Below are 72,089 nucleotides of genomic sequence, written 5' to 3'. Positions count from 1 at the left end.
GGACCCCCGTTATCGGCCCCCGGCAGAAAAATGGGCGGGCGTCTATCTTCCCGCCAAGCGCCGCAAGTCAGAGCGCTTGCTGGCCTCCTAGACACTAATGGCGTTAGGGTTTCCCTCCGCCACCTGCAAAAGTACTGGGATCTCCTCCTGCCTTTCAATCCGTGGCTGGCCACCTGCCACCTTTGGAGCCCAGACACTTACTCGCGTCTCATTGACCGCGTCACCTCCTCTATGGAGCATGAGGGCAGGTCGTTTCCCCCTGGCCTCCTGCCCACGCTTGTGGCCATCCGCGCCTGCCTCCTTGGCGCGCCTGCCCCGAAAGACGCTTACCAGGTTTCTGCCGGGGCTGCTGCGCGGCCGCTCGACTGCGACCCTGATAAGGGGGACACTCCCGACTCAGATACTGAGTCCTTATCTAGTCAGCTCAATGCCGACCTTGAGCTCCATCCTCTTCGGGACGACCATTATCAGGATGGCGAGCCTCCTCTTTCCTCCCCGCCTGAGGGGGGGAGGTCCCTGCCTGGTCGCCAAGATGGCAAACTTCCTCCTTCTTCTTCACTTGAAAGGGGGAAGTTCCCACCTGGCCACCAAGATGGCACACTTCCTCCTTCTTCTTCGCCTGAAGGGAGGAAGTATGGGCCCTCAGGCGGAAATCCCGCCTCTCTTTACCCGCCTCTTCCGGTCACTCTGCCATCTTGGCGCAGACCGGAAGGAGAGCGTCCGCCATCTTGGCGCAGACCGGAAGGAGAGCGTCCGCCATCTTGGCGCAAACCGGAAGGGGAGCCTCCGCCATCTTGGTGCGGGGCGGAGGGAGAGCCTCCGCCATCTTGGCGCAAACCGGAAGGAGAGCCTCCGCCATCTTTGCGCGGGGCGGAAGGAGAGCCTCCGCCATCTTATAAATCACCGGAAGCCTTGCCGCGGACATTTTGTCCGCCGGAAACTGCTCCGCAGCCATCTTGTTTGCAACCGGAAACTCCTCTGCGTCCATCTTGTCCCCCCTCTCAGACAACATGGCCGCCACCTCCTCCTCCATTGGCCGCTCCGCCGGCACCAGCGTCCAGGCCTTGGACCAGTTCAGACACATGGCTGGGCCACTCCGGCCCACCCATGACAGGGGCCATCCCTCACCTCTTCCCTTTGAACCCGGCGCCCTCTCAAGCGCGCCCCCAGCAATGGCTCCCTTTCACCACTGATGAAATTAAAAACCTTAGACGCGCAGTTAAGGAGGATGGCATCGGGAGTCCGTACGCCCAACAGCTGCTCGAGGAACTTGGGGCACAACTTGTTCTCCCCTATGATTGGATTTCACTTGCCCGGGCCATTCTGGCCCCAGGACAGTTCGTGGAATGGAGATGCCACTTCCAGGCAGAGGCTGAGAGGCGCATCGCCGAGAATGCCAGTGCGGGTATCCAGGACCCCCCAGAGGCGTACACAGGCATTGGTACTTTCACCGATCCTGTGCAGTACCGCAATGCGCCCCCCGGTTTTTGGCTCCGGCTTAGAGAACTAGCCCTGCGATCCTTCCGCAATGTCTCCGCCACGAGACCTCAAAAGCTCGCCCAGATGACCCAGGGCAAAGACGAAGATTTCGCTACCTTTGTCGCCCGTGTCATCGAGGCCTGCCAGCGTAAGGTCCACGGAGAGGAGGCCCAGGTCGCTCTCGCCAAAGATCTCATCGTTGAAGGATGCCTCGATGCTTGCCGGCAGATTATCCTCACCATGCGGGATAAGGGCGTCCATGACTGGGTCTTGGCTTGCCGCAACCTTGACCCGCAGGCCACTAGCCTCGCCAAAGCCATCGCCACGGCCCTAGCCATTTCTTCCGGATGCTTCAGATGCGGTGAGACGGGCCACTTCGCCCGAGACTGCCCACAATTGCAGACCGAGAGACCACCCCTCCCAGCATCCGGCAGCCGCCCGAGAGGGCCTTCCACCCCATGCCCTCGATGCAGAAAAGGATATCATTGGGCCCGCGACTGCCGCTCCGCTCAAAGCCCTCGCCAACCTTTAAACTCCCAGCGGGGCAAGCCTCAGCCCCGCCCCAAAGAGGCCACCCACCAGAGAGCCCCCAAGCCTTGATGTGGACGGTTCCCATCAGAAGCTCCTCCAAGCCTGTCATGGAGCTCAAAATCGAAGGGCAATGGTTAGAGGGACTGCTCGACTCCGGTGCAGAGGTCTCCTGCATCCCGTTTGAAATCGCCGCCTTCAACCACTGGGCTCTTGAGCAGGGGCCTCAGGTAATTGGGGCCACAGGCTCCGCCGAGTCCTGGAGATGCGCCACTCCTATCAAATGGGAGGACCGAGAGGGCCGGCACGGTCGCTTCTGCCCCCTCATCCTCTCCACCATTGGTGGTATTCTCTGGGGAAGAGATATCCTCAGCCAAACGGGAGCCATCCTCACTACTGAGGCCCTCTCGCTCAGCCTGCCCCCCCCCCAGCGGGGGCCACTGCTCCCATCACAACGCCTGACCCTATCCCTCTGGAATGGGACACAGAGGAGCCCATCTGGGTCGAGCAGTGGCCCTTGCCATCTTACAAACTGCAAGCCCTCTCCACTCTCGTCGAAGAGCAGTTACGGGCAGGACACATTGAACCTTCCACTAGTCCCTACAATTCACCTGTCTTTGTTATTACCAAGAAAAGCAGTGGCAAATATCGCCTTCTCCATGACCTACGTGAGGTCAACAAGCACATCAAGCCAATGGGATCGCCGCAGCCAGGGTGCCCGCACCCCACCGCTGTCCCTCAGCACATGCACGCGGCCATCATCGACATCAAGGACTGCTTCTTCTCCATTCCTCTCCATCCACGAGACTGCCCACGGTTCGCCTTCACGGTGCCTCAAACAAACCATCGAGGTGCAGCCCAGCGTTACCAATGGAGAGTCCTCCCTCAAGGAATGCGCAACAGCCCGGCCATCTGCCAACTCTTTGTCGATCGCGCAGTCGATCCACTCCGCAAGAAGGCCCACAGGCGCGCCCACATCATCCACTACATGGACGATCTGCTCATTGCCGCTAAGGATCCTCGTGAGCTGGAAACTCTCGTCTCGGAGCTTCTCCACAATCTCTCACAGATCGGACTTACTGTTCAGCCTGACAAGATTCGCCTTCAATCCCCCTTTCAATTTCTGGGGTTTCACTTTCACCACCATGTTAAGCCAGTAGCACCAAAGCTACAGGTGTCGCCCAAGATGTCTCTAACGGAGCTACAGCAGCTCTGCGGCCAAATCAATTGGCTTCGGTCAGCGCTCCCCATCACCACAGCTCAACTTCAGCCTCTTTTCGAGCTCCTCCAGACTAAGGATCTTCCAGCCGACGCAGTCACCCGCCCCATCGTCATCACTCCAGCAGCCCGAGCGGCTGTGCAGGATGTCAACGAGGCCCTTCAGGCCTGCCGCCTCGAGCGCTACGCCCCAGGACTGCCAATCCTCGCACTGGTTCTTCCCACGCCAGTAACGCCCACTGGACTCCTCTGGCAAGACGGGCCACTGCTCTGGCTACACACTTCCAAGAGTAAGCTCCCAAAAATCTGCCCCTTCACAAGGGCATGGATCGCCCTCGCCTCCGACCTTGTAGGGCTATGTGTGCATACCTACGGAGTTCCTCCTTCCACAATCGTCTGGCCCTTTGACGCCAAGGCTACTACCAACCTGCTCATCCACGACGTGGACATGCAAGTGCTCGCTGAAACTTTCAGAGGCTCTTTCGACAACCACTATCCTCATCACCGACTTCTCCAAGGCCTCTCGCGACTCGCATTCTCCACTCCGTTCCATCCATTGCCGGCCAGGAAACCTCTTCCACACGCAGTAACGGCCTTTACAGATGCCTCAAAGACCTCCTATGCTGCAGTCATCTATTCACCTGGTTCCCCAACGCCACGAACCCTTGTGTTTTCAAACGCGTTCTCCGTCCAAGTCGGAGAACTGCTCGCAGTCGCTGTTGCTCTGCACACCTGCCCCAACCAGCCGCTCAATATCTTCACAGACAGTTTATACACCCTGCAGGTGTGCCATGCCTTGCCTCTTGCCACCTTCTTCCCTACGGATACAGCCATCGATAGGGCGCTTCAGTTCCTCCAGCACCAATTAGAAGTCAGAGACCACCCTTGGTTCATCACTCACATCAGAAGTCACAGCGGCCTCCCTGGCCCGCTAACCGCTGGAAATCAAGCCGCCGACCGCGCTGTCCAGCCATCACCAGCTCAGGCGTCACCGGCACAGCACGCTGCGCTCGCCTGCCACAGCATGCCTTGCACATGCCAACCACGGCACACCGCACTTGCCAACCACAGCGTGCCCTGGCCGCTTTATCTTGGGGACGTTGTCAACCAGGCCAAGCTACTGCATGCGCAGTTCCACTTCTCAGCGCGCTCAATTCATAAGCTCTTTCCCAATCTGCCCATGGAAACCTGTAAGCACCTCGTGCACTCTTGCCGCACCTGCGCGCCTCTCTTACCCCTCGGCCCATTACAGCCACAGGGCGTCAACCCGCGAGGTCTTCGCCCAAACTCCCGATGGCAAATGGACGTTACTCATGTCAACTCTTTTGGAAGACTCAAGTTCCTGCATGTTGCCGTCGACACCTTCTCGCACATGTGCTACGCCCTGCCCCTTCCAGGAGAAACAGCCAAACACGCCATCCGTGCGCTACGCCAAGCCATCCTTTTTATGGGCGTTCCATGGGACCTCAAAACAGACAATGGCCCCGCTTATCGGAGCTCCGCCTTTGCTGCCTTCCTACAAATGTACAAGATCACACATCATTTCGGGGTTCCCTACAACCCACAAGGACAAGGCATCGTCGAGCGCATTAACCAACAGCTCAAGCTCCTTATTCACAAAGAGCAAAACGAAGCTCCTCTAAAGCCACCAGGAGACGTTGTTACCGCCTGCTTAATTCACTTGAACTTGCTCACATTTGACAAGAAAGGCCTTTCTCCCACCCACAAGCATTGGGGCCCCATGTGGCGTCCCACCCAAGCCCCTCTTGTCCATTGGAAAGACCCCCAAACTAACCGCTGGCAACGACCAGCCCCCCTCCTTGCCCAAGGGCGAGGTTTTGCTTGTGTCTTTCCAGATTCTGAGCCGCAGCCCCTGTGGATCCCAGCTCGTCTGATCCGTCCTGCCACAGTACCTGCAACGGACCACACCCCTTCACCCGATGATCTGGCACCCTTTACCGCCATCCGACGCACGCCGGTGCCAGCACCTCCAGAGAACGCTGCGCCTGTGCCATCAAGCAACGGTCCACCACCGAGCACCCCCTCTTCGTTCGCCCCCCGAGACGACTACGCCAATGGAGCAGAGGACTGAAGCTCGTCTGTACCCAGTCCTTCTCCTCCTCCTTCCTCTTCTCCCGCCTATCTTCTCCAACCCCTCACACCAACCCTTCAACTGGACGCTCACCCTTTGGCAGCAGGAAAAGCTCCTCGCTGCAAATGTCACTGCAAGCGCTCCTTCCTTCACCGTGCACATCTGTAATCTCACCAACCTAGCTTACACGTCCAGTTATAGCAGTGCCTTCGTTAGCTGCTCCCTTCATTGCTATACTTCACCCCCATTGCGCCGCAGCAGGCGTACCCCTGCAGCCACGTACGGTGCGGGCCTCCCCAAAGAGTGCCGTGGCCCCAATGATAACCATTTCTCAGGTTTCTACATCTGTCCATCCACCGCCAGAGGATGCCATGACCCTGCACACTATTACTGCCCTTCCTGGGGGTGCGAGACCATCGCCTACGGATGGTCCGGTGCCCCTAACAAAGACCCCTATATTAAGCTCATCCACAGCGGCGCAAACTGGCGCTCCGTCACCCTACGAGTCAAAAATCCCCTAGATCCAGTCTGGCTGTCTGGCCGCACGTGGGGAGTCCGCCTGTATGCAACCGGCTACGACTACGGTGCCTTTATCATTATAAAAAAAGAGCCGATTCCCACACGTTCCATCCCAGTGGGCCCAAATCAGGTTCTCAATCCTCCACAGGCACAGCCTCCCTCTCCCCCCCACTCCGCCTCACCCTCTCCCTCGCCCAGCACCCCCCTCGCTACTGCCCCCCTTACCTCCCACAACCCCAAGTCTCGCTTACCCCCTACTCAGTATTCTAGCCCTCTCATTAACCTAATTAGAGCCTCCTACATCTCTCTGAATATCTCCCACCCCAACCTAACTGCAAACTGCTGGCTTTGTCTCTCTCCCTCTCTTCCTCTATATGAGCCCGTTGCCACTAACCTCGCCTTCACTGAATCCTCTGAACATAATCCTGCTGAATGCAATTGGAACGCCTCTTCTATCCCCTTAACCTTTCAATCTGTTTCCTCCACAGGGCGCTGTGTTCATTCTCGCCAAGGTCCCCATCCCCTCCTAAATGCCTGCTCCAACTACTCCTCTCCCAACATTTCCGCCAAATTCTTAATCCCCCTTAACACCTCCCAATGGCTTTGCACCTCCACCGGACTAACCCCCTGCCTCAATGTCGCCACCCTCAACGCTACCAATGAAACCTGTCTACTCATTCTCCTAGCCCCTCGAGTCCTTTTCCACAGTGACGAAGAGTTCTTCTTCGCCCTCCAGAGTCACAAACTCCCTGCTCACCTCCAGAAGAGAGAACCCTTCACCATCCTCACAGTTGCTACCCTTCTAGGTCTCGCCGGGGCCGGCACGGGAATCGCTGCTCTTACCACACAATCCTCTTCCCTTTCCTCCCTCAGGCAAGCTGTCGACAGTGATATCTCCCACCTCCAAGTCGCTATCTCCCATCTTAAAAACTCTCTCAATTCCCTTTCTGAGGTAGTTCTCCAAAACCGCCGGGGCCTTGACCTTCTCCTCCTCAAGGAGGGAGGCCTTTGTGCCGCCCTTGGAGAAGAGTGCTGTATATACGCCAATTCTACTGGCCTTGCCGAGGACAGCCTAAGAAAGGTCCGAGAAGGACTAGAGCGGCGCCAAAAAGAGCGTGAAGCCGCTAACTATTTTTCCGGAGTCTTCCATACCCTCCTCCCATACCTCCTCCCTCTCCTAGGCCCGCTAATAATAATTCTCCTAGCTCTTACCATAGGGCCCTGGGCTGTCAAGAAGATCATCCAGCTCGCCAAGGACCAAACCAACGCAATCCTCACGTCCTTCGTGCGCATCCAGTACCATCAGCTCGCCACTGAAGACAGCACCCCCAACGAGCCCTGCTCAGCCCGCCCCAAGAAGAAATCAAGAACAACCCAACACCTAAAAACCCCGCAACACATCCCATTGCTCCCCCAGCCCGCACGTTCCCCACCTTAACAGCCAACTTCACTCCCCTCCCCAGCTGCCACCACCCTAGAACTGCTTGACAATCAATAGGGAGCAGGGGGCGGGGCGGGCCCGAGTCTGAATGGCAAGCGTAGCTGCACCTAGTGGGGGAAGTGCGCAGTCCACCACTCACGTGTAGCACAGCTGGTCTGTTCTGCTTGCCTGCCACTCTTTGGACCTGCCACTCGCCCCCTGTTAGCGGCCAACATAGCCAGCACACGTCCATAAGTACACACCCAAGCAAACCTCTCACCTATACCCCCCCAATAAAAAAGAGAAAAAGGGGCAAATGTTGCATCATAACCTGAAATCTGCCCACTTCCCTAGCAACAGCTAACAGCACAAAACCACAAGTCCGCCCACAAGTTTCTGCCAATCCCCAGCCGCCCCGTAGCCCTCACTCCTCCTGCTCTACCCCGCCCTCCTCATTCTCTATATAACCCACTGCACTTCCTTAATAAACCGGACTTGCGTACCAGACCTGGTCTCCGCGGCATTCTTTCTCCCCTCGCCGCGCGTCCTCCACGCCTGAGAGCCCCTCTGAGGCTGTCTGCCGCAGCCTCAGACGCCTTTGCAGCCAGCTGACCCCTCCAAACCCCCCCGTCAGCGTCGGGGTGCAAGCCGCCCCAGCCGCATATATATACTATTATTCTAATTCTTAGCTAAAGTTCTTAGTATCTTTTACTTTGAGACGAATTGAACACCCTTATTAATTAAGTTACAAGAAACTTATTAGTAATAAACCTGCATAGGTTTCCTGGTTTTTTTTCTTCCATTTTTTTGCCGTATTTCATGATCCTTACTGCTAACTGCTTTCAAGCAACCCAATAAAAGGACTTTCAAGTGATTAAAAGTTTCTTGTTTCCAAGCAATAGTCTCCTTCTTTTAGACCAAGTTATTTGACCAGTTTGCAACTTTAAACATTTCAAAGTATTTCTACGCAGACATACAAAGAGAGAGATAGCCCTTACCTCCCAACCTTCCAGATTGATCAGTGATTTGATAAGAATGCAGCTTATGAATAGGAGGCATGCACTCACTGAAAAGTTGCAAGCTGTTCCCCCTTCCCAGGGAGGATGGGAGAGAAGATAATGGTGATGGCTTTCAGGTTGCTAAAATAGCCTGGAAAGAACTTTTCAGAATTTCGTTTTTTCAGAGCTTCCATTGCCTCCCATTTTTGTCGGGAAGATTCCCATGCAACCCACATCTTCTCTGGATTAAATTTTATCCTGGGGTACCAAGATTTGTGAGTCACCTCAGGCTTCCCGACTTCCTCTCGGATCTAGAAGCAGTAGCGAAATGCTACCTTCTCTGGCCTTCATTTGCAATCATGGGCGAAGGCACAAAAATATTGTAGAAGTCAAGAGAGGTTCAATTATTTGCATAGGTAATTTTGGAAAGGAAAATTATTTATTTATGACCTAACAGGCTGAGAGCTTGTCCTGCTAAGTCGGAGCCCTGAACAAGCATTTTGAGTTCTTTTTATACATTCTGGATAAGCTTTTAGTGCATTTGGTTTGCATTTTCCCTGAATATTTAAAATTTATAGAGTTTGCGTTACTGAATTGTTTTTCTGGGAATGGAGTTTTTGTCTTGTTTAGAAGGGCAGGTCTGCTGTTTTCACTGTCACAGCTGCATAGCTCAGTGTACATACAGATCAGGTTATCTACGAAGAGTTGAAAATCACCCCAACCCATTGCCTACATCAATATCACCACAATTATTAGCAATTTGCATTAGTGTGCTTTTGTTACAATTGATGAAAGAATACTATTGTAATTGAAGTAACTATAGCCCATGATTGACATTAGGAGTTTCAGGAATTTGTGCTTTCCTAAGAATTGGTCTATTGCATCTATATTATTGTAATTTTTGCCATAGAGTGTTTTGTGCTATTCCTTTATTTCCTTAAAGCCATGGATTCATTAGAAATGATTCATCTTTTACTTCTGAAATTTTGTCACTATTCACCATATTCTTTGCTGGACTAGCTAATGTACATTCAATTTTATCTATATTTACAAGGAAATGTGCTGTTTCACTGATTTTCTTCTTTTGTTTCCTGTTGCAAATTAATTGATTTCATTCTCTGATCTTGATTATTTCATACTTTTCATTTGTTTTAGGTTTAATTTGCACTTTTCTTTGGTTTTCAAAGCGGACTCTTTGGTTCTTGACTATAGATTATTTGCCTTTTCTAATATAAGCATTTAAAGCCTTAATAAATGGCCCAAGACCTCAGGCATAAAAACGAAAAGCAAAACAAACAAACAGTCAAAAAAAAACAACAAATGACATTCACTTTGAATATAATATGTTCCAGTCCTTCAGATATGGAAAACCACTCTTATCAGGGAGAATATACTAAAGGTTAAGAACTTTCCTCCTAGGTTCTAGCCAAGATCCCATTCTTAAGACTGGATTTTATTTTGAATATGCAGCTTTTGAGTAACCCATGTAACCTGAAATAAACTTTTAACAAAACATTTCCATAAAGAAGCACTTATTTGAGTTCAAAATAAAAGTATGCAAATATAATTTGTATAAAACACATAACCACACTGAGGCATAACAGAAATAGCAAACAAAATAAAATCAAAGAAAACTGCCAGCTGTATTCATTTCAACACAGGTGTGTCTATTACCCTAGAATGTCTTTTAGGGAGTAAGCGTTTTAGATCTACAGAAGATCAATTTTCAACAGAGTCCTTCAAGATGGGTTATTTTAGCAGTTGTTCCTCTTTTCCCCAATGTCCACCTTTAGTATGGGTGGTAATAGTTTTGATGTTTTCCACCCCATCATGTTGCCTTGTGATATGTACTCTGTTGGGCACTGGAGTCTACATATCCCTGACCATATCCATCGATCCCATAGTTATGCCCAGTATCATAAGATCTGCCATAGACTCAGTAATTGTGATCACCCTCAAAGGCAGAGCTGTAATTTCCATATCTATGATCATAACATTTATTCAATCCTTGGTTCCAGTTTTGGTCCTGTCCTTGTCCATGGCCCCTAATATCACCTCAACCACGAGCCGAAACTGCTCTTTCACATTTCCTTGTTGCTTTTGCTGCTTATATACCACTTAGGATGTGCAAATTTGATTTCAGCTTCCAAGTTCCAATCTGATGATATTTGCTCTGTAATATTTCCTTTAATACCTCTTGATCTGTGTATGTGATGAGTGGTTGACACAACACTATGTAATTTAGTCTCTGCATACTCTAGGGCCTTGCCCACTTTTTTTGTGTTATGGGCGATCCCACTCCCACTGGAATTCTAACTCCCCATATGGTACATACGGTTTGGTTCACATCAGAAATTATCATTCCTTTCTGTCCTTCCAATCCTCATAAGCAAGAATGATATGTGTTTCTGCACAGCACATTGGGAATTTTGTTCAGGAAACTGCTCAACTTGTCCCTAATAACCAGTGACCTTTCTAAGTATTTTATTGTAGAGAATTTGAGTTCACAGTGATCAGTCTAACAGGAGTTGGAGACCCCATTGCCTCATCATCCAGAAGGGAGCATGTCCCTTAAACACCTGCACAAAGGATATTCTTTGTGATAGAGGGAATGGGAAAAATAATAAAGAAAATGGCATGTTACTAGAGTTCTCCATAGTCACCTATATTTGGTCCATCATCATAACTTTTGACCCAAATGACCCCCAAAGCAGTGCCACTCAGGATTGCAGCTTGCTTGTTTCTCGTCAGGTCCCTAAAGCACCATTGGCCTTGGCAGATATATGGCTCCCACCATTCAAGCATCTGATACAATTGTACTAAGAGACATTACCATCTCTTTTTGCATTCTTTTTTGAAGCTTTAATTAAATACTAGATTTCCCTAATTGCATGATCCGTGTATTCATTCCCTTCCTCTAACATTCCCTTTTTTGTTCTATTTGTCAATAATTTCCAAAAATTTTATTGGAGATAAAATTCACATCTCCTAAAATTCACCATTCTATGCATATGAAGTGTACAATGTAAAAGCTGACCGTGTATTCACCAAGTGGGAAAACCCTTACCAAGAGTTAATTCCAGAATATTTTCATTGGCCACGTAGGAAAGCCTCAACAGATTAAGGAGTCTGGTGCATTCTCCTTTTTTCCTGGCATCTGGCTGATGCATATGTGTATTATTCTGTGAAATTGTCTGAGCTGGACATTTCGCAGAAACAAAACCATGGAGATGTGGCCTTGGTGTCTGCATCCTTTCATTTCTCATGATGTTTCCAGGCTCATCCATATTGTAGCATATATCTGTACTTCATTCCTCTCTCTGATGAACAGTATTCCAAGGGGGGTAAATATATATGCTTGTCTCATTAATTAACCAGCTTGCTAGTGATACGACATTCATTATTTTTATTTTTTTATCACATATGTTTTTCTCTCTTTAATTTTTCATTGTTACATTTAAAAAAATATAAGAGGTCCTCATATAACCCCTCACCCCTCACTCCACTTCTCCCACAACAACCTTTATCATCTTCATGGGCATTGATTGCATTTGGTGAGTACATTTTGGAACACTCTTGGCCCACATGAATAATGTTTTACATTATAGTTTATACTCTCCCCCAGTCCACCAATTCAGCCATGGCAGAAAATACAAGGACCAGCATGAGTCCCTGCGGTACCACCCAGGAAAATTTCAAGTCCTGAAAATGCCTCCACATCATATCACTTCTTCCATCTCCCTACTCTCACCAGCTACTGTTGCCAATTTCTCTGCATCAATGCTACAATTTCTTCCATTACTAATCACAATAGTTCCATAGAAAGAATATCAGTGGGTCCACTCTATTTCAGACTCTATTCCTCCATTTTCTGGACCCTGGGATGATTAGGTCCACCCCACATCTATATCAAGTGGGGGCTTAGATTCCACATGGATGATGGATGCATTTCTTCTGCTCACAGTTCTAGGCACTCCAGGATTCCTGGTTTCATGGTTGTCATTTCCAACCTCCCTGTTAGATGTCCTGATTAAGCCCAAAAATACACAAGGAAGGATTTTCAAGTCTGCTGAGACACAGGGTCTGGCTGTCACGTGGAGAGTCCAGCGGTACAGGTTTCCTAATTATACATAAATCCAAGTGCCAACCACAGTTCCAGTAAAGGTGATAGAAGAGGTATGTGCAGAAAGGGTAATTCTGAGTCCATCTACATCACCCTCAGGAATACTAACTCCAAAGAGGGGCCAACTGACATGGCACTGAACTCAAGCAGCATCTGCCATAGGGCCTCTGGGTTTCTATACCTCTCACAAGAACCAGGACTTGGGGCTGTATCTACTTAGGCTATCTCTGGGACCCTGCTGTGTCATCTGTAAATATGACCCCTCTGATGGCCTTCTGACTCCTTACTGGAGACTGATAGTGATAAAATCTTATTTGTCCTTTCCATTCCCCCGTTTTATTCAATGGCAAAAGCAGTTTTTAACACCTGATATTACATATAGGCTGACATATTCTGCTGGTCTGAGGTGACCCTTTTATTCAAGGTTTTTTTCTTGTTATGTCATCAGCTTGTGCTTGGTAGTAATCTCTCAGCACCATTGAGGTTCATCACCAGGAGTCATGTCCCATGCTGGGGGAAGGTAATGTATTTACATGCTGGTTTTGGTGTAGAGAGTGGCCACATTTGAGCAACATGAAGGCTCTCATGTGGTAAATCTTAGGCACCCTGCAAGTCTAGGCCTAGTACGTATTTCAGACGTAGTCTCATAAGCATAGTCATCAGCACCAAGGGCTCATTACTGGACCATAATTCTTTGTTGGTCTTTAATATTGCATTTGGTGGGTTGTTGCTGTTCCATTGGGGAATGTGATAGAGGTCCCCCATCTTGGAACTCATCACTCACTCATTTGCCTTTTTTGACTGTAACTACTATGAAAATAATCAAATACATTTATGTACCCTGTATACATGCCCTGGGAACTCCCTCCCAAATATGTGCTCCCTAACAATAACACCCCACACCAGTGTTCCTCCCTGTCATAGTGGAACCTCTTTGTGGTCCAAAACTTCTTAAAAAATGAAGCCTAATGTATTTTGAAATTCCACTAAATGTAAAATGTAATATAGTGATGGGTTTAAAGGTTAGATATAGAATACATATTGATTTAGAAAAAGTAAATAATGAAAAAATAAATTGGGGTGTTAAAAAATGACAAAGAGAAAAAGCTTTGATTTGATGCTTTGATTTTCATCACTGCAATAGCTGTTGCCCCAGTATGTACAGTGGCAAAACAATTTCTATCCCTTCTTCTTCAGAGTCTACACCTTTTCTTTATTTCTAATTTTTAAATTTCTCTTCACAAAAGTTTTAGATCACAGTAATTCACATATACAGCATACGGTACTCCCACCTATCCAAAAACAAACTCTTTGCCCCTTTACCAACAATGACCTTTTTACATGTTCGTATTATACTTGATACAACCGATGTACAGATATTGAAGCAGTGCATTCAAACATGGTTCCATTTGTGCATACATTATGGCCTATATTTTAGGCTACACAATTTTCTAAATTTATAGTTATCTTATGTTTTACATTATGGTTTACATTGTAGCCTGTAGAATTTATCAATTTTTGGAGTACTCTAATATGTCCAAAATCAATTATTTTGTGATCTTGTGGAATACTTTCATTGCTCCACAGTTACACTGTGGCCATCTATTCAATACCTCTCTCCTCATCCCCTCAGGGCCAGCAGTGGCAATCCATCTTCATTATGTGGAAGTCCATATTCACAGATACTTTCAAAAATGTTGAGGGCTTAACATACTTGACTGCCCTAACCCATGGGGAGCAACCAATACTCTCAGGAGATAAAATTTCCTTTTTTTTGAGAACATCAGTGATGCCCAGGATGTGGGTATTCCTTCGCTCTCATAGTTTTGGGTTATGCCCAATGATATAACTGACTCTGACAAAATGAGCACTTAAAGCACATTTCACTCCTCATATAGGAGAAGACTCTCATTAGAAAAACAAACAAAGTCCATCAAGATTTCTGATTATGAAAGTTCCAAAAACGAAATATAAGGAGACATGTGCATGATATATTGGCTTGTAATTCGAGTTTTGTAGTAGTAGATAGAAACCAGGTATACAAGTTATCAAAGGCCAGGATGTGAGATTCCTGAGAAGGAAGGTTGAATGAGACATAACGGGTTCAGCGGAGATTTGTCCTGATAAAAACAAAGCCCCAAATAGAAATTTTGGGCCCTTTTTATGTAGAGGACATATGATTGGGGACTCAAGTGGTATTTGCATGCAAAATGACTATTTGTTAGTTTCTTTGAGCGTTTTATCTGAGTATTAGGTAGGTTATTTCATTCAAATAAGGTTGATTTTACATGTATACCCCACATGCCAGGTTAGATTGTGTTAACATATATCCCCTATATTCCAAGTAAGCATTTAGCATGATCCCCCCACTTTCCAGGTATGTTTGTCACATTTGGTTTGCATCTTTCCTGAATATTCAACGCCTATATAGTTTATACTTCTCAATTGATTTTTAGTCATATTAGGACATGAAATAACATTGAATTTATGCACAGCCTATATTAGTTTATCCAGTTAACAGAGATGTCCTATTTAATCACTATCTTATTTCTTTCTTTTCTTTCATTTTTGTGCTTTGCACTTCTTCAAACACTAGCAATAAGAAAGGAGGATAACCAGGGTAAACAAATGTACAATACAATAAGGTTCTATGATCCACATTTAATTTTAACAAGAGCAATTTCGATGTGTTCTAGTACAGTTCACTATTTGCCTAACTTCCTCCCACTCATTTGGGTTAAACAAGATTCTCTCTTTCTGCTGCACTTTACGGCATCACACATCTCACTGCTCTCAAACTCATAGAAACTCCTCATCGGGTCTCAATTCTGTAACCTCTCTGTCTGATTGGTACCCTGAAAAACCAGGGAAATTGGCCAAACGACATCAATTGGTTGGATCCAGGTACTTCACTACCGTAGCATGGTTATCCAAAGCTAGGAATATAAATTTTAATTTATCCTGGATTTTCTCTTTTTGTCCTCTCCAACAGTGACTCTTCCTTGCAGTACGGCTAGGTTGGTACTCCTTCTCTCTAGTCTAACATGCTTCTGATCGCTTCTCACTGCCCTGCACACTTTCCAAACAGGGCTGCTGTCTACCCTAAAAGGTGGCATGCCACATCTCTTCAGCCTGGAAAGGGCCATGGGATTCACTACCATCTTCCCTTTCCGTGGCTGAACATTTGAATGAGAAATTCTTGAGACATATCTTCCTTCCTTTAAAATTTGCTGTGAGAGGGATGATTCATATACCTTTAGGAAGCTCAATGTTCCGAGTTGTAAAGGATTAGTGTCCAGGCTCAAGTTTTAACAGGAGGGCAATTTATCCAGGAAGTGAATCAAAGCAGGTAGTCAGGAAAAGCAATAAAAGGCACTGTTATTGAAAAAGAAGTAAAACTGCTTCCACTTCTTCATGACATGATAATTTATTTCAAGGAATATACAGGAAAACTCTTATTGCCAATAAGCAGATTAGCAAAACTGTACTGACAAACCAACATGCGATAATCAGTCATCTATAGTAAACTAACAGTAAACCATTCCATCTTAAGCAGCATTTAGAAGATAAATATTACTAGGAATACACTTACCAAAGAGGTGAATGACTTTTAATCAAAAAGCAGCAAAACTCTGCTGAAAGAAATTAAAGAACACTAAAGTAAATGGAAAGCCATTCTCTGTTCAGGGATTGGAAGATTTTATGATAAGAGGCCAATACTATGCAAAGGGATCTAATGATTCAACACAACCCTTATCAGTGTTCCTCCACTCTTTCTTCTGAAATCCATAGGCAGATGCTTAGATTCATATGAAATCAAAACGGGATCTGACAAATCAATTTGTTCCAAAAATGGAGAAAGATATTTGGAAGAGTCACACTTCCTGATTTCAAAACATACTACAAAGCCACAGTAAACTAAACAGAGTGATAGTGGCATAAGGACAGACACTTAGAACAATAGAGTAGATTTAACACTCCAGAAGTGAATATCCCTTTTAGGACAACCCTAATCCTAATCCTAACCCTAATACTTACCCAAACCCTAATTGAGGACTTAACTTCAAATAATAATATAGAACATTCAAATTATCTTGAAATCAAGATGACGGCAGGAAGGGGTGCCTTCAAGAAGCGTGGCAAATACATTAAATAAACAAAGAAGAGTATTATCCATAAAAGGTGCTGTAAAAGCTGGACATCCTTATGAAAAAAATTTAATGGTCCCTAATAAGAGACCATTTTCAAGAACTTAATGAACAGGATCAAGGACTGAAACAAAGAGCTAAAATCATAAAATTTGTAGAAGTTTATATAGGTGAACAGCTTCAGGATCTTGACTTTGGCAAATGAATTTGTATATACGACACCAAAAGCACAATCAACAAACAAAAAGGCCAATTTTTATTTCATCCAAATTAAAAGCTTTTGTGCGTGAGAGGGTGTTATCAAAAAGTGAAAAAAAAATCTTACAGAATTGTAGAAAATATTTGCAAATCATACATCTGAGCAAGGATTAATATCCAGAATAAATAAGGATCTTTGAGAAATAAATGAAAAAATGTCAAAAATCCCAATTTGGAAATGGATAGACTATTAGCACAGATATTTATGCAAAGAGGATCTATAGGTAGCCAAGAAATGTATGAAAAGGTAGTTATACTGTGATCCATTAGAGAAAAATTATCAAAATCAAAATAAGATACCACTTCATACCCTCAAGGATGACTTTTCTAGAAAACGAAGATAGCAATTATTGGAGAAGAAGGTGAAGATGTAGACTGGAGTATTCGTTCCCTCCTCGGTATGGTCTCATGAGCTGTAACGCATCAGGCAAATGTCTAATCTCTCCCTTGGGCTATAGCTGTCTGAACCTTCTCTTTTCTGTCACATGTCAAGACAGAAATGGCCAGTTTCTCTTCTCTTCTGTGTCTAGGAAGCTCTTTTCAGTATTTTCCCATTTTCTCTGTGTCTTCTTGAGTGTCTGTGTATATAGCCCACCAACAGGGTGGGGATTCAACCCTGAGGTATATACACTAATGATGTGGTAGAAACAAAAGCCTTTAACTCATTTAATTAAGTAAACTCCAAACCTCTGAATGTAGTACAATCAAATGGTATCACATGAAAAGAACAGACCAGCTTACAAACATAATCTATATTTTTACTTGGAATTCAAAATAAATATCAAACTGTTCCAGGAAAGCTCTTGACTGTTGGGTAGCATTTCCTAATTAATCAGTAAATTAATTTTCTGAGAATATTATCCCCCCTCATTGCCTCCTTTCTGGATGAACTTTCCCAACTGCCCTGGATTTGGTAAGGCATTTTGCCATTCCCAGTTTTTCCAGAAGAAAGGCACTTAAAGACTGTTGGATTTGGAATCCACACTATGTTTCGTTTTTGTTTTTCCTCTGTGAGGATTCTGTTGATTAATTGATTAGGGTGAAATGTCTGGCATTCTAAGTGCCTTTACCCGCTTACATCCTTGGGTGCACAGCAAACACCCCCATGAGGTAGGGGGACTGGAGGTCATAAATGTCTGCACTTTTTGCCCTTCCTCACAGCTCACTCGATCTAAGATCTGGTACCTGATATCACCCGCATCATCACCCCCTGCAAACCCAGCAAACCCACTCTGCCCATTGGCTAGTGTTAAGGAGGAAATTTGTCTTCATGCTCAGTTCTTTCCCAGGCCTTCTACCTAATATCTGGCTCACTGTAGACATGATGCTCTGACACCCATCCCTGCATTACCCCTCCTCCATCCTTTGACTCCACCTCGACATTGCTCACACCTGACCCTTCCTACCTCCTCTCCATCTGAGAACTCACAGAGACACATCTCTTTTTCTCAACTAGTTCATTTTTATTCATGGCTCTCAGTTTACTCTTTACACTGTGCATGATTCAGACACTGTGGCTGATTCAGGTTGGCCTTTTCTCAACTGGCTAACCTCGGTACACTCAGCAGGCAGCTTTGGTGTATCTTGCTTCATTCACAAAATGGGAGATGTCTGCCTGCTCAGCCTGTTACCTGAAGTGGAGGGTAGCTCCAGGGTCTCTTGGGCCTTCTCTTGCAAATTTTCAACGAGGTTCTTGCACATTGTTTAATAACAGGAAAATAGTGATGACCCTTGAGTGTTCCTATGCATCCCTGAAATATTTGGAAAAGGGGCTATTTTCATTTAACTCCTTTGAACAGACCTTCACACTCCCATGGTTTATTTCAGCACCAGTTGGACAACGGGGGGGAGGGGGGGCAGGGTTCAGAAGGCACAGGTTTAGGGTAAGACTTAGGGATTGGATGGAAGGGGAAGGGGGCTTCGGGGGAAAGGGTGAGGGATGAGGAGCGGGATGTGGCAGGAAAGGACAGGAAGGGAGTCTTGGGGTTTTGGGACCAATGTGGAAAAAAAGGAGGTTTTTGCATGTGGTCATCTCACATCAGCTTGGACCACGTCTCTGCTCCAGGCTCTAAGGAGACAGGCCATCCACTTCTTTCTGTTTGTTTTGAGCTTTGAAGCTGCTTCTATTTTGCTGGTCTCCCTCGCCTTCTCATATCATCCTGGTGTCTACCCCAGTGCTCCAGTCCTCCCTTTATATGCGCTCCCCAGGAAAATGGGGAGCCACACCTTTCAATGTGATTGGTCTTCAAGGCTCTCTCCAGCCAACAGGAGACTTGAGGGATGAAACGTTACAAAGTACCGTCTACCACCACCCCCATTCAGTGGTTTATTCCGTTCTGTCACCTGTCACAATGACGCAGTTTGTCAATGCCTTACTGAATATCCCTCATTGAAATGTGGCTGGACTTAAGTCCCTGTGAATGTCAGTCGTCCCACTTTCCTCCTACAAATTTCACTTATTCTCAGAGCTCTTGACTTCAAAGCTACAGTGACCATTCGCTTTCACCTCCATGGCCAAAATCCACGTAGCTCTCAGTGCTTTTCTGTTTTCCATGCTGAAAGAATTCAGGGAATACACGACTTCCGTATGGGGTACCAGCTGTGTCTAATTCAGGTTCATGTTCTTCTCAGGGAGCCTAGAAGCCTCTTGGGTTTAAACCGTTTAGGAGAGTGAGGCAGAGACCCACGTGCTGGACGTCGTACTGAGTGTTTATGTGCAGAAAACTCCACCCAAAGTGATGAGTGGGTCCGTGTGAGATGGAGGTGTATGGGTGTGGGGTGTTGTTTCTTATTTTTCCTGAGGGTCTGTCCAGTGAATGAGAAAAGAAATGACTCTAGACTGGAAAGGGAGAGGCAAATCTGTCCTCGTTCACAAATTCAATTCAGTCTATGTTGAAATTTCTACCAATCTAGAAATAGAATCTAGTAATAATAGTTGATTTTAGGAAGGCTTAGGATAGAAGAACAATGCACAAAAATTATTGTATTTTAATGTAATAGCTATGAATAATTTAAAATTAAAAGAAATATTGCACAATTTAAGACACCAGTAGAAAATATTGAATACATGGGGTTTAATCTTATCAACGATGTTGAAGACACACCACTTAAACCTAAAACCATTGTGGAGACTGATAAAGGCTTAAAAAATTGGCTTTAATTTTCGGGACTTGGAATTGTGCTGAATGATATTGCAGAGACAGGTGCAGGATATTATATATTATGCCCTAAACCACTGAATGGACAGCAGGAGGGTGTAATCTACAATGTAATCTATCATACAAGAGGTGCAGCAGTGCTACAAAATGAATTCACCAAATGCAATGAAGGTGCCCCAGTGATGAAAGAGGTTCTTGATGTGGGAGGTGTTGGAGGGGGTAGGGAGTGGAGTACAAGGTAACCTCTTATATTTCTTTTTTAACTTAAAAAAATTTACACATTTTTATTCAAGTTGATAGATCACGAAGAACTTTATATTTAAAAAGACGATAGCTGCTGATGGTAGGGAAAGGGAAGAAGACATATGATGTGGGGGCAGAGTCTGGACATCGTATGTCCTGACATGGCCCACTGGGTGGACTGGGGGAGAGTGTAAACTACAATAAAAACCACAATCCATATGGTGCAGCAGTGCTCCAAAATGTATTCACCAAATGCAGTGAATATGCCACAATAATGAAAGAGGATGTTTATGTGGAAGGAGTGGGGTGCAGGGGATGGCTGGAATATCAGTAGTTCCTAATTTTTGAATTTAACATTTAAAAAAATAAATAAAATAAAAGTAAACATAAAAACCTTTCAAAATATATGAGTTTCCCATGTAACCCGCTCCCCAACCCACTACCCCATCATTTTTTTAAATAACATTTTTTGAAGATGCATATATCAACAAAAAAAGTGTTAAATTTAAAAATATAACAGGTTTCTGCACACCCCCAACCCCCACCCCAATCCTACAAAACCAGCAACATCCTCCATCATCGTACCACACTCATCAAACTCAGTGAACACATTCTGGAGCACAGCTGAACCACTTAGATAATAGTTTACACTGTAGTTGACACTCTCCCCCTGTACTCTCAGTAGGTTAAGGCAGGAAATAGAAAGTCCATAATCTGACCCTGAAATATTATTTAGGATAACTCCAAATCACAAAAATGCCCTGAAATCACATCTCTTCTTCCCTCTCCCTACCTTCATCAGCTATTGTGGTCACGTTCTCCTCCTCAAAGCTACAATTTTTTCTATTAGTAGTCACAATAATTTTATAGAAAAATATCAGTAAGTCCATTCTAACTCATAGTTTCTTCCTCCATTATGTTGACCCTCGGATGGTGATATCCATTCCAACTCTAGATCAAGATTGGGCTTATATTGCACATGGATGATGGATACAATTCTTCTGCTTGCAGTTGTAGGTGCTCATGTGTCCCTGGTGTGGTGGTTGACTTACTTCACATCTCTGTAAACTGGCTCAGTGAAAACCAATAATCCTGAGGGTAGGAGTGGAAAGTTTGCTGAGATTCAGAGCCTGACTGTGACATGGACTGTCCAGAGATTCAGGTCTCCAGAGTACACACCAACCCCAGCGCAAAGCAAAGGTCCAGTAAAAGTGAAAGAAGAGGCATGTAAAAAGGTCACTTCTTAATCCACCTCCATCACACTCAAGAACACAAACTTCTAAGTAGGGCCATCTGACATGGCCCTGGACTCCAGAGGCATCTGCCATGATCTTACGACCTTTGGGTCTCTACAGCCCTCAGGAGAGCAGGTACCTGGGGTTGTAACTACTTTGGTTGTCTCTGGGACCTTGGTGAGGAGTGCATAGCGATGACCCTCTGATGACAACCCGACTCTTTTTTGGAGACTCTTAGCCATAAAAACTCATTTGTCCTTTCCATAACCCTCTTTTATTCAAGGCCAAAAAGCAGTTTTACCACCCGATATTACATGTAGGCTGATATATTCTGCTGGTCTGAGTTGACCCTTTTATTCATGGTCATTTTCCAGTTATAGCATCAGCTGGTGCTCGGTAGTAAACCCTCAGCACCAGGGAGGCTCATCCATGGGAGTCATGCCCCACAACGTGGGAGGAAAATGCATTTACATGTTGGGTTTGGCATAGAGAGTTGCCACGTTTGAGCCAAACGGAGGCCCTCGGGAGGTAACTATTAGGCACCCTGCAGCTCTAGGCCTTGTTTATATTTCAGGCATACAGGCTCATAAGCATACTCATCAGTATCAAAGGCTAATTGTTGGACCATCCTTCTTTAATGGTCTTTGCATTGATCTTGGGGGATTTTTGCTGTTCCATTGGAGAATGTGATAGAGCCCCCTGGCTAGGAACTCAGTACTCTGTCATTGGTCATTTTTAACTCTAACTACTATGAAAGTAATCAGTTTATGTAGCTTATATACATGCCCTAGAAAACTCCCATCCAAACGTGTGCCACCCAGCAATAACACCCCACACCAGAGTTCCTCCCTTGTCATAGTTGAACTTCTCTGTGGTTTAAATTTCTTAAAAAATGAAGCCTAATATATTGTCAAATTCCATTAATAGTAAAATGCAATATAGTGATGCACTCCAAGGTTAGATACAGGAAATATACTAATTTAGAAAAATTAAATAGAGAAAAAATAAATTGGGGTGTCATAAAATTACAAAAAGCAAATGCTTTGATTGGACGTTTTGCCATTCATCACTGCAATAGGTATTGCCCTATATGTACAGTGGCAAGGCAATTTCTTTCATTTCTTCCTCAGGGAGTACATTAGTTGTTTTATTTTTTCTTTCTAATTATTAAGTATATCTTCACAAAATTTTAGATCACAGTAATTCACATATACAATATATTGTACTCCCACATATCCAACATCAAACATTTTGTCCCTACACCTGCAATGATATTTTTGCATGCTCATATTATATTTGCTTCAGCTCATGTACAGATACTGAAACATAGCTTTCAAACATGGTTCCATTTGGCTTTACATTATGGTTTATATTTTAGACTTTACAATATTCTAAATTTTTAGTTATCTAATATTTTATATTATGGTCTTCCATGTGGTGCAGCAAGGCACCAAATGTATTCACCAAATGCAATGAATGTCCCACAATGATGGAAAAGGTTATTGGTGTGGGATGAGTAAGGTGTGGGTGAACGGAGGTATAAGGGGACCTCATATATTTTTTTAATAGAACATTAAAAAAAAGAAAATAAGAAACTAAAATAAAATTTAAAAATGAAAAAAATATATATAAGAGGTTCCTGTATACCTCCAACTCCCCCCACCCCACTCCTCTTACACAAAAACCTCCTCCATCATTGTGGCACACTCATCAAACTTGGTGAACTCATTCTGGAGACCTGCTGCACCACATAGATAATAGTTTAACCTGTAGTTCACACTCTTCTCCTGTACAAACAGTAGGTTAAGGCAGGGTATATAAGGTCCAAAATCTGTCCCTCCAATATCATTTAGTACACCTCAAACTCCCAAAAATACCCTCATATTACATCTCTTCTTCCCTCTCCCTACATGCATTCACTGCTGTGGTATTTTCTCATCCTCAATGCTACAACTTCTTTTATTAGTTGTCACAATAGTTTTATAGATGAATATCAGTAAGTCCACACTAATTCATATTTTATTCCTACATTCTGTGGACCCTGGGATGGTGATATCCACTCCACCTCTGGCAGGGAGGGTTTGAGATTCTACCAGGAGGTTGGAGGCAAGTCTTCTGCTTGCAGATGTTGACACATTTGATTTCCCGGTGTGGTATTTGACCATCTTCACCTTCCTCTTAGCAGATCTGTGTAAGTCCAATGAACCAGAGAGTAGGAGTCCCAAATCTGCTGCAACTCAGGACCAAACTGGCACATGAGCAGTCCAGAGATTCACGTCCACTGTGTATGAACCATCCTTAGCACCAACCACAGGTTCAGTAAAATTGACAAGAGGCAGGTGTAGGAAGGCCATATATGAGTACAGCTCCATCACACTCAAGAGCACAAATTCCAAAACCATCTGCCATGACCATATATCCCTTGGATCTCCATAGCTTTCAAGGGAAACAACACCTATGTCTGTATCAACTGAGGTTCTCTCTAGGGTCCTCCTGAAGTATGCACAAGCATGACCCCACTAATGAACTCTGATTCTTTTTGGAAGACTCTTGGCCATATAAACCCATTTGTCTTCACCATTTCTCTTTTATTCAGGGACAAAAAACAGTTTTTAACCTTTGATCCAATATCTATACTGAGATATTCTGATGGTCTTAGTTGACTCTTTTATTCAAGGCCTCTTTCTAGTTGCATCACCAATTAGTGATTGGTAGTAACCCCTTGGCACTAACGAGGCTCATCCTTGGGAGTCATGTTCCAAGGTGAGGGGAAGGAAATACATTTTAATGCTGAGTTTGGCTTAGAGAGTGGTCACATTTCAGCAACATGGAGGCTTTCACAAGGTAACTCTTAGGCATGCTGAAGCTCTTGGCCTACTTCATCTTTCAGGCAAACAGGCACAGAAGCATAGTCCTCAGTATCTAGGGCTCATTATTTGACCATCCTTCCTTGTTGGTCTTTGCCATTGCACAAGGGGGATTATTGCCATTCTCTTGGGGAATGTGACAGAGCTCCCCTGGGGAGGATCTCAACACTCCCTCAGTTGATCTTTGCAACTGTAAACACTATAAAGAAAACAACAACATATATGAGAACACTTTTATGTCACCTATATACATGCCCTAGAGAACTCCCAAACAAGTGTTCCCCCTTGCATGTTAGCTTTGTGTTTTTCATAGATGCCTTTTTCATGATGAAGAAGTTTCCTTCTACTCCATTTTTAAAGTGTTTTTTTAATTCTTTATTAAGAATAAGTTCTGGCGGTGGACTTGGCCCAGTGGTTAGGGTATCTGTTTACCACATGGGAGTTTCACAGTTCAAACCCCCGGCCTCCTTGACCCGTGTGCAGCTGACCCATGCGCAGTGCTGATGTGTGCAAAGAGTGCCCTGCCACGCAGGTGTGTCCCCCCTGTAGGGGAGTCCCACGCGCAAGGTGTGTGCCCCATAAGGAGAGCGCCCAGCGCGAAAGAAAGTGTGGCTTGCCCAGGAATGGTGCTGCGCACACGGAGAACTGACGCAACAAGACAATGTAACAAAAAGAAACACAGATTCCCGTGCCGCTGATAACAACAGAAGCGGACAAAGAAGACACAGCAAATAATCACAGAGAACAGACAACCGGGGTGGGTGGGGGGAAAATAAATAAATAAATAATAATTAAAAAAAAGAATAAGTTCTGGATTTTGCAAAGTATCTTGTCTGCATCAGTTTTGATCATGTGGTGCTTTTCCTTTCTTAGGTTAAAGTTGTTTATTGCATTTATCGTTTTTTTTACATTGAACCTCCTGTGCATACTTGAAAAGAATCGCACATGATCATAGTGTGTATAGTTACTTTTATGTGCTGTTGGTTTCAGCTCGGATTTGTTGAGGATTTTTGCATCTCCATTCATAATGCTTATTAGTCTGTAGTTACTTTATTTTGTACTATCTTTATTTGGTTTCCTTGAGGGTGATAGCCTCTAGAAGGAGTTATGGAGTATTCCCTCCTCTTGAAAGTTTTGAAAGTTGGATTGTTTGTTAAAAATTTCATTCGAGTGCCTTCTTGTCATTGTCCTTTATTGACTGGGATTTTATTGTTTACTGATTCAATCTCTTTACTGATTGCTGGTTTGCTGAGATGTTCTCATTCTTCTTCAGTCAGTGTTCTTTGTTTCAAGGAATTTGTCCATTTCCTGAGTTATTCAATTTTTGGTGTACAATTGTTCAGAGTAACCTCTTTGTGAAGGTTAGGCGAATGTGTCAACTCAGCCAGGTAACTGAAAAGAAGGATGTCTGTTCACTTCCAGGCAAATGATAGTCAGTGGGCCATTTCCATGCTTTCTCTTCCATTCACCTCCAAACATGTTGACACTGCATTCAGATGGTGGAACTACAAGATGGTAGCAGCCTTGATCCCTGTGTCACCTGAGAGCACAGAGGCCCTGCCTATTCACATTAGGTTTTAGTGCACAAAATAAAGGAGCTTCTCTAGTGTCAACTCATGCAAATATTTTTTGCCTGTGGTATCAACTAGCAGTTACTTAGATATATAGATAATATTTCTATTAATGGCTTATTTAAATATCTTCAGTACAATGTAGTAGTGTACATATTACTGCAAACAAATTCTAAAAATACCTATAAATTATAATTCCCCCATTAAAAATTTCCTCCAAAATTCAGCTCCCTCCTCAAAGGTAATATTAGCAAACTTGTTTGTAGTATTTTAATCTGATTCTTGTCATTTTTTCCTAGATATATGTGTTATAAAATATCTTTTTAAAAAAATTCATAGATAATGATGTACATATTGATCTACCACTTGCCTTTGCCACTTAGGAAAATGAACGGAGAATCTTTCCATGACAGTAGGTAAAGTTCCACCTTTGTTCTGTATTTACTATCTAGTATTCTAAAATATCAATAAGAAGTAACTAAACCATTCTTCTCCTGATGGACACATAAGTGGTCTCCATTTGTTCCTATAATTAATAGAACTGAAATCAACAGGCTTGACCATAAATTCTTGAACAAAGTTGTGTGCTTCCTTAAAAGAAAATATTTCAAATGTGGACCTTGGTCTAATGTGGAAAATTGTGGTATTTTAATTTTTTATAAAAATTGAAAAAAATTTACTTCAATAACTCTCTACCAATTTGTATTCTCATGAATTAATGTACATCATTATCCTAAAGTCTCCCAAACAATTTTAAGCTGTCTTGGATTCGTGCCTGGCATGGTAGGAGGAGGGTATCCACGCATTAGCTGGACGCTTAAACTCGTGCCAGTACAACGGTCTATGCTGAATAGTGAGAGCTCTCTAGGATTTGCCTCACCCTTCCACAAGTGAATTTACCCATGGCTACTTTTAGGTTTCTAATTATGGCTTTCATATTTTTATTTTAAGAAAGAATTGGATTGTTCTCTCTGAGTCTCACTGAGGTTAACTCTTAACGTGGTAGGTTTCATTGCCAACAGTTTATTTTTTTAAATGACAGCTATCATAGGTATACAGAACTCATGGAGAGAATACAGTTTCCATATACTATTGTAGAATTCGAGAGAGGTTCAATTATTTGTGAAAAAAATGTAAGGGCTCAGGAATAATTTTGGGAAGGAAAATGATTTAATTACGACTGCCCAGGTGTGGAGCCTCTCATGCTAAGTCCAAACCATGAAAAAGCTTTTTGATTTCTTTTTATACTGAGAATGGGCCAAATAGTTCTTTGTTTCAGTGCTCAATTAGCTCCCACATCCAACGTAAGCTTTTAGAATGAACTTCATACATTCTTCACAAGATTATACAAATTTGATTTTCATTTCCCTGAATATTTAAAGTTTATAAATTTTGCATTGTTAAACTCTTCATTTGGGACAGGATTTGTTGTCATGTTTACCAAGGGCTGGCATGCAGTTCTCACTGTCCCAAATGCACAGCTCAGGGCTCATACAGCTCAGGTTATCTACTAAGAAATTAACAAGTCACGGTGGCGGACTTGCCCCAGTGGTTAGGGCGACCGTCTACCACATGGGAGATCCGCGGTTCAAGCCCCCGGCCTCCTTGACCCGTGTGCAGCTGGCCCATGCGCAGTGCTGATGTGCGCAAGGAGTGTCCTGCCACGCAAGGGTGTCCTCCGTGTAGGGGAGCCCCACGCGCAATGAGTGTGCCCCATAACGAGAGCTGCCCAGTGCAAAAAAAAGTGCAGCCTGCCCAGGAACGGTGCTGCACACACGGAGAGCTGACACAACAAGATGATGCAACAAAAAGAAACATAGATTCCCATGCCGCTGACAACAACAGAAATGGGCAAAGAATACGCAGCAAATAGACACAGAGAACAGACAACCGGAGTGGGGGGAAAGGGGAGAGAGATAAATAAATAAATAAATCTTAAAAAAAAAAAAAAAGTCCCTGAAACAGACAAAGAAGATGCAGTAAATAGACACAGAGAACAGACAACTGGGGTTGGGGGGGGGAGAGGAGATAAATAAATAAATAAATAAATAAATAAATAAATCTTTTTAAAAAACCAAGTCCCACCCATAGCCTACATAATTTCCCCCCTTATGCCAGCTTATCTTCCTAAACTTTGGCATAATTATTGTTGGAGTTATGAGGTGGGTGGCTGTTTGTTGTTTTGATTGATTATTCACCTGATCAATTTACTAGTGAGGGACCAAAGACAATGTTTCTGGGAAACATCAGGGTTTTATCCTATTTTCAAAAGTGGTTCTTGTCTGGGACCTTAGAATCCTGGTGGTGTGGACCCCCTTACGTCATTCTTGGTATTATTGGTGCTTATGTGGATTTCTTGCTAAGCTCCAGATCCAAGTACTAATTTTATTTTACAACTAGAATGTTTACACATTTAATCTTAAAGGGGAGTTAAAGGGATATGATCGCCTATCTGTAAGTATTTCTTGCTGACCATGAATTGTAGTCCTTACTTAACAAGGTGTGAAAACTTTGTTTCTTTTCTTGGACTGGAGGAAGAGGTAACTGGCATTCTGTACAAAGCTGGATGAAGATTTCATATGGATAATAAGATGCTCATTCTGAAAGAAACAAACTTAATTAAAAATTTGGAATGCCTGTTTTTTAAAAGTGGATATTGGACCACAGTGGTAGACAAAGTTTGGTGTTTATAAAAATGTCACCCTTTATAAAGATTATTGGAGAAGAGTGTGTATATATATATATATATGATATATACACACACACACATACATCTATACACACACACACACATATATATGAAGTTATTTATTTTCAGAGAGAAATCGTAGTAAATAATAATATTAGGTACTTAGATTTGTTCTGGAAGTTAATTTCATCTGGTTTATGACTGGCACTAATGTGCTCTGCCAGGTGCTTCCAGTGAATTGATACATTTGGGGCCATTGGTTTCATTCAGGATTATGGTACCCAGTAGGAAGTTCCCTTAGGTTTTGAGCTGTGGGAGTGATCAGAACTAAGGAATAAAATTTTATGCATTTTAGGTTTAATGGAAAAATGTCTGGAAATTTTGACTGTTCAATAGGTGACCCATCACAACCAAGCAAGCCTTGTTTTGCTACACAGTAAAGTACAATAGAGTAGTAGGGTGGCTGAGACTGGCACCAATTAACTGGGTTCCTGCAAGCCACTGGCGGCCCCATTGTTTTCAGGTAAGACTGCCACCTTATTTCATAGACATGGGTGTTATCTATTTAGAAAATGAAGTTACCTGGAATTTAACATTTTACTTTTATTTTACTTTTGTACCTTATCCAGAATAGAAAATATATCATTATAATTATTAATCATATGTTGAGAACAGGATAAATGCACAGCATTTAATATTAATTAATGTGCTACTTAATGCATAAAGATTCTGAGTTGAAATCAGTACTTTAAAGTTTCAGGTTTTTCATAATTTTCATGATATTTCTCCATGGGAGAAGGCCATAATGCCACTTGCGTTTAACTTTTACTTACAGGGCAGGTACGCGCCAGGGCGGGCTGCTGGTGCTGCTGCGCCCGCGGGCAGGGTGGGGGCCTGGCTGGACCCTGCGCCGCCTGGCTTCTGGGAGCCGCCGCCCCCTGCACCCGGTCGCCCCTGTCCCTGCCCCTGCTGCGGCGGGGACCCGACGCCCGGCTGCTGCGCACGGCCCGCGGGACCTGCTGCGGCCGCAAGGACTCGAGCAGTCACTGAGACCATCGGCCAGGACCCCAGCAGCGCGGAGGAGCAAAAGCCAAGCAAGGAGCAGCAGCTGAGAAAGATCTTAAAAGAATATGGCTCCGTCGGCGTGTCACTGCACATCGGCATCTCACTCATCTCCTTGGGCATATTCTACACGGTGGTTTCAGGCGGCATGGACATGTCAGCACTCCTGCTGCAGCTTGGGTTTAGGGAGCCGCTGGTGCAGTCGAAAATGGCAGCAGGCACGAGCACCTTCGTGGTGGCCTACGCCATCCACAAGCTGTTTGCGTCAGTGCGAACCAGCATCACCTTAGTCTCCGTGCCTCAGATTGTCAGATATTTTCGAAAAGTGGGATTTTTCAAACCTCCAGCTGTGAAGCCTTGATGAAACTCCACAATCGTGGGCACAAACAACACGTTTTCTTTTAAATTACACATTTTGGATTGATTTTAGGAGTGTAGGTGGGAGGGGGTGCAGAAGGCTGATCATTCTATTTTTCTCTTGGATGTTTCATGTTTGCCAGCAAGATTCAGGTTTTTGAATAATTGTAATTTTTAAAATCTATTTTGTTAAGGCTATTCATTATAGGGCATGTACACCTAGTCTAAAAATGTCAGCAAAACATCAAATGAGTTGTCATCCCCAACAAAATTATTAGCCTACAAAGTGTTCCTTCTGGAAGGTTACTGGAGAAGGTCTGTCTACAGAAGCTCCAGGGGGTTAGTCTTTGCTCAAGTCCTGAAAGAACAATGATTAAAGTTGTTTTAAAATTCCCTTCCTCCAGTATTTTTTTATCAGGTTGCCTGTGGTTTAATATGCAATATTCTGCAAAGCAGTTGCCAGTGCTTCAATTAATGAATCAGAATTCAAGACTTAACAATTAAATAATCAGGATCTAAATTAGCATCAACACTGATATTCATTACGTTTGTGTGGGGGAAAGAAAAAACAAGTATTTCTGGTGTTTCACCATTTCCAAAACACCCTCTAATCTGGACATGATGAGACCATCTTGGGGCTTTTCTGAAATGTCACCTAAGTAGGTTAGGGTCATTTTTTTGTTGCTTAGGTAAAATTTGGAAACCTTGTCCAGTAGTTTGGCTCCTCACACCCATATCCAGAGGAATTTGAATACTCCACACACGAGAAGCTGAGACGATCTGCTTAATCCTCGAAATCTCAAACTTCATCCATCCCAGAACTCCCATCACCATGTTTACATTGTATTGTTATAGCTAATTGACTTAAAATTATGTTTGTATAAAGTTATTTTGTATCACTTCCCATGAAAGAAAATTAGTATAACTTATTATCCACAGAAGGCAACAGGGAGGGGCAAGGGAGGGGGGACAGGCAAGGTCATTGAATCCTGAGCCAGTTTTGCTCCTTGAGGGGTGACCGGCCAGAGATGCTTCACCCTGTTGTGAAGGGAGATTAGTTAAGTGCAGAAATTCAAGCACACTAGACCCAAACAGAGACTTTGTCCTTGAAATAATCAGGATCAGATAGTTGGAGAATGAATTCCTTCCTGTGGAATTCAGCATCATTTAATACTGCCTGAGGCGGTACTTATTGCTGGGCATTTGTTCCACATTTTGAGAAACCCTAATTTAACCAGTTCCATCCTGCACCACGGTTGGTCTCCATGTGTTTTGTCTTTCCAGCACGTCAGTCTCTTTTTTTTTTTTTTAACATTACATCTCTCCCTTTCATTAAACTAAAACCATAAACTGACCCTCCTGGTTTTTCTGAGCTCTGGATATTGATGACTCCCTGGCCAGCCCATAATAACCATCATTAATCAGTTATTTCACTCACTTTTAAAAGAATCTTTGAGGAGACAAGTTCTCCACTTGCAAGATTTTAGAAGTGGAACTGCAGCTTTTCCTTTAAAGCAGTCTGGCATATTGCCAAGAGGTTTTACATATTTATAGTGAAACTGCCTTCCCGGAATCCAATGCCAAGGACATCTATGCCTCTGACCAAGATGCCCTTCATGTTAATCCCTGCATGGACTGGAGCATTTTAGTCTCATCCTGTTTATCAGCGATCGTTGGCTGTAGGGTCCTAGCCACCTTCTATACTGATGTGGGCTATGGGTGGGAGGCTCTTTGTCTCTTCAGAGATAACCATAACCTAAACTGACTGTCTTAACTTGTGGGTGTGGAAGGGTAAGAGGCTGCAGTCCTGCCCTTGGTGACCATGGCAATGACAACAGTCTCAGGAAACAGTTTAACAATGCAAAGTCTATAAACTTTAAGTATTCAGGGGAAATGCAAACCAAATATGCTAAAAGCTTACCTAGAATGTATGAAGTCCATGCTAAAAGCTTACCCAGGATGTGGAAGATATATGCTAATTCAAGCCTATTGAGAACTGAAACAAAAGGACCGTTTTGCCTTTCCTCTCTGTAGAAAAGGAACTCAAAAATCTTGTTCGGGGCTCGGGATTGAAACAGAAAGCTCCCGAGTCCAGCCAGCCGAGTCCAGCCAGCCGTCAATAAACCATTTTTCCTTCTCCAAATCACTCCTGAGTCCTGGCCTCTCTATACGCAAATAATTGAACCTCTCTCATATTCTACAACAATATCAGTCTCTCCACCATTCAGATTCCTACTATGCAAAAAAAACCTGATAATGATCTCGACAGATTTAAGTTTAAACCTTAAACTTTGACTCTTAATTAGGAGTCATGGGTGTGGACCAGAAGGGCAAGTAATAAAATTTTACCGAACAGCCATATTGTGGCCTTCTAAACCCCAAATCCATTCCACTCCCACAGTGAATGGTCAAAACAGAAATGACTAACTGGAGAGGATAAGATAGTCAGAGGACCTGGGAAATAAAAGCATTATGTGAATTCACCAGCAAGATGTACAAATTGCTTATATTTATATTGTTTTTATGGAACCAGGAATACCAGAATGTTTATTTTTAAAATGGAAGCCATTCTTTACCTTATCTGACAAAGTAAACTGCTTAAGTTCTGTAAAACAAATAAAACAAATTTGTAAAGTCAAAAAATAAGTTTTACTTACAGTATCCTTGCTACAATGGCTTCATTTAGCATGTTCTACAAAGTGAGCAAGGCGCAGCATCATTGAACCTAAAGACAGTTTCCAGTATTTTACTGGCCTGGTGCACAGTGCTCTGTGGTACTACGGAAGAGTGCCAGTCTGGAGGAGATTTCCATTGTATGTTTGGCTTTACGGATCCATCATTGGTTGCTGCAGGAGCTAGAAACTGTAATGAAGATTCTGTCAACTTCAGGAGCATAACCAGAGGCATGATATAAGAAACAATATTTTGAGGGGTCAGTGACTAGTCTAGCTAATAGCTCACATGGAGAGGCAACCTGTAATGTACTCAATTCCTGCTTTGAATGCACAAGAGAGTTTGACAATGTTAAAGTTTGGCTCTTGATTTTACATATTTTTAAACATTTTTAATGCAACACATATATTAAATGGCTTTTACAATTTTACCATGAAGATAATAGCAGGCATTTTCCATTAGTAGTAGAAGGAAAAGAAAACAACAGTGAGCATTAATTCCTGAAGCTCAGGTATTCCACCAGGTAGCAATAAATCCACACTTGGAATCATGAGAGAAAGCAGAGTTACTAACACCAGTAGGACAGAACAAAGGGATGTCTCAAGTCCTCTTTTCCCTGGGCTAAAGGGGCAGAAGCTGCTATGAAATTACCATAAACAAATGCAAGGTGTGATGCTAGGCTTGAAGTGACCATAAACGAATGTAAGGTTATTTTAGAATTTACACTTACAATAATTGTTTCAGGCTAATTTCACCCAGATATAATTTCAGATACTATCTTTCTGCTGTTTTATATTGTAAAGGCATCTATAAATGAACTTAACTCTTAGTTACAGTTTTGTTACAGTTTTCATTAAGTTTTTAACTTAAGGTAAATTGTTAAGGGTTGGGCTGGATTTCAGGAATCATAAGTAAATGCATTCAACAATTATCACCACAATAGCTGAAATGCAGGCTACATTTACTCCGTTGCAGTAGCCCCAGCTACAAATTTATATATGTATACACACACACACACATAAGGGTCCAAATACAAGGATTCTAATTCTTAGCAACATTTCTTATTATGTTTTACTTTAAGATGAATTGGACACCTTCATTAACTAGGTTACAAGAACCTTATTAATAATAAACCTGCATAGTTTACCTGATTTTTTTCGCAGGATTTCAAGACCCTTACAGCCGACCATTTCCAGGCACACCATTAAAAGCACTATCAAGTGATTAGAGGTTTATTGTTTTCAAGAAATAGCCTCCTTCCTTGAGACCAAGGAATTTTACCAGTTTACAGCTTTAAACTTTTCAATGCATTTCTACATAGACTTACAAAGAGAGAGAGATTTCCCTTACCTCCCCCCTTCCAGGTTGATCAGTGGTTTGATATGAATGTGGTTATGGATAGAAGGCGTGGAATCACTGGAATGGGGCAAGATGCTCCCCATTCCAAGAGAGGAGGGGAGAGAAGATAATGGTGGCGGTTTCCAGGTTTTCTAATTGGTTTGAATAAAATTTTCAAACTCGGGACCTTTCCCGGGAAGCACTGTCTTGGAAAGTCCATGATTCAAGTCACTGGCTCTACCAGCCACCCTGACTGGTCCAGCTCCAACAGACTTGGGGGCAAGGCATGGACACGGGCACAGACAATCCTCATGTTCCAACAAATGGGACCAAGCCAGAGAGACAAGACAGCAGAGCATGCACACACACATTTATGCCACCATTTTACTTCACAAACTATATTCAACTCACTCCTCCAGCTCAACCAAATTCCACGACCTTACATAACCACACAAGCCCAACACTGGCATTTGAGCTGACACAGACAGAAGCACAAAACTCTTTAATTTTACCAACAACTTCTTTGTATATTTTCTTCAGCATGACTGCACCCACAGCAATTACAAACTTTAGGAAGAGATAACACAATATTAATGTCTGATATTAAGCAAATTCATTCACAATTCAGCACCATAACAAATGAATCAAGTTGTAACTTTTCGCTGTTTAAATTTACACCCAGAACAAGCGCCACTTAAAAGTCCAATTCATTTTCCTGTAACCAATTTTTCAAATTCCAGACCAACTTCCAGGACTTTAGGACCTAAACCTATCATAAACCCTTCCTAGTACAATCCATCCTTCATTAATTCAGTGAAGATAATACCAGTGCCAAATATTAAGATGCAGTTATACAAACCTTGAACACCAGGCTTTTAAATTTTTTCCTCTTTCTCTTTTCAAACCTTGAGAGAACGGCTTCCCCCCAAATTTCTGGAGTACTGAGGCTCTCTTGGGAGGTGATCACTCAACCCTACCTAGCAATTAAGGATATGGTTTCCTAACTATCTTCCCCAGGGAGTCTTAACTTCTTCTGGTTTTGAATCTGTTTAGCTTTCCAATTTTTTTTTCACACATTCCATTGCCCTCAATTTTCCTTGGGAAGTTTCCTATGAAGCCCACATCTTTTCCAGACTAAATTTAACCCAAAAGCACCAAGATTTGGAGTTCACCTGAGACCTCCCCTCTTCCTCTGTGATTCAGAAGGGATAGCGAAATGCTACCTTCTCTGGCTTCATTTGCAATCCCAGAAGAGATCCCCAAAATGTAACTTTTGATTAACCCACATATGCTAAAATAAACTATTTATAACAATTCCATAAGGAAATACTTATTTGAGGTCAATATAAAAGCATAAAAATGAAATTTGTAGAAAACCCAAAAACCCAACGGAGGCAAAACAGAAATAGCAAACAATGTAAAATCAAAGAAAACTCAGTGGTAACTCTATTCAGTTGGATACAGGTGTGTCTTGTACCCTAGAATGTCTATTAGGAAATAATCGTCTTAGATCAAAGAGGACCAATCTTCAATGGGGCCTTTCAAGACGTGTTATTTTAGCATTTGCTCCTATTTTCTGCAATGTCCTATTTTGGTGTGACTGGTTATTTTTTGTGGACTTCCACCCCCTCAAGGTGTCTTGACATATGTTCTCTTAATGCCACTGGGTTCTGCATATCCCTGCCCATATCCATCGAGCCTATAGCTATGCCCATTATCATCAGATCTGCCATAGGCACTGTAGTTTTGTTCATCACCATAGGCAGAGCTTTAATTTCCATATCCTTGATCATAATAGTAATTCAATCTTTAGTTCCAGTTTTGGAACTGACCCTGTCAATGAACCCTAATACAAGTCATCTACCAGCTGAATCTCGTCTTCCCATTTTCCTTTTACTGTTGTTGCCTATGTACCTCTTAGGTTTGTGCAAATTTGATTCACAGTTCCAAATACCAACATGAAGATATTTGCTCTGTAATATTTTCTTTACTGGCTCTTGATCTGTACATGTGATTGGTTGTACCCACACCACTATGTAATTTAGTCTGTGCATTCTGTAGGGCCTAGCCAGCTTTCCTTGTCTTATTGGGGCCTCCGTTCCCAGAGGATTTCAGATATTCTGTATGGTACCTATGGTTTGATTCACATCAGAAAATCATCATTCCTTTTTTGTCCTTCCAATCCACAGAAGTGAGAATGATATGTGTTTCTGCACAGCATATTGGGAATGTTGGTCAGGCAACTGCTCAAATTCCTGCTAAAAACAGGAAGCCTTTCTAAGTATTTGATCATTCAGATTTCAAGTTTCACAGTCATCAGTCTGCCAGGAGTTTTACTTCAGAATGCCTGATGTTCCAGAAGGGATCACATCCCAGAAATACCTTTACAAATTATATTCTCTGTATTAGACAGACTGAAAAATAATATAGATATTATCATGTTACTTGAGTTCCCATAGTCACCTACCATTGGTACATTCCATCATCATGCCTTATGACCCAAATGTCCCCTAGGCCAGTTCTACTCACGGTTGCAGGTTGTTTGATTCTGGTTAGGTCACAAATTGAACGGGTGGTCTTGGCAAACATATGGCTCCAACCTTTTAAGCATCTGTTATAATTGTACTAAGAGACATTATCATTATCTTGTTTGGATCCTATTTTGAGATATTAATGAAATACTAGATTTCCAAAATTGCATAAACCTTTTATTAGTTCCTTTTCTCTTTATTTTATTTCTCCTACTATTTTTTAATAAGTTTAGAAATTTTTTATTGGAGATAAAATTCACATGTCCTAAAATTCACCACTTAGCCAATTGAAGTGTACAATCTAATAGTTGTCAATGTATTCACCAAGTTGGAAAACACCAATATTTAACTACAGAATATTTTCATTATCCACGAATGAAAGTCTTTAGCAATTAAGCAGTCTGTCCCACTTGCCTCTGATACCAGCCTCTGGCCAAAACAAATCTGCCGCTTTCTGTGATTTTGCCTGAGCTGGGCATTTCACAGAAACAAAATCATGTAGATGTGGCCTTGGGGACTGGCTTCTTTCATTTAGCATGACCTGTCATGTTTCATCCATGTTGTAGCATGTATCTGTTCTTCATTCCTTTGTCTGCTGAACATTATTCTCTTTCATGATTATATAACTGGTTGTCCATTTTATTAACCAGCTTGGTAATGATACCACATCCCTTATTATTATTTTTATTTCACATTTTCTCTGTTTATTTATGTTACATTAAAAAATATAAGATGTACACCATACTCTCCACCCCACCCCTTTATCCATTCCTCTCACATCAACAACCTCTTTCATCATCTTGGGACATTCATTGCATTTGGTGAATACATTTTGGAGCACTGATGCACCACATGGATATTGGTTTACATTGTAGTTTACACTCTCCACCATTCCAAGAAGTGGGCCATGGCAGAAAATGCAATGACCAACATATGTCCTTCAGTACCACCCAGGACAGCTCCATGTCCTGAAAATGCCCCCACATCATATCTCTTCTTCCCTCTCCCTATCCTCACCAGCTACCATGGCAACTTTCTCCACATCAATGATAAAATTTCTTCCTTTAGAAATCACAGTAGTTGCTTAGTAGAATATCAGTAAGTGCATTCTAATCCATATGCTATTCCTCCATCCTCTGGACCCTGGGATGGTTATATCCACTATACCTCTATATCAAGAGGGGGCTTAGATTCCATAACGGTGATGGATGCAATTCTCCTTCTTACATTTGTAGGCACTCTTGACTCCCTTTTGTGGTGGTTGATCTTCTTCAACTCCCTCTTAGCTGGCCAGGTTAATTCCATTAATCCAGAGGGTAGGAGTTGCAAATCTGCCGAGAATAAGGGCCTGACTGTCACACAGACAGTCCAGAGATTCAGGTCTCCTGAGTATTAAAATCCCCAGCCCCAAACACGGGTCCATTAAAGTGACATTGGGTCATGTGTAGATAGGTTACTTCTGAGTCCAACTCCATCAAACTCAGGAATATAAACTCCAAAAGAGGCCCAACTGACATGGCACAGAACTCCAGAGGCATCTGCCATGAACATAACATGTGGGTCTCTGTAGCCCTCAGGAGAACCTGTACCTGGGGTTGTATCTCCTTTTGCTATCTCTGGAACCCTGCTGAGGTGTGTAAGAATGACCCCTCTGATGACCTCTCGACTGTTTTTTGGAGACTCATAGCCTTAAAACTCATTTGTCATTCCCATTTCCCCCTTCTATTCAAGGTCAAAGAGCAGTTTTTAACACTTGATATTACATGTAGGTTGAGATATTCTGCATTTCTGAGTTGACCCTTTTTTCTAGGTCTTCTACTAGTTACATAATCAGTTTTTGCTTAGTAGTAATACCTCAGCATCAGCGAGGCTCATCCCCAGGAGACAGGTTCCACGCTGGGGGAAGGTAACACATTTAAATGCTGGGATTGGGTTAGAGAGTCGCCATACTTGAGCAAAATGAAGGCTCTCAGGAGTTACATCCTAGGGACCCTGTAGCTCATAATTCAGGTGTACAGGGTCAAAAGTATAGACATCAATATCAAGGTTTCATTGTTCCACCATACATCTTTATTGGTCTTTAACCTTTCCCTTGGTGGATTGTTGCTCTTCCATTAGGGACTGTGATAGAGATCCCCTGGCTAGGAACTCAGCACTCCCTCATTTGTCATTTTTAACTATGACTTCTATGAAAACATTCAAACATTTTTTGTACCCTATATATGGCCTGGAGAACTCCCTCCCAAATTTGTGCCCCCCCTTCAATAACAATCCACAACAGTATTCCTCCCTTGTCGTAGTGAAAACTCTCTGTGATCCAAAGTTTCTTCAAAAACAAAGACTCACATATTGTCAAGTTGCATTAATAGTAAAATATAACATAGTGATTCATTTAATGTTTCAATATAGAATACATGCTAATTTACAAAATTTTTTGAACAAAAATAAATTGAGGTTTCAAAAAATCACAAAATGAAAAAGCTTTGATTTGACATTTTGACTTTCATCAATGCAATTGATGTTGCACTGTATGTACAGAGGCAATGCAACTTCTTTCATTTTTTCCTCATCGCCTACTTCTTTTTTTCTAATTATTAATTTTTTCTTCCCAAAAGTTTTAGATTTCATTAATTCACATATACCATATAGAGTATCCCCACACACAACATCTAACACTTTGCCCTTTCCCCAGCATTGATCTTTGTACATGTTCATATTTTATTTGCTGCAGCTGACATATAGATATTGAAATACAGCTTCCAAACATTGTTCTCTTTTGGCTTACATTTGTTTTATGTTTTAGATGACAACATTTTTAAAAATTTTAGTTATCTTATATTTTACAGTATGGTTTACATTTTAGTCTATAGGCTTTATAGGTTTTTTTTTTTTTTTGGTGCAATGTAACATGTACTATATCCGTCATTGTTTGATCTTGTGGAACACTTCCATTGCTCCACAGTTACACTGATTCCATCTATTCAATACCTCCCACTCCCTCCACTCAGGGCCTACAGTGAAAATCCTTCATCATTACTTGAAGTTTCATATTCATAGATACTTGCAACAATTATGATGGCTTAGCATACTCGACTGCCCTAACCAATTGGAAGCCACCAATTATCTTGAGACAAACAATTTCCTCTGTTTGAGAACATCAGTGCTACCCAGGATGTGGGTTTACCTTCACTCTCATTGTATGGGTTTACACCCAATGATATAATCTACTATGACAAAATGAGCACATAAAGCAGTTGTTGCTGCTTATGAAAGAGAGGACTCTCATTAATAAAACAAGCAAACATCAAGCCCTTGATGATTTCAGATTATGAAATTCCAAAAACAAAATATAAGGAGACATGTGCATGACGTTGATATATCGACTTGTAAGGGGTGTTTCGTAGTAGAAGATAGAAGCCAGGTGTACGTGGTATCAAACCACAGAATGTGAGAATTCTGAGAAGCAAGTTTTATTTCGACTGGCTGGATTTGGCAGACTCTTGATCTGATAAAAATCCAGCCCCGAGGAGAATTTTTGGGTCCTTTTTATTCTGAGGATATAAGAGTGGGTACTCAAGAGTTGACTGTATGCAAAAGAACTTTTATTAGTTTCTTCAAGGGTCTTATCTGAGTATTAGATAGGTTATTTCTTCCAGGGAAACTTGATTTAATATATATACCCCACATTCCAGATAAGTTTATCACATATCTCCTACATTCCACATCAGCAATTAGCATGAGCCCCCCACATTCCAGGTATGCTTGATATATTTGGCTTGCATGCTCCCTGAATATCCAAAGCCTACATACTTTACTTTTTTCAGTTGGCTTTTTAGGCTTATTTGGACATAAAATAAGTTTGAATTTTTGCACAGGCTATATTAGTATATCTAGTTAAGTTAATATAGATCACCATATACTACCTTTCTTCCCTTTACTTTTTATGTAGTTTTGTACTTATTCATACACTAGCATAAGAAAAGAGGATACCCAGGGTAAACAAATGTACAATACATGAGATTCTATGATTCACATTTAATTTTAAGAAGACCAATTAACATGTGATCTAGTTAAGTTCAGTATGTGTCTAAATTCCTTTCCAATCATTTGGATTAATTAGGATTTGTCTCTTTCTGCTGCATTTTAAGGTATCAAACATCTCATTGCTGACAAACTCATAGAAGCTCTTTATCAGGCTTCAATTCTGTAACTTCTCTGTTTGGTAGCCTACAAAACCAAGGACACTGGTCAAGTGATGGAAATGGTTTGGTTCCATGTACTCTACTCCTGTAGCATGGTTGCCCATAGTTAGAAACATTACTTTCTTGTCTCCTGCAATTTATCTTTCTTGTTCTTTCCTATAGTTACTCTTCCTTGCAGCAAGGCTAGGTTGGTCCTCTTTCTTTCCAGTCGAAATGCTAGTGAGTCACTGCCTTGCAAACTGCTCTATGCTAATGCACTTCCCATGCAGGGTTGCTCTCTTCCCTAAATTTGGCATGCCTCCTCTCTTCTGGCAGGAAAGTGCCATGGGATGCATTACCATCTTGCCTCTTTTCTAGCTGATCACTTAAGTGAGAAATTCATGGGCCATACCTCCCTATTTTTAAATGACCCTCTCTGTGTTGTGAGAGGAACGACTCATGTACAGTTGGGAAGCTCAATCCTTTGAGTATTAAGAGTTTCATGTCCAGGCTGAAGTTTCACCAGGAGGGCCATTTTTCCAGGAAGTGAAACAAAGCATGTGGCCAGGAAGAGCAACCAAACACACTCATATTGGTAAAGAAGTAATGATGTGGGCTATGAGTGGGAGGCTTTTTGTCTCTTCAGAGATAACCTAAGCTGTCTGACTTGTAGGTGTGGAACAGTAAGAGGCTGCAGTCCTGCCCTTAGTGACAATGGCAACGACTCCAGTCCCAGGAAACAGTTTAACAATGGAAGGTCTATAAACTTTAAGTATTTAGGGAAAATGCAAACCAAATATGCTAAAAGCTTATCTAGAATGTCTGAAGTCCATGCTAAAAGCTTACCTAAGATGTGGAAGATATGTATGCTAATTCAAGTCTATTGAGAACTGAAACAAAGGGACCATTTGGCCTTTCCTCTCTGTATAAAAGAAATTTAAAAATCTTGTTCCGGGCTCGGGATTGAAACAGAAAGCTCCCGAATCCAGCCAGCTGTCAATAAACCATTTTTCCTTTTCAAAATCATTCCTGAGTCCTGGCCTCTCTATACGCAAATAATTGAACCTCTCTCAAATTCTGCAACAGTAAAACTGCTACCACTCCTTGATGACATGATACTTTATATTGAAAACTTCAAAGAAAACTCTTAGTGATAATAAGCAAATGAGCAAAATTGTAGTGAGAAGTCAACATACAAAAATCAGTCATGTGTAATACACCTACAGTAAGCCATTCTATTTTGAGCAGCATTTAGAAGATAAAAATTACTAGGAATCCATTTAACCAAGAGGTGAATGACTTTTACACAAAAACAGTAAAACTCTGTTGAAAGAAATTAAGGCACACCAAAGTATATGGAAAGCCATCCAGTGTTCAGGGATTGGAAGATTTTATTATAAGAGGCCAATGCTATGCAAAGAGAGTTAGAGTTTCAAAAAAAACCCTTATCAGTATCCCACCAGTCTTTCTTTTCTTCTGTAATCCATATGCAGGTGCTTAACTTCATATGTAATCAAAATAGGTGTTGGCTAGTAAATTCGTTCAGGTAAAGAGGAAATATTTAGGAATATTCACACTTCCCGATTTCAAAACATACTATAAAACTACAGTAATCTAATGAGAATGAGTGGTAGTGGCATAAGGATGGACACTTAGAATAGTAGAGTAGAATTAACACTCCAGAACACAAACTTAATCTTAACATTATCACTAACACTAAACCGAACCATAACCCTAAACGTAATTGAGGACTTAACTGCATATAATACAATAGAATGTCCAAATTATTTTCACATCAACTCTACCACATGAAGTGATGCCTTCAAAAAGGGTGCCAAGTACATTAAATAATGTAAGAATTGTATCTTCCACAGGTGGTGATGTAATAACTGGATATCCATATGAAAACCATGTAACTGATCCCTAACAAGAGACCATTTTCCAAAATTTGATGAAAAGTGTCAAGGACCTAAACAGAGCTAAAACCATAACATTCATTGAAGTTAATATAGGGGAACAGCTACATTGTCTCTAATTTGGCAAATGAAGTCTTAGCAATGACACTGAAAGCACAGTCAACAAAACAAATCATCCAATTTTTATTTCATCTGAATTAAAAACTTTTTTTGTCTGACAGGGCCTTATCAAGGAAGTGAAAAGAAAACTTACAGAAGAGTAGATAATAGTTGCAAGTCATATATCTTTGCAAGGATGAATATGTCGAACATAAAAAGAAACTTGAGAACTACACAACAAAAGCTCAAACATCCCAATTTGAAAATGGACAAACTACTAGGATAGATATTTATCCAAAGAGGATTTACAGATGGCCAATGTGCATATGTTACAATCCATTAGAGAAAAAACAATCAAAATCAAAATAAGCTACCACTTCACACCCTCAAAGGATGGCTTTTTCAGAAAATGAAAAATCAAATATTGGAGAGGAATTGGAAGCTGAAGTTGGAGCCTTTCTTCCTTTCTGGGTCTGGTCTCTTGAGCTGTATCCCATTGGCTAAAGGCTCATCTCTACCCGGGGCTGTAGCTGTCTGCACCTTCTCTTTTCTGATACATCAGGACAGAAATGACCAAGCTTAATTCTCTTCTGTGTCTATGGATCTCTCATTCTTCTTTACCCATGTTCTCTGTATCTTCCTGATTGTGTATATAGCCCAAAAAGAGGGTGGCGATTCATCCATGAGGTATATACCCTATTGATGTGGTCGAATCAAAGACCCTTAACTGATTTAATTAAGGAATCTCAAAACCTTCGAATGTATTACAACGAAATGGTATCACAACAAAAGAAAAGACCAGCTTAAAAACGTCATCTATATCTTTATTGGTAATTCATAAAAAAAATATCAAACAAAAGAGGGGGAGCTATTGTCTGTTGAGTGTAGTATTTCCAAATTTTGTAAATTAATTTTCTGAGAACAAGATCCCCTCCCATTGTTTGCTTTGCGGTTGTAAATTCCCACTGCCCTCGTCTTGGTAAGACACTGTGACATTCTCAGTTTTCCCATAGGAAAGGTCCTTAAAGAACATTGTATTTGGAATCCACGCTATGATTTCTTTTTCCACGTTTATGATTCTGTTGAAGAACTGAGTAGGGTGAATTGTCTGGAAATCCGAGGGGATTTACTTGCTTAAAGCCTAGGGTGCACAGGAAGCACCACCATAAGTTAGGTGGCCTTGAGGTGATAAATGTCTGCACTTTTAGCCCTTGCCTGCAGCTCACCCCATTTAAGATTGGGTACGTGATATCACCCCCACACACACACACCCTGCAACCACACACTGTCCAAGGGCTAATGTTAAGACGAAATTTTATCTTCATCCTCATTTCTTTCCCAGACCTTCTAACTAATGTCGGGCTTCCTGTGGATATGACTGTCTGACACCCATCCCTGCATGACCCCACCTAAAACTTGCGTGACCCCACCTGCTCCATGCTCACACCTGCGTTGTCTCTCCTCAGAATCAGACAACTCAGAAAAAAATCTCCTTTTCTCAACTTGTTCATTTTATTTGAACCATCCCTCTCAGTGTACTCGGTACACTGTGCCAGATTCATGGATAGTGCCTGATTAAGGCTGGTCCTTTCTCAGCTGGCTAACCTTGGCACACTCAGCAGGCAGCTTTGATGTATCTGGCTTCACTGGCAGGTTGGGAAGTGGCTGTCTGCTCAGGTTGGTACCTGAAGTCCATTGGAGCTACAGGGTCTCTTGAGCTTTCTCTTGCACACTTTAATCCAGGTTCTTGCTCAGTGTTTGATATTGGGAAAATAGTTCTGACCCTTGAGTGTTCTTATGCATCCCTGAAGGAATTGGAAAGGAGGCTGTTTTCATTGAACTCCTTTGAAAAGACCTTCGCACTCCCATGGTTTTCTACAGCACCTGGAGGGACAACAGGGAGAGCACAGAGGGCAAGGGTTTAGCATACTGTTAGGGGTTAGGTGGAAGGGGAAGGGGGCTTCAGGAGACTGGGTGAGGAATGAGGAAGGAGTTGTGGCTGTCAAGGAGAGGGAGGGAGTCTTGGGGTGGTGAGCCAATGGGGAAGAAAAAGAGGCTCTTGGGTGGGGTCATCTCACATTACAGTTCATGCTGCTTCTGTGCCTGGCTCTAAGGCGACAGGCCTTCCCCTTCTTCATTCCGCTGGTTTCTGTCGATGGAGCTGCTTCTATTTGACTGGTCTCTCTCGCCATCTCATTTCCTCCTGGTGTCTACCCCAGGTCTACTGACCTCCCTATATTTACCCACCCCAGAACAATGAGGAGCGAAACCCTGCAATTTTTCTGATCTTCAAGGCTCTCCCCAGCCAGTGGGAGACTTGGGAACTGAGACATCACAAACCCCAATCTGACACCTCCACGGAGTGGCGGGTGGGTAGCTCAGAATACCAAGAGACAGTGATTGGAAAAGGGGCATTTGTCAACTCCCCTGTAGAGCCCTCCAAACCTCCCAGGCAGCTGTCTTCATGAACCCACATTCAATACTGGTTGTGTACATGGCAGGGTGAAGGTGTCTCTTCCAAGCCTTTCCCCACACATCACAGGGGGAAGGCTCCTCCTCCAATCCTTTCCCCATGCCGCTCAATTCAGTGGTTCATTCCATTCTCTCACCCATCGACATGACATCGTGTGGATATGCCTTACCCAAAAGCCCTCACTGAAATGTGGCTGGACTTAAGTCCCTGTGGATGTCAATCATACCACTTCCTTCCTACAAAATTTTATTGTCAATACCCTTTACTTCTTAGCTACAGGAACATTTCCATTTCACCTCCATGTCCAAACTCCCCATAGCTCGGCCCGGTTTTCTGTTTTTCATGTTGTAATCACTGCCTTCATGCTGTCAGGCCTCAGAGAATACACGACGTCCATAGGGGGTCCTAGCTGTGTCAAGTCAAGGTTCATGTTCTTCTCAGGAAGCATACATCCCTTTGGGGTGTAACTGTGTAGGAGAGTGAGGCAGAGACCAATGTGCTGAAGTCGTGCTGAGTATTCATGTGCAGAAAACTATACCCTAAATGATGAGTGGGTGTGTTTGTGATGGAAGTGTACAGGCATGGGGGTGATTTTTCCTATTTTACATGAGGATCTGCCCAGTGAAAGAGAAAAAAGGATTCCAGGTAGGAAAGTGAGAAACAAAACTCTCCTTATTCACAGAATTGCATCGAGTCTATGTTGAAATTTCTACCAATCTACAAAAAGGATCTATTTACAATTGTTGATTTTAGGAAAGCTCAATACACAAAAATTAATGTATTTTAATGTAGTAGGTATTAATAAATGGAAATTGAAATTTAGAAAGCGCAATATAAAACACCACGAGAAAAATGTGGAATATTTAGGGTTCAATCTGATGAAAAATGTTGAAGACCTGCCACTTAAACCTAAAACTTTTGTGGAGACTAATTAATAAAGGCTCAAAAAATGAGCTTTGGGCGGCAGACTGGGCCCAGTGGTTAGGGCGTCCATCTACCACATGGGAGGTCTGCAGTTCAAGCCCCGGGCCTCCTTGACCTGTGTGCAGCTGGCCCATGCACAGTGCTGATGCGCACAAGGAGTACCCTGCCACGCAGGGGTGTCCCCGGGTGGGGCTGCCTCACGCGCAAGGAGTGCACCCCATAAGGAGAGTCGCCCAGTGCGAAAGAAAGTGAAGCCTGCCCAGGAATGGTGCCACACACACAAAGAGCTGACACAACAAGATGATGCAACAAAAAGAAACACAGATTCCCGTGCCACTGACAACAACAGAAGCAGGCAGAGAAGACGCAGCAAATAGACACAGAGAACAGAAAACCGGGGTGTGGGGGGAGAGGGGAGAGAAATAAATAAACAAATCTTTTTAAAAAAATGTGCTTTGATTTTTGGGACTTGCAAGTGTCCTGAATGATATTGTAGGGACAGATGCAAGGCATGATATATCTTACAATAAGCCACTGAATGGACGGTGAGAGGGTGTAAAGTACAATGGAAACTATCATACATGTGGTGTTGCAGTGCTCCAAATGTTTTCATAAAATGAAATGAATGTGAACCACTGATTAACGAGGTTTTTGATGTGCAGAGAGTGGGAGGGTATGGGGACTGGCGGATAAGGGAACCCCACATCTCTCCCTATCATTTTTGTAAATTGTTTTTTTTTGAAGATACATACATCACAAAGCCAAAGTAGTTACAAACCCAGGTACCAGTTCTACTGAGGGCTAAAAAGACCCACAGGTTCTATGGTCATGGCACATGACTCTGTAGGTCATTGTCCCCTACTTTGGATTTTGTGCTCCTGATATTGCTGGAATTGGACTCAGAGGTGACCTTTCAATACATGCCTCTTCTGTTACTCTTAACAAACCTGTGGTTGGTACTGTGTTTTCAGTATATAGAGGAGATCTGAATCTCCAGACTGTCCATGTGATGGTCAGGCCCTGAGTCTCTGCACACTTTCAACTCCTTGCCTCTGGATTGTTAGACTTAATTCAGCAGGCTAACAGGAAGGTGAAAATGGTCAACCATCACACCATGGAGTCAAGGGTTCCTACGATTGCAAGCAGGATATTTTCATCCATCTTTCACATGGAATCTAAGACCCCTCTTGATCTAGAGGTATAGTGAACATCTCCATCCCAGGGTCCACAAAATGGAGAAATAAACTATGAATTAGAGTGGATTTCCTGATATTCTACCTTAAAACTATTGTGACTACTAATAGAAGAAATTGTAGCACTGAGGAGGAGAAAGTGACCATAGTTGTAGGTGAGGGCAGGCAGAGGGAAGAAGAGATGAGATGTGGACACATTTTTGGGACTTTGAGTTATCCTAATAATATTGCAGAGTCAGAATACGGACTTTATATATCCTACCTTAACCTACTGAATATAATGGGAGAGAGTGTGAACTCCAGGGTAAACTATTACGGAAGTGGTGCAGCACTGCTCCAGAATGTGTTCACTGAGTTGGTTCTGTGTGCCAATAGCACCTAGAAATGTAAGCAGGAGAACTGTTCCATCATCCATATGATATCTAAGCACCCTCTCAATATAGAGGAGGTGTGGACATAATGATCCCAAGGTCCAGAGGATGGAGGAATAAAGTATGAATTCGAGTGTACTTACTGATATTCTACTATGGAACTATTGTGATTAGTAAAGGAAGAAATTTTATCATTGATGTTGAGAAAGTGGACACGGTACATGCTGAGAGTAGGGAGAGGGAAGAAGAGATATGATATGAGGGCATTTTGATGGCTTCAAGTTCTCCTGGGTGATACTGCAGGGACAGACGCTGGACTTTTTATGTCCTGCCATGTCCCAATGGGTGGATTAGAGGAGGATGAAGTCCCCTATACATGCTCCAATCTTTCACCAACCATAGGTTCTGGAAAAGTGACAAGAGACGGCTGCAGGAAGGTCACATTTGAGTACAGCTCCATCATACTCAGGAGCACAAATTCCAAAGAAGGACCCTCTGCCATGGTACAGGACTCCAAAGCCATCTGCCATGACCATATACCCTGTGTATCTCCATAGCCTTCAGGAGTACATGCACCTAGGTCTATATCTACTTTGGCTCTCTCTGAGATCCTGCTGAGGTGTGCATAAGCATGACCCCAATGATGACCTCCCAACTCTTTTACAAAGTCTCTCAGCCATATATACTCATTTGTCTTTGTCATTTCCCACTTTTATTCAAGGTCGAAAAGCAGTTTTTAACATTTGATTCAGTATGTAGGTTAAGATATTCTGCTGCTCTGAGTTAATCCTTTTATTCAAGGTTTCTTTCTAATTGCATCACCTGTTAGTGATTGGTAGTAATCCCTCGGCACTAGGGAGGCTCATCCTCGGGAGACATGTCCCACACTGGGGGGAATGTAATGAATTTATGTTATGTGGTTGGCTTAGAGAGTGGTCACATTTCAGCAACATGGAGGCTTTCAGGAGGTATCTCTTAGGCATGCTGAAACACTAGTACTAGTTGATATTTCAGGCACACAGGCTCAAAAGCATAATCACCAGTATCAGGGGCTCATTTTTGGACCATCTTACTGTGTTGGCCTTTGCCATTGCACTTGTGAGATGATTGTTGTTCCATTTGGGAATGTAACAGAGCTCTCCTGGGTAGGAACTCAGCACTCCCTGAGTTGATGTTTGAAACTGTAATGATTGTAAATAAATCCAACATATATCGGAACATTTTATGTTCTCTATATACATGCCCTGGAGGGCCCCTCACCACTCCTTGCTGCCCCCCCCCCCGTCAATAATGTTAACTGTGTGTATGTTTCATAGATGTCCTTTATCAGGATGAGGAAGTTTCCTTCCATTCCATTTTTTATGTTTTTTTTCCTCAAGAATTTGTTCTTGATTTTGCAAAGTACCTTTTCTGTATCACTTGTAATGATCATGTGGAGTTTCTCCTTTTTTCCTTTAAAGTTGCCTTTGCATTTATTGTCTTTCTTTTGTTGAACCACCCATGCATACTTGAGAAGATTCCCACATGATCATAGTGAATATAGTTCTTTTGATATGCTGTTGGACTCAGTTAGCTAGGATTTTATTGCGGATTTTTGCATCTATATTCATAATGATTATTAGTCTGTAGCTTCCTTATTTTGTGCTATCTTTATTTGGCTTTCGTTGATGGTGATAGTCTCTAGAAGCAATTACGGAGTATTACCTCAACTTGAATGTTTTGAAATTCTTTGAGCATAATACATGGTACTTCTTCTTGGAATGTTTGTTAAGAATTCCCTTTAAAGCCTTCTAATCATGGTCTTTTACTCAAGGGGAGGTTATTTTTAATAGATTCAATCTCTTGACCAGTAATTGCTTTTTTGAGATGTTCCATTTCTTGTCAATTCAGTGATTTTTGCTTCTAGGAATTTATCCATTTCATATCAGTTATTCGATTTGTTAGTGTACAATAGTTATAAGTACATACTTCCTGAATGTTATGAGAACGTGTCAACTCAGGTAATTAAGCAGAAGAATATCTGGTCACTTCTGGGCAAATGAGAGGCAGTTTACCATTTCCATGCTTTCTCTTCCATTCAGCCCCAAACATGGCAAACTTACATTGAGGTGGTGGAACTAAAGTGGAAGGAACATTGATCCCTGGGTCACCTTACAGCATGAGCCCCAGCCTACTCACCTCAGGCTTTAGCGCACCAAAAAAAAATGAGCTTCTGTAGTGTGAAGCCATGCAAATAACAATTTTTCTCTGTTGTATCAGCTAGCAGTTACTTTGACATATAAATACAATTTAATTACAAAGTAGTAACGTATATGTTAGTGCAAAAAATTTCTAAAAATACATATAAATCACAATCCCATTTAAAATTTCCTCCCGATTGGTGGGGGCAAGATGGTGGCTGAGTGAGCTTGCCTGGTAATGTCTCTGCAGGGGGCGGCTGGTCAGCGTTGAAGGCTCTTTGGGACCGCGCTGTTTCGGGGATTTTTGCTGGTTGGAAGGTGTCTGGACATCGATTTGGTTGGAAGGTAATAGAGAAGATACGCCTATAATATATAAACGGAGGTCCCAGCTGGGCACGGAAAGTTCCCTCCTTGGGTGGGCGGAGCCGCGGTATCGGGCGCTGCTGCAGCTCAGGGAGCCGCCATGGCCAGGGTTTTTTTTTCCTTTTTTTTTGTAGGCTCTGCGGTGCTGAGGAATTTGCGGGTACTGGGTGGACTGGTGAGGGGTTGATGGGACAGGACTCCTTTGCAGATCGATTTGGGAAGACAGACAGTGTTTTGTGGTGAAGCGGGGGACGTTTTTGGTTGCGGACAGGGGTGGTAGCGCTTCCGCCTGGAGCCCCATCCCCACAGGTCCGGCTGCCGATCTGCAATGGAATTGGATTTTGGGCAATAAGGGGACACAATTGGGAGATTGTTGCAGGGTCCAGTGAGGGAGGGGGACACGTCTGGAAGCCGATTGGGGAATATTTTGCGAAGTTTGGGACTTCCGGTTTTGGAGTCTGTTTTCCGCGTTTCCAGCTGAAGCCCAGCCCACCCGGCAGGGCTTGGGATCTGGGTCACTGAACTGGCTGTGGTGTAGAGGTGCCCTCAAGTGGCCATTGTGTGGGAGCACAGGGAGGGAGCTGTCCAAAGGCTGAAACCACGAGGAGTAGGTGAATTGCAGGGTTCAGACATTAAATATAGAGTTCGCGGATCTGGCTTCCCCCATGGGGCTGGCACCCAGCTACCGGGATCCCTGAGGGCTGTGTTGCACTGCAGGGCTCCTAAGCTTCCTGTTGACCAGATTTGAGGTTGCCAGGTCTGGGTCCCCTGGACTCTGGTGGTCCACACCCCAGACTCACACCTCTTGAGTCTTCAGTGTCTCAGACTTGCCACCCCTGAATCCATCATGCCCTGGGGTCTACCTGGGGTCCTTGAGTGCCCTGGACCTTAACGTTTGTGTTTTATCTTTATTGGTTCATATTGTTTTGTTTTTATTTTCATTTTATCTTATTTTTTACTCTTTTTGATGCCCTGATTACTAATATTGCATTATCCCCTAGTCTTTTCTCCTAGCGTGTCCCCCAAAGTCCTTTTTTTATACAGCTATTTAGGGGTTTTTTCATTGTTGTTTTAGATAGTGTTGCAATTGTGGCTCGTGTATACCTGTATTTCTCTTCCCCTTACCTGTTCCCCACCGTTTGCCCACCCTCTTTTTCTTTCTTCCTTTCTTCTCGTCTTTCTTTTTTTCTTTATTATTATTAGTTTTTCTTTTTCGGTTTTCTCTCTCCCTCTTGTCCCTCATTTTCCACTTATTTTATTTTAATTCAAGTATACAATAGGTGCTACAGGGAACACCTCACATTTGCTGGGTTTTCCCATCCTCCACTGCCTCATTTCTGTGTGAACTGATTTAGGCTACCTACACTATCCCCCTTCCCCTGCATCTTGATATCCGCTATCATCTACTGTCTCTCCTATATTCCACCCCCCACCTCCCGTTCTTTTATCCACAAAGTGTCTAACTCTTAATTTCTGATACCTTTGTTTTCTGTCTGGTATCCACTCTTGAAACTATTACCTTTCTTTTCTTTTTCCCTCTCTCACGAAAACAATAGCTTTGTAGCTCATACCATATTCCTCCCATATTCAGTCATCTACCTCATAAAAGGTACTCTACCTACAGCTATAACTCTACACAATCTACATGAATCTAACCTCCATCCTCCCAGATCTCATATTCTTGCTTTGTTAATATATATCACCAATACTACTCTACACTTTTTCCTTGCTTACACAATTGCCTTTCCCCGGCACTAATACTTTCCTTTAAAGTGAACTTAACCAGCAACAAGAAATTAGAAAAAGAAGAACAAAGTGACAAAAAGAAGATATAACACTTATGCAAAAATAACAGCTAATTAATCTCCAAGAGCAGACAAAGAAGCTAAGGAACTCATTAAACCCGTCAAGATAAAAGGATGACCAGAAAGCAACAAAAATTGACAAATCAAATCAGTAATCAGGAAAACATGGCTGAATCCAATCAACAAACTAAAAATCAGGAAGGGGAGCAGAACTTCGCACAAGCAATGAAAGATCTCAGAACATTTATCACCAACAAATATGATGAAGTAATGAAAGAGGTTAACAACATGAAGACAACACTGGGAGGGGAAATTGCAGACATACGCAAAAACATAACAGACATGATGGGAATGAACACCACAGTTCAAGAAATCAAAAATACACTTGCAACAAATATCAACAGACTAGAAGAGGCAGAGCAGAGAATTAGTGATGTGGAAGACAGTACATCAGAAATCAAAAGATAGTAGAAGGGGTTGATAAAAAGATAGAAAAAATCCAGCTAGGACTTAGGGACCTGAATGACAATGCAAAACGCTCAAATATATGTATTATAGGTATTCCAGAAGGAGAAGAGAAGGGAAAGGGGTCAGAAGGAGTGTTGCAGGAAATAATGGCTGAACACTTCCCAAATCTACTGAAAGAGACAGACATACATATCCAAGAAGCACAGCGCACTCCATTGGTCATAAACCCCAACAGGCCCACCCCAAGACATATACTCATCAAATTATCCAATGCTCAACACAAAGAGAAAATCCTAAAAGCAGCAAGAGAAAAGAAAACCATCACATACAAGGGAAGCTCCATAAGATTAAGTGCTGATTTCTCATCTGAAACCATGGAGGCAAGGAGGCAGTGGTATGATATAGTCAAGGTACTAAAGGAAAAAAATTTCCAACCAAGAATACTATATCCAGCTAAACTAGCATTCAAACATGATGGAGAGTTCAAAATATTTGCAGATAAACAGAAACTGAAAGAGTATACCAACAAGAAACCTCCCCTTCAAGAAGTTCTAAAGGGAGTTCTGCAGGAAGAAAGGAAAAAACAGGACAGGCAGAGTTGGAGGAGAGTATAAGAGCAACAAAAAAAAGACAAACTAGACGGGGAAAAAAAATACAAACAAAATATGACAAACACAAATTCAATAAAAATATGGCTAACACAAATAATTCCTTGAAAGTAATAACACTGAACGTCAACGGATTAAACTCACCTATCAAAAGATTCAGACTGGGACATTGGATAAGGAAATATGACCCATCTGTATGCTGTCTACAAGAGACACATCTTAGACCCAGAGACGCATGGAGATTGAAAGTGAATGGCTGGAAAACAATCATACAAGCTAACAATAACCAAAAAAAGGCAGGAGTAGCTATATTAATATCAGACAAAATAGACTTTAAATGTGAAACAATTGTGAGAGACAAAGAAGGATACTACATTTTAGTGAAAGGGACAATCTGTTAAGAAGATCGAACAATCATAAATATTTATGTTCCTAACAAGGGTGCCTCTAAGTACGTGAGACAAACGCTGGAAAAATTAAGTGAAACAATAGATGCATCTACAATCATAGTGGGGGATTTTAATACACCACTATCTACCTTGGACAGAACATCTCAAAAGAGAATCACTAAAGAAATAAAACATTTGAACAGTATATTAGAGGAGCTGGAACTAATAGACATATATGGATCATTACACCCAAACACAGCAGGATATACATTCTTCTCAAGCACACATGGATCATTCTCCACGATAGACTATATGCTAGGCCACAAAGAAAGGCTGAATGAATTCAGAAAGATTGAAATCATACAAAACAATATCTCTGACCACAGTGGAGTCAAACTGGAAATTTGCAAGGGACAGAGGCCCAGGTTTCACACCACGATTTGGAAATTAAACAGCACACTCCTAGAAAAACAGTGGGTCAAAGAGGAAATCTCAAAATAAATCAATGACTACCTTGAAACAAATGATAATGATAACACAACATACCAAAATTTATGGGATACAGCCAAAGCAGTACTGAGAGGGAAGTTTATAGCCATAAATTCATATATCAAAAAAGAAGAAAGAGCAAAAATTGAAGAACTAACTGCACATTTGAAGGAATTAGAAAAACAACAACAAAGTAACCCAACAGGAAGAAGAAGGAAGGAAATAACAAAGATAAGAGCAGAACTAAATGAAATAGAAAATAAGAAAGCACTTGAACAGATAAACAAGACCAAGAGCTGGTTTTTTGAGAAGATTAACAAAATTGACAAACCTTTAGCAAAACTAACAAAGAAAAAAAGAGAGAAGATGCAAATACACAAAATAAGAAATGAGAAAGGCGATATCACCACTGACCCCACAGAAATAAAGACTATCATAAGAGGATATTTTGAAAAACTATATTCCAACAAAAATGACAATCTAGAGGAAATGGACAAATTCCTAGAAACACATAAGCAGCCCATATTGACGAAAGAAGAAATTGATGATCTTAACAAACCAATCACAAGCAGAGAGATAGAATCAGTTATCAAAAATCTCCCAACTAAGAAGAGCCCAGGGCCAGATGGCTTCACAGGTGAATTCTACAAAACATTCCGGAAAGAACTGACACCAATCCTGCTGAAACTATTCCAAAACATCGAAATGGAAAGAACATTACCCAACTCCTTCTATGATGCCAACATTACCCTAGTACCAAAGCCAAACAAAACATCACAAGAAAGGAAAATAACAGACCAATTTCTCTAATGAACCTAGACGCAAAAATACTTAACAAAATACTTGCTAATCGTATTCAACAACACATTAAACGTATTATACACCACGACCAAGTGGGATTCATCCCAGGTATGCAAGGATGGTTCAACATAAGAAAATCAATCAACGTAATACACCATATAAACAGATTGAAGGAAAAAAATCACATGATTATATCTATTGATGCAGAAAAAGCATTTGACAAAATACAGCACCCTTTCTTGATAAAAACACTCCAAAAGATTGGAATACAAGGGAATTTTTTGAATATGATAAAGAGTATATATGAGAAACCTAAAGCCAATATTGTTTACAATGGAGAAATCCTAGACTCCTTCCCTCTAAACTCAGGAACAAGACAAGGATGCCCACTGTCTCTGCTCCTATTTAACATTGTCTTAGAAGTACTTGCACGAGCACTGAGGCAAGAACCAGAAATAAAAGGCATTCAAATTGGAAAGGAAGAAGTCAAAATTTCATTATTTGCAGATGACATGATCCTATACGTAGAAAACCCTGAGAGATCTACAACGAAGATTCTAGAACTCATAAATGAGTTTAGTAAAGTCGCAGGTTATAATATCAATGCGCAAAAATCAGTAGCATTTCTGTACACCAATAATGAGCAAGATCAGGAGGAAATCAAGAAACAAATACCATTCACAATAGTAAATAAAAAAATCAAATACTTAGGAATAAATTTAACTGAAGAGGTAAAGTACTTATACACCGAGAACTATACAAGATTGTTCAAGGAAATCAAAGAAGACCTAAATAAATGGAAGACTATTCCTTGTTCATGGATAGGAAGACTGAACATTATTAAGATGTCTATCCTACCAAAACTGATCTACACATTCAATGCAATCCCAATAAAAATCAATGCAGCCTTCTTTAAGGAACAAGAAAAACTAACTATGAAATTTATTTGGAAAGGAAAGAGACCCCGAATAGCCAAAGACATATTGAAAAAGAAAAACGAAATTGGAGGAATCACACTACCTGACTTCAAAACATACTATAAAGCTACGGTGGTGAAAACAGCATGGTATTGGCATAAGGAGAGACACAGAGACCAATGGAATCAAATTGAAAGCTCTGATATAGAACCTCACATATACAGCCACATAATATTCGATAAAGCCACCAAACCCTCTCAATTGGGAGAGAATGGCCTATTCAACAAATGGTGTCTGGAGAACTGGATAGCCATATGTAGAAGAATGAAAGAGGATTACCATCTCACACATTATATAAAGATCAACTCAAGATGGATCAAAGACCTAAATATAAGAGCCAAGACCATAAAAACCTTAGAAAGCAGTGTAGGGAAACATCTACAGGACCTTGTAATAGGAAATGGATTTATGAATATCTCACCAAAAGCACGAGCAGCAAAAGAACTAATAGATAAATGGGACTTCCTCAAAATTAAAGCCTTCTGCACCTCAAAGGAGTTTGTCAAGAAAGTAAAAAGGGAGCCCACACAGTGGGAGAAAATATTTGGCAATCATATATCTGATAAGAAACTTATAACTTGCATATATAAAGTACTCCTATATCTTGAAAATAAAAGGATAAACAACCCATTTAAAAAATGGGAAAAAGACTTAAACAGACACTTCTCCGAAGAAGAAATACAAATGGCAAGAAAGCACATGAAAAAATGTTCCAAATCTCTAGCTATCAGGGAAATGCAAATCAAAACTACAATGAGATACCATCTTAAACCCATAAGATTGGCAGCTATGAAAAAAAGAGAAGAATACAAGTGCTGGAGAGGATGTGAAGGAAGGGGAACACTCATCCACTGCTGGTGGGAATGCAGAAGGATCCAACCGTTCTGGAGGACAGTATGGCGGTTTCTCAAAAAACTAGCCATAGATTTGCCATATGACCCAGCAATACCACTGCTGGGTATATACCAAGCAGAGCTGAAAACAAGGACACAAACCGATATATGTACACCAATGTTCATAGCAGCATTGTTCACTATTGCCAAAAGTTGGAATCAACCCAAATGCCCATCAACAGATGAGTGTATCAATAAAATGTGGTATATACACACAATGGAATACTACTCGGCTGTAAGAACAAACACACTACAAACACATGTGATAACATGGATGAATCTTGAGAACCTTATGTTGAGTGAAGCAACCCAGACATTGAAGGACAAATGCTACATGACCTCAACGATATGAAATAAACAAGCTGCCCTAGATAGCAAGAGACTGAACGATAGGCTTACAGGAAATCGGAGGGTGGAGGAAGGATATGAGCCGATGTCTGCAGGGGTGAAATTTAAGACGAGATGGTGGTAAGTATGAACACAAAGAAGAGATAAAATGGGGGCAAGGGGTTGCCTTTGGTTGGGGCTTTACGGGTTTGAGGGTGGCTGGGGAGGGACGGTTGGGTAACGTTGCCCAAAAGTGGGGGGAGGAAGGGGTAGCATACGAACACAGGAGAGGGTCAGGAGGTGGTGGAGAGTAAAATGCCGAGAAAATCATATCAAAATATAATAAAGAGGGTTACCTGTTTAGAATGCTCGGAGGGGAGGTCTGATGCAGGACGGGCTCCTGGGGAATGTCTAAATGCTCATTCTGCCAGAGTGGGTGTCACCATGGGGTAGAATCCCAAGTAGTGCGAGTGGGGGTGGACCCACATCCTGGGGAGGACTAATGCCACCAAATAGAGGGAACTGTATCCCTCGAGAGAAGGGGTGGCTCCCAGGGCAGTGGGGCAGTTGAGCAGGTTAGGCCCTGAACACTATTCCATCTATCTCTGGAAGTGGCTCCTCAGGAAACGGAGGTTGGCTGTCACTGTGGGCACCAAGGTGGAAGGGAAAATTGGCGCTAAATGTGTGGAACCAAAGTAAATGGGGGGTAAGAGAGGAGTTTCTTGAGAGTACACAAGGATGGATATAAAACATGTAATATTACACCATAACATATAGGAGATGACAGACTGATAATGTAAACCATAATGTAAAACATAGGATAACTAAAAATGTAAAGAACTGTGTATCCTAAAGTATGCACCATAATGTAAGCACAGATATTACCTTGTTAGAAAGCTAATATCTCAGACTCTGTACATCACCTTAAGTAAATATGATATGAATAGGGCGTAAGAGTATCACTGTGGAAGGGAAAAGGTTTTCTGGTGGATGTGTGGGAGTGCTGTATATTATTTAAGTGCATTGCTGTGGTCTAGGACTCCTGTGAAGAAATGCTGAATAATTAGGGGGAAAAAAAAGGATAGGATGTGGAATTTTTTCAAGTCAACATTCTTTATCTAAGTTCTTTATCTAACTTTATCCAAGTTCTTTTTCTATCCTTTAAACCCATCGCTACATGCCATTCCCTAGTAAGGGACCATGACATTATATTGGGCTTCAAATTTCGGGGAGTTCTGGATCACAGAGTGTTTCAACAATGGCAATGGAGGGATACTGGAGTGGGATACCAATGACAGGTGATATATGGCTGACAGGGAGATGTACAGAACATATGTCCAGGGTGCATGGTAATGTTTGGATATACTCATAGTGGCAACAATTAAAAACCACAGCAGGGGGGGTACTGGGTTCCTGGCCAGTGGTGCTCTGTTGTGGTCCCTAGGGGAGCAGCGACTGTCTCCCAGGTACAGCGGCGGGGACCAGGAGGGAGTGAGGGTTCAACAGTGAGCCCCTGATGCTAATGACTATGCTTGTGAGCTGATAAACCTAAAATAAGAACAAGGCCTAGAGCAACATTGTGCCTGGGAATTTCCTCCTGTCAGCCTTCATGTTACTCAAATGTGGCCAGTCTCGAAGCCAAACTCAGCATGTAAATGCAATGCCTTCCCTCCAGCGTGGGACATGACACCCGGGGATGAGACTCCCTGGCAACGAGGGACCACTATCAAATACCAACTGATGATGCAACTGGAAAAGGACCTTATACGGAAGGTTCAATGCGGATCAGCAGAATATCCATGTCTACATAAAATACCATGACTTTAAAATGCTGTTTGACCTAAAGTAAGGGGGAAATGGAAAGGAGAAATGAGTTTATATGGCTACGAGTTTCTAAAAAAGAGTCTGGAGGCTGGCAGAAGGATTGCCCTCATGCACAACTGAGCAGAGTCAGAGAGACAGAAAAAGCAGATACAACCCCCAGATATTGGTTCCTTTGAAGGCTAAAGAGACCCATGAGAGTTATGGTCATGGCCAATGGGGTTAACTACCAGGGCAGATGGCCCCTTTTTGGAAATGGTGTTTATGTGTGATGAATCTGGACTCAGATGGGATCTCCCTTCATAAGACTTTCATGCTAATGTGCTGGAGGTGCAGTTAACGTTGGGGTTTAAGATATATTTAGGGGATTTGAATCTCTGGACTGACAATGTGATAGCCAGGTCCTGAGCCTCAATGGACTCCAGCACCTACAATCTGATTTATTGGACTTACCACACTCAGCTAAGATGGAGTTGAAGAAGGACAATCACCACACCCTGGAGCCTAGAGTGATTACAACTGAAAATGGGAGGATTGCATCCAGCATCCATGTGGAATCTGAGCCTCCTCTTGACATAGAGGTGCAATGGACATAACCAATCCAATGTCCACATAGAAGAGGTGGCATTGGATTGGGAAAAGTGGACATGGTGGTCGATGGGTATGGGGAAGGGCAGGAAGAGATGAGAGGGGGAGGCGTCTTTGGGACATGGAGCTGCCCTAGATGGTGCCTCAGAGGTAATCACCGGACATTGTAAATCCTCACAGGGCCCACTGGATGGAATGGAGGAGAGTATGGGCCATGATGTGGACCATTGTCTATGAGGTGCAGAGGTGCCCAAAGATGTACTTACCAAATCCAGTGGATGTGTCATGATGATGGGAACGAGTGTTGTTGGGGGGGGAGAGGGGGGGTGGGGGGGGTGGGTTGAATGGGACCTCACATATATATTTTTAATGTAATATTATTACAAAGTCAATAAAAAAAAAGAACGAAAAAAAAAAACATCTGATGAAACATTGTCAGAAAATTAAGTAAAAAAAAAAAAAAAAAAAAAAGAAAGCACTTGAAAAGATAAACAAGACCAAGAGCTGGTTTTTTGAGAAGATCAACAAAATTGACAAACCTTTAGCGAGACTAACAAAGAAAAAAAGAGAGAAGATGCAAATACACAAAATAAGAAATGAGAAAGGCGATATCACCACTGACCCCACAGAAATAAAGACTACCATAAGAGGATACTTTGAAAAACTATATTCCAACAAAAATGACAATTTAGAGGAAATGGACAAATTCCTAGAAACACATAAGCAACCCATATTGACGAAAGAAGAAATTGATGATCTTAACAAACCAATCACAAGCAGAGAGATAGAATCAGTTATCAAAAATCTCCCAACTAAGAAGAGCCCAGGGCCAGACGGCTTCACAGGTGAATTCTACAAAACATTCCAGAAAGAACTAACACCAATCCTGCTGAAACTATTCCAAAAAATTGAAACAGATGGAACATTGCCGAGCTCCTTCTATGACGCCAACATTACCCTAGTACCAAAGCCAAACAAAGACACCACAAAAAAGGAAAATTACAGACCAATTTCTCTAATGAAACTAGATGCAAAAATACTTAACAAAATACTTGCTAATCATATTCAACAACACATTAAATGAATTATACACCACGACCAAGTGGGATTTATTCCAGGTATGCAAGGATGGTTCAACATAAGAAAATCAATCAACGTAATACACCATATAAACAGATTGAAGGAAAAAAATCACGTGATTGTATCTATAGATGCAGAAAAAGCATTTGACAAAATACAGCACCCTTTATTGATAAAAACACTCCAAAAGATTGGAATACAAGGAAAATTTTTTGAACATGATAAAGAGTATATACGAAAAACCTACAGCCAACATTGTTTACAATGGAGAAATTCTAAAATCCTTCCCTCTAAACTCAGAAACAAGACAAGGATGCCCATTGTCTCCGCTCCTATTTAACATTGTCTTAGAAGTACTTGCTCGAGCACTGAGGCAAGAACCAGATATAAAAGGCATTCAAATTAGGAAAGGAAAATATCAAAATTTCATTATTTGCAGATGACATGATCCTATACATAGAAAACCCTGAGAGATCTACAACAAAGATTCTAGAACTCATAAATGAGTTTAGTAAAGTTGCAGGTTATAAGATCAATGCGCAAAAATCAGTAGCATTTCTGTACACCAATAATGAGCAAGATCAGGAGGAAATCAAGAAACAAATGCCATTCACAATAGAAAATAAAAAAATCAAATACTTAGGAATAAATTTAACTAAAGAGGTAAAAAACTTATACACCGAGAACTATACAAGACTGTTCAAGGAAATTAAAGAAGACCTAAATAAATGGAAGAATATTCCTTGTTCATGGATAGGAAGACTGAATATTATCAAGATGTCTATCCTACCAAAACTGATCTACACATTCAATGCAATCCCAATAAAAATCAACACAGCCTTCTTTAAGGAACAAGAAAAACTAACTATGAAATTTATTTGGAAAGGAAAGAGACCCCGATTAGCCAAAGACATACTGAAAAAGAAAAACGAAATTGGAGGAATCAAACTACCTGACTTCAAAACATACTACAAAGCTACAGTAGTGAAAACAGCATGGTATTGGCATAAGGAGAGACACACAGACAAATGGAATCGAATTGAAAGCTCTGATATAGAACCTCACATATATAGTCATATAATATTCGATAAAGCCACCAAACCCTCTCAACTGGGAGAGAGTGGCCTATTCAACAAATGGTGCCTGGAGAACTGGATAGCCATATGTAGAAGAATGAAAGAGGATTACCATCTCACACCTTATACAAAGATCAACTCAAGATGGATCAAAGACCCAAATATAAGAGCCAAGACCATAAACCTTGGAAAGCAGTGTAGGGAAACATCTACAGGACCTTGTAATAGGAAATGGCTTCATGAATATCACACCAAAAGCACGAGCAGCAAAAGAACTAATAGATAAATGGGACTTCCTCAAAATTAAAGCCTTCTGCACCTCAAAGGAGTTTGTCAAGAAAGTAAAAAGGGAACCCACACAATGGGAGAAAATATTTGGCAACCTTATATCTGATAAGAGACTTATAACTTGCATATTTAAAGAACTCATGTATCTTGAAAATAAAGATAAACAACCCATTTAAAAAATGGGAAAAAGATTTAAACAGACACTTCTCCAAAGAAGAAATACAAATGGCTAAAAAGCACATGAAAAAATGCTCCAAATCTCTAGCTATCAGGGAAATGCAAATCAAAACTACAATGAGATACCATCTTACTCCCATAAGATTGGCAGCTATAAAAAAAACAGGAGAATACAAATGCTGGAGAGGATGTGAAGAAAGGGGAACACTCATCCACTGCTGGTGGGAATGCAGAAGGATCCAACCATTCTGGAGGACAGTTTGGTGGTGTCTCAAAAAGCTAACCATAGATCTGCCATATGATCCAGCAATACCACTGCTGGGTATATACCCAGCAGAACTGAAAACAAGGACACAAACCGATATATGTACACCAATGTTCATAGCAGCATTGTTCACTATTGCCAAAAGTTGGAATCCACCCAAATGCCCATCAACAGATGAGTGGATCAATAAAATGTGGTATATACACACAATGGAATACTACGCGGCTGTAAGAACAAATACACTACAAACACACATGATAACATGGATGAATCTTGAAAACCTTATGTTGAGTGAAGCAACCCAGGCATTGAAGGACAAATACTACATGACCTCAATGATATGAAATAAACAAGCTACCTCAGAGAGCTAGAGACAGAACGATAGGCTTACAGGAAATTGGGGGGTGGAGGAAGGATGTGAGCCGACGTCTGCAGGGGTGGAATTTATGATGAGCTGGCGGTAAGTATGAACACAAAGAAGAGATAAAATGGGGGCAAGGGGTTGCCTTTGGGTGGGGCTTTGCGGGTTTGAGGGTGGCTGGGGATGGGCGGATGGGTAATATTGCCCAAAAAGTGGGGGGAGGGAGGCGTAGCATATGAACACAGGAGGGTGTTAGGTGTTGGTTGAGAGTAAAATGCTGAGAAAATCGTATCAAAATATAATTAAGAGGGTTACCTGTTTAGGATGCTCGGAAGGGATGGTCCGATGCGGGACAGGCTCCTGGGGAATGTCTGAATGCTCATTTTGCCAGAGTGGGTGATACCATTGGGTAGAGACCCAAGTAGTGAGAGTGGGGGTGGACCCACATCCTGGGGAGGACTAATGCCATCAAATAGAGGGAACTGTAGCTCTCGAGAGAAAGGGTGGCTCCCAGGGCATTGGGGCAGCTGAGCAATTTAGGACCTGAACACTGTTGCAAGTATTTCTGGACGTGGCTCCTCGGGAAACGGAGGTTGGCTGTCGCTGTGGGCACCAAGGGGATGGGAAAACGGATGTTAAATGTGTGTAACCAAGGTAAATGTGGGGTAAGAGAGGAGTTTCGTGAGAGTACACAAGGATGGATATAAAATATGTAATATTACATCATAAACATATAGGGGACGACAGAATGATAATGTAAACCATAATGTAAAACATAGGATAACTAAAAATGTTAGAAAACTGTGTGTCCTAAAGTATGCACCACAATGTAAGCACAGATGTCACCTGGTTTGAAAGCTTTTGTCTCAGACTGTGTACATCACTTTAATATGTTGTGAACAGGCTCTTAGAGTATCGCTGTGGAAGGGAAAAGCTTTTGTGGTGGATGTGTGGGAGTGCTGTATATTGCATACATGAATTGCTGTGGTCTAGGGCTCTTGTGAAGAGAAGATCAATAAGTAGGGGGAAAAAAAAAGGAAAAGAAAAAGATAGGATGTAGAATTTTTCCAAGTCAACACGTATTCTATATCTAACCTTTAAACCCATCGCTATATCCCATTTTGCTAGTAAGAGATCCTGACATGATATTGGGGCTTCAATTTTCTGGAAATTCTGGATCCCAGAGTGGTCCAACAATGGCAGCGGAGGAATACTGGTATGGGATACTATTGACAGGGGATATATTGCTGACAGGGAGCTATACAGGGCATATGTCCAGGGTGCATGGTAATGTTTGGATATACTCATAGTGGCAACAATTAAAAACTAAACTTGGGGGGGTACTGGGTCCCTGGCTGGGGTGCTGTGCCATGGTCCCTAGGGGAGCAGCGGCAGTCCCCCAAGTGCAGCGGCAAGGACCGAGAAGGAATGAGGGTCCAGCAGTGAGCCCCTGATACTAATGACTATGCTTGTGAGCCTATATGCCTGAAATAAGAACAAGGCCTAGAGTAGCACTGTGCCTCGGAATTTCCTCCTGACAGCCTTTATGTTACTCAAATGTGGCCAGTCTCGAAGCCTAACTCAGCATGTAAATGCAATGCCTTCCCCCCAGCGTGGGACATGACACCCGGGGATGAGCCTCCCTGGCACCGAGGGATCACTATCAACTACCAACTGATGATGCAACTGGAAAATGACCTTGAATTGAAGTTTCAATGCGGATCTAGCAGAATATCCCTGTCTACACATAATAACATGACTTTAAAATGCTGTTTGACCTAATGTAAGGGGGAAATGGAAAGGAGAAATGAGTTTATATGGCTACGAGTCTCTAAAAAAGAGTCTGGAGGCTGTCAGAAGGATTGCCCTTATGCACAACTGAGCAGAATCTAAGAGACAGATGAAGTAGATACAATCCCCAGGTATTGGTTCCTTTGAGGGCTAAAGGGACCCACGGGTTCTATGGTCATGGCAGATAGGGTTCATTGCCATGACAGATGGCCCTTCTTTGGAGCTGATGTTTCTGCATGGTGAAACTGGACCCAGAGGGGATCTCTTTTCATAAGACTATCATGCTACTTTACTGGAATTATAGTTGGTATTGGGGTTTCAGATATATTTAGGGGATTGAATCTTTTTACTGACAATATGATAACAGGCCCTGAGCCTCAACAGACTCCAGCTCCTACAATCTAATTTATTGGACTCACCTCACTCAGCTAAGATAGAGTTGAAGAAGGACAACCACCACACCATGGAGCCTAGAGTGCCTACAACTGAAAGCAGGAGGAATGCATCCAGTAACCATGTGGAATCTGAGCCTCCTCTTGACATAGAGGTGCAACGGACACAACCAATCCAAGGACCTCAGAGAAAAGGTGGCATTGCAGTGGGAAAATTGGACATGGTGGCTGAGAGGTATGGGGAATGGCAGGAAGAGATGAGATGTGGAGGCGCCTTTGGGACTTGGAGTTGCCCTGGATGGTGCTTCAGGGGCAATCACCGGACATTGTTAATCCTCCCAGGGCTCACTGGATGGAATGGGGGAGAGTGTGGGCCATGATGTGGACCAATGACCATGAGGTGCAGAGATACCCAGAGATGTACTTACCAAATGCAATGGAGGTGTCATGATGATGGGAGTGAGTGTTGCTGGGGGGGGAGGGGTGCAGTGGGGGTGGTGGGGTCGAATGGGACCTCATATTTTTTTTAATGTAATATTTTTACAAAATCAATAAAAAAATAAGAAAAAAAAATTAAAAAAATAAAATTTCCTCCCAAATACAGCTCCCACCTCAAAAGTAATGTAGGCAACTTTGTGTGTTGTATTTTCAACCTGTTTCTAGGCTTTTTTCATAGATAGATGTATTATAAAAATATGTTGCCTAGAAAAATACATGGGTAATGATGTACCTATTGATCTCCCATTTCTCTGCAACTTAGAAAATTGGATGGAGGATCTTTCTATGACACTACATAAAGTTCTACCTCAGGTTTGTAATTATTCCCTAATAGTCTAAAATACGTGTGGTAAGTAAATAATTAAACTATTCTTCTCCTGATGGACACATAGGTGGTATGCATTTGTACCTATGCTTAATGGAACTGAAGTCAACAGGCTTGAACATAAATTCTTGAGCAAATTTGCAAGCTACCTTATGTCCATATGGTGCAGCGGTGCTTGAGAATGTATTCGCCAGATGCAGTGAATGTGCCTCGATGATGAAAGAGATTGTTGATGTTTGGGTTGTATGGGGATCTTATATTTTTAATGTACCATTTAAAAGAAAATAAAAAGAAAAATAAAAAATAAAATAAACTATAAATATCTTTCTAATATGGACATTGGTCTAAAGAGGAAAGGTTGTGGTATTATGATTTTTTATAAATATTGCCAAAATTTTACTTCAAGAATTCTATACCTATTCGTATTCTCATGAATTAATGTACTTCAATAACCTAAAGTCTCCCAAACAATTTAAGCTGCCTTGACTTCATGCCCACAGCAGCAGGAGGAGGGTATCCACTCCTCGACTGGATGCCCAAACCAGTGTTGATGCACGGGGCATCCCTAGACGTGAGAGTTCTCTAAGAGTTGCTTTGTGCTACCCCGAGTGTATCTACCCTTGTCTGCCTTTGGGATTTTTAATTCTGGTTTACAGATTTTCTTATAAGAAGGAATTGGGCTGGTCTTGCTGCGTCTCCCATGGGTTGAGTTTTAACATGTTGGGTTTCATTGCCAAAACCAATTTTTTTTTAATGACAGCTATCGTAGGTTTACCTAACTCATAGAGAGAATACAGTTTCCATATATGATTGTAGAAGACGAGAAAGGTTCAGTTATTTGGGTATATAAAGGCCAGGACTCAAGAATACTTTTGGAAAGGAAAAAGATTTATTTATGAACAGTTGGGTTCAGAGCTTTAGTGTAAACTCTGAACCCCAGTCAATCTTTTTGAGCTCCTTTTATACCAAAGAAATGCCAAATGTTTCTCTGTTTCAGTGCTCAATAAGCTTGAATTAACATATATCTTCCACATCCTCGTTGTTTTTAGCATGGACTTCACACATTCTAGATAAAATTTTAGCACATTTCATTTAAATTCATTTAAGCATGAATGCTTAATATTTATAATAATCATATTGCTAAACTGTTTTCTGGGGCTGGAGTTGTTGTCATGGTTACCAAGAGCCGGACTCCAGTATTTACTGTCCCACATGCACAGCTCAGGACACTTACAGTTCAGGTTATCTAAGAAGAGTTGAACAGCCCTCCCCACCCATAGTCTACATCATTTCCCCACTTTATGCCAGCTAATCTTGCTAAGCTTTGGCCTAATATTGATGGAGATATGAGGTGGGTGGTTGATCATTGATTTGATTGATTATCCCACTTACCAATTTCATAGTGAGGGACAACAGACAAATTTCCTGGGTAACATCTGGGGTTTATCCAGTATTCAGGAGAAGCGCTTGTCCTGGATAGTAGAATCCTGAGGGTGGAGCCCCCTAGCAGTCATTCAGGGTATTATTGGTGCTCATGTAGATTTCTTTCTAAGCTCCAAGCCCATCTATTAATTTTATATTTCCCTTACAAATTTTACACCTTTAATCTTAAGGGGTGCTAAAGGGTGATGATCTCATTTCTGTAACTAATTCCTGCTGGCCATGGTTTGTATTCCTTACCTAACAAGGTGTAAAAATTTTGTTATTTTGTTTTGACTGGAGGAATTTGGATCTGGCATTCTGTACGAAACTGGAGACATTTTTCATATGGTTAATAAGATGTTCATTGTGAAATAAACGATTTAATTAAAAATATGAGATACCTGCTTTCTAAAAGAGGACAGTGGATTACAAAGGTACACAAGGTTTGGTGCTTATAAAGATGGCATCCTTTTTAAGTTAGTGGAGAACTATATATATATATATATATATATATATATATATATATATATTAATTATTTATTTTCAGAGATAAATTGTGATAAATAATAGTTTTGTTCTGAAGACACATTTCCCTATTTAATGATTGGCACTCATGTGCTCCATCAGGTGATTTGGGTGAATTGACACATTTTGGGCAGATGGTTTCATTCAGGATTAGTGTACCAAGTTGTAAATTCCCTTAGGTTTTTAGCTTTGGGAGTGATCAGAACTACAGAACAAAGTTTTATACATTTTGGTTTTAAATGAATAATTTCTGGTAATTTTGACTGCTCAATAGGTGACCCATCACTAGCAAGCAAGCCTTGTTTTCTTACACAGTAGATTACAGTAGAGTTGTGGGGTGGCTGAGATTGGCACCAATTAACCGGCTACCTGCAAGCCACGGGTCACCCCATTGTTTTCAGCTAAGCCTGCCACCTTATTTTATAGGCATGTTTATTAACTATTTAAAAAATGAAGTTACCAGGATCTTACCATTTCTAATGCAGTTTTCACCTGATCCAGAATAGAAATGTAACATTATAATTATAAGGCATATGTTTAGGACAAGATAAAAGTACAGCAGTTAATATTAATTAATGCCCTACTTAGTACATAAGATTCTGAGTTGCAATTAATAGTTTTAAGTTTCAGGTTTGTAATACTTTGCATGTTATCTCTCCATGGGAGCAGGCCACAATGACATATGTATATAAATTTTACCTACAGTACCCTGGTCATTGTGGCTACACTTATCATGTTATTCACAGATTGAGCAAGTTGCAGCATCGTTGAACCTAGGTAGAGTTTTCAGTATTTTATTGGCCTGGTACACAGTACTCTCTGGCCCTATGGAACAGTGCCCATCTGGAATTGATATCCATTGTACACTTGACTGTTCCAAGCCATCACTGTCTGCTGCACAGTTTGAAATTGCAATTTATGCAATTATGCTCCTGTCAACTTCAGGAGCATAATGAGAGGCGGATACAGCAAACATTTTTATTTGAGGGGTCACTGACCAGTCTAGCCAATAGCTCACATGGAAAGAAAACCTGTAAAGTATTCAAGACCTGGCTTGAATGCACAACAGAGTTTGACAATGTTAAAGATTATCTCTTTTATTAAATATATTTTTTAAAGTTTTTAATGCAACACATTATATATTAAATGACATACACTTTTACAATGACGATACTAGCAGGCATTTTATCTTAGTAGTAGAAGGAATAAAAGTATTTTTCATTGTTAAAATGAAAACGGAAGATTCTGAAAGGAACAGAGGTAACTTTTCATTAGTCTTTACTTAAATATGCACCTTGTGATGATTTTCAGACAGGTTTTATGACCCCAGAGTTACCATTTTACCATTAATAACAATCCAGGTTTTTAATAAATGACTTTTTGGAATTTGCCGTTTAAATGCTTCAATTTAGAAGGTGCTTTTATATACTTTAATAATTAACCATAACCACAAAGACTACTTACCTTACATTTAAATAAACTTATTAAAGTATAATAACCAAGCAAAGATTTTTACTTTATTTATTTAAGAGAGCATATTTACATTTCCTTCTTTAGCTTAATTTCATTAACATGAAATTTCAATTTTCGTTACTTCAAAGATTTTGTACATTTAATGTTAATATATTTAAAGGGTATTTTATGAAGCAAGGGAGACTACACAAGAGTTAAATAAAATCAAAACAATTATAGTTTATACAAGGAATGTTCTCTTTCCTTTATTTATTTATTTTTTTAAGATTTATTTATTTTTTTAAAATTATTTTATTTTATTTTTTTAATTGATTTTGTAAAAATATTACATTAAAAAAATATATGAGGTCCCATTCAACCCCACCACCCCCACCCCACCACTCCCCCCCCAGCAACACTCACTCCCATCATCATGACACATCCATTGCACCTGGTAGGTACATCTCTGGGCATCTCTGCACCCCACGGTCAAGGGTCCACATCAAGTCCCACACTCTCCCTCACTCCATTAGTGGGCCCTGGGAGGACTCACCAAGTCCGGTGATTGCCCCTGAAGCACCATCCAGGGCAACCCCAAGTCCCAAAGGCACCCCCACATCTCATCTCCTCCTGCCACTCCCCACACCCCTCAGCCACCATGTCCACTTTTCCCACTCCAAAGCCACCTTATCTCTGTGGACCTTGGATTGGCTGTGTCCATTGTACCTCCCTGTCAAGAGGAGGCTCAGATTCCACATAGATACTGGATGCAATCCCCCTGCTCTCAGTTGTAGGCACTCTAGGCTCCATGGTGTGTCGGCTGTCTTTCTTCAACTCCATCTTAGCTGAATGAGGTGAGTCCAATAAATCAGATTGTAGGAGCTGGAGTCTGCCGAGGCTCAGGGCCCAGCCATCACACTGTCAGTCCAGAGATTCAAATTCCCTAAATATATCTTAAACCCTAACACCAACTGCAATTCCAGTAAAGTAGCATGAAAGTCTTATGAAAAGAGATCCCATCTGAGTCCAGTTTTATCACGCAGAAACACCAGCTCCAAAGAAGGGCCATCTGACATGGCAGTGAACCCCATCTGCCATGACCATAGAACCCATTGGTCTCTTTAGCCCTCCAAGGAACCAGTACCTGGGGATTGTATCTACTTTATCTGTCTCTTAGACTCTGCTCAGTTGTGCATAAGGGCAATCCTTCTGACAGCCTCCAGACTCTTTTTTAGAGACTTGTAGCCATATAAACTCATTTCTCCTTTCCATTTCCCCCTTACATTTGGTCAAACAGCATTTTAAAGTCATGTTATTATATGTAGACAGGGATATTCTGCTGATCCACATCGAACCTTCAATTCAAGGTCATTTTCCAGTTGCATCATCAGTTGGTAGTTGATAGTGATCCCTCGGTGCCAGGGAGGCTCATCCCCGGGTGTCGTGTCCGACGCTGGGGGGAAGGCATTGCATTTACATGCTGAGTTTGGTTTCGAGACTGGTCTTTCCTTTCTTTATAGGATGCTAAAACCTCTTTTATTCTTTAATTTCTGAAACTGTGAGTAATTTTAAATATATAATGAAAACTAGGTTCCCAAATATATTATAGCTGTATAATTTGTTTAATCATAATTTAGGAAAGATCTCTTATTAACTTTTATGGACCCTTTTTACTTACTGAAATTTGGTAATAAAATTATTAACCACCCTTACTTTAAGGCTATTCAAAGATTTAAACTGGGCAATTACAGGGCAAACTGATTTTTAATTCCCTAACCTAGAAGATAGGTTTAATCTGCAGCCTAGCCCCTCCATAAAAGCTCTTGTAAAGAGAAGACCCTTTCCCAGTAACTCCTATTATCAGATTTGTATGTGACCTTTCTATAGTGCACAGACTAATTTGTGCTTCAGGAATATTTATTAACATATAGAACTAAATATTTAATTTTTATCAAATTGAAGAGAGCTCTTTTAAGAATTTTCATTTGTTACTTTGATATGATTATCCCGATGTATGACTATATACACTGAGCAATAGGCAGAAACAAATAAAGTTAGAGAAAGAAATATAACTCATTGATGTTACTTATAATTTGCCCTATTTCTTATACTATATACTTTAATTTGGGGTTTAGAAATACATGTAAATTATATAACTGCATATTTAACCCCAACATTTTTAGCAAATAGGCAGGGATGAATAGTTTGACAAAGAAAAATAATTTAGTTACATAAAATTTGATCTTTTTACAAAGTAAGTGTGATTGCAAAACATTTGATAGATTTCTGAATTTTATTTTCTTAATTTGCACTATGACCATACAGTTTTGCACAATAATTTTGTTTTTTCACTAACCAAAATGTTCCCAATGCTTTAAGACAATTTTCCGTTGTTTAAGAACTTAATATTTTACTTTGAATTCAGTCGATTGTTGTTGAGCAAGACTAATTCTATGTATATCTTCTAAGGTTATTGAAGCCTCAGGAAGACTTGTTTCTCTCGTAAATTGCCACACTTAGGAACCCTGACAGTCACGTCAGGAGTCCTCCTTATTTTCAAGTCCTTGCTGATAAAAAAACACCCCAGTGGATATTCATTCTGGAGGGTCAAGAATTCCACCAGGCTGAAATTTAGTCCACACTTGGAATCATGAGAGAAAGGAAGGTTACTTATACCAGTAGGACTGGAGAGAGGGATGTCTCATGTCTACTTTTTCTTGGGCTATAGGAGCAGAAGCAGTTTTAAAATAACCATAAGCAAAATCAAGGGGTGACGCTAAGCTTGAAATGACCATAAACAAAGGTAAGGTTAATTTAGAGATTAAACTTACAATAATAGCTAAAATATTAGCTAAATTCACCCAATTATAACTTAACTTATTGTCTTTCTTCTTTTTTATAATGTAAATATATCTATAAATGTTCTTATCTCTTATTTACTGTTTTCATTAAGTTTTTAACTTAAGGTGAGTTGTTAAGTGGTGGGTCAGATTTCTCCATGACATGAGTAAATGCATTCTACATTAACCATCACAATAGCTGAAATCCAGGCTATATTTCCTCC

General features: G+C 41.6%; 1 pseudogene; it reads left to right on the top strand.

Moving 5' to 3' along the window:
- The first annotated feature begins 29,351 nt into the window (after positions 1-29,351).
- Positions 29,352-29,969, top strand: LOC101413379 (protein FAM210B, mitochondrial pseudogene; annotated as a pseudogene).
- The last annotated feature ends 42,120 nt before the right edge of the window (positions 29,970-72,089 follow it).

The sequence above is a fragment of the Dasypus novemcinctus genome, chromosome X (genome assembly GCF_030445035.2).
Source record: "Dasypus novemcinctus isolate mDasNov1 chromosome X, mDasNov1.1.hap2, whole genome shotgun sequence".
NCBI lineage: Eukaryota > Metazoa > Chordata > Mammalia > Cingulata > Dasypodidae > Dasypus > Dasypus novemcinctus.
Note: the sequence above shows the minus strand (reverse complement) of the source record. Positions and strands in the feature narration are given on the sequence as shown.